Source organism: Pristiophorus japonicus, chromosome 19, assembly GCF_044704955.1.
Source record: "Pristiophorus japonicus isolate sPriJap1 chromosome 19, sPriJap1.hap1, whole genome shotgun sequence".
In the NCBI taxonomy this organism is placed as follows: domain Eukaryota; kingdom Metazoa; phylum Chordata; class Chondrichthyes; family Pristiophoridae; genus Pristiophorus; species Pristiophorus japonicus.
The window spans coordinates 12,493,738-12,565,826 of NC_091995.1; the positions used below are offsets into that span (position 1 = coordinate 12,493,738).

At 46.2% G+C, this 72,089-nt stretch overlaps 1 protein-coding gene and 1 pseudogene across 1 annotated transcript; both read right to left on the bottom strand.

Annotated features, from left to right (window-relative positions):
* Positions 1-6,318: 6,318 nt before the first annotated feature.
* LOC139230119 (zinc-binding protein A33-like) lies at positions 6,319-19,311 on the bottom strand. Its single transcript, XM_070861961.1, has 6 exons — positions 18,937-19,311; positions 15,385-15,480; positions 13,688-13,921; positions 8,599-8,621; positions 8,394-8,509; positions 6,319-6,866 (listed from the first exon to the last, which is right to left on the bottom strand). Exons 1-6 carry the CDS (start codon positions 19,309-19,311, stop codon positions 6,319-6,321), a joined length of 1,392 nt encoding a protein of 463 aa, XP_070718062.1.
* A 32,207-nt stretch (positions 19,312-51,518) lies between these two features.
* The window catches only part of LOC139230357 (zinc-binding protein A33-like), a 21,094-nt pseudogene continuing 523 nt past the window's right edge, over positions 51,519-72,089 (bottom strand).

Genomic DNA, 72,089 nt, shown 5'->3' on the forward strand with positions numbered 1-72,089 from the left:
AGCCATGTCTCCATGATGCCAATTACATCATATCCGTTAATTGCTGTCTGCGCAGTTAATTCGTTCACTTTATGCCGAACACTCCTCGCAGTGAAGCACAGAGCATTCAGGCTTGTCTTTTTAACACACTTTGTGACACCTTTCACCCCACCAGCCTCCATGTTCAATGGATCATCCTCCGCCATTTCCACGACCTCCAGCATGACCCCACCACCAATCTCATCTTCCCCTTCCCTCCCCTCTCAGCACTCCAAACTGACAGCTCCCTCCCTGACACCCTGGTCCATTCCGCAGTCACCCCTAGCACCCCTCCCATTCTCACGGCACCTTCCCATGCAAGCGCAGGAGATGCAACATCTTCCCTTTTACCTTCTCCCTTCCCACTCCTTCTAGCTGAAACAGTGATTTACTTGTACTTCTTTCAATTTAATATACTGTATTCGCTGCTCACGATGCAGTCTCCTCTACATTGGAAAGACCAAACGCAGATTGGGTGACCGCTTTGCGGAAGACCTCCATTCAGTCTGTAAGCGTGGCCCCGAGCTTCTGGTCGCCTGTCACTTTAATTCTCCGCTCCACTCCCACTCTCACCTCTCGGTCCTCGGCCTCTTACTCTGTTCCAATGAAGCTCAGTGCAAGCTCCAGTAACTGCACCTCATCTTTCGTTAAGGCACTTTACAGCCTTCTGAACTCAACATTGAGTTCAACAATTTCAGACCATAACCTCTACCCATATTTTGTTCCCTTTCCTGCCTTTTGTTTTACAAAATCCCTTCCCTCCTTTTATTTTTATTCTTTTTTCCGTTTCCCACGGCAGCTGATAATTATTCTGCCATTCACACCCATCTAGACTCATCTTTTGTTTCCTAACCTGTGCCATTACCATCTCAATTTGGCTCATCTTCACTTTTGTCTCTCAAATCTCTCCTGCCTTCCACACTAGCACAGACCTTCCCTTTTGTTCTTTCCTCCCCTCCCCGTTTCAGTGCCCCTTGCACTTCCTTAAGAATCTGTGACATTTTGGACTTTTGCCAATTCTGACGAATCAAAACGTTGACTCTGCTTCTCTCCACAGATGCTGCCTGACCCGCTGAGATTTCCAGCATTTTCAGTTTTTATTTCAGATTCCAGCATCCGCAGTGTTTTGCTTTTGTCTTACTTACCTGTGTCAGTTTGTAGTCAGCAAACAACCATTTCACTGATGAGTCAATCATATGTCATGTGAGCATACTCACAGTTGATGGCCCCTTTCATTTATTGCTTAGAGTTATAGCTCATGAAACTGTACATCCATTAGTTCCACATGTCTAACTGGACTGCTATTCATAAGAACATAAGAATATAAGAAATAGGAGCAGGAGTAGGCCATAAGGCCTCTCGAGCCTGCTCCGCCATTCAATAAGATCATGGTTGATCTGATTATGGACTCAGCTCCACTTCTCTGCCCACTCTCCATAATCCCTTATCTTTAAGAAACTGTCTGTTTCTGTCTCAAATTTATTTAATGCCCCAGCTTCCACAGCTCTCTGTGGCAGCGAATTCCAGATTCACAACCCTCTGAGAGAAGAAATTTCTCCTCATCTCAGTTCTAAATGATACCATTGGCCTTCCTGATCACTTGCCAACCTTTCTTTGTTTTGTAGGCCAAGACGGCACATAACCGTCGGGAGCAACAGAGAACGGGAGGTGGAGAGGCCCAACTGCGGCCACTCAGCGATGTGGAGAAAGGCTGTCAGCACCTTTGATCCTGCTGAGGGCAGCACTGGTAAATGAAGGTCTCACTTTGATGCCATCTGGCCGGAATTCGATAAATGCCTATCAGCAACGTTGTCAGCAATGTGTGCACCTTGGTTGCTGCACAGTGGACCCCTCTCCCTCACCTTTACGCCACTTTTGTCCCATTCATGCTTGCAGATGATGCCCCGGAAGTGAACTAGCCCGTGCCTGAGACCCCAGAGCCAAGTCAAGCAAGCAAGCAAATGTGGGAGGAGGAAGATGCCGAGGAAGAGACAGATCCAAGCACCGCTTCTCACCCCCGCACGCACCAGCTCAGATATTGGAAGTACGTATTCTTTACAGCTTAGCTTAGGAGAGGGGTCTGCACTGGGTGATGCACCAGGGCCTAGCGGGCTACAGCATGGTCAAGGACAAAGGGAACCTCAGGAGCCAGCTCCTCGGAGGGCGAGTTTGTGCACGATTTCTACTGCACAGGACTCAGATGAGCACCTCAATGTGGAGGCGTTCGAACAAAAGGTGCTGGCCATGTACTCTGCTAAGGGCAATGGCAAGGATGCCCGAGAGCCTGTCGCATGTGGTAAGGAGTCTGCCTCCTGCATTGCAGACAGCTCTGTGCATACCATGGAGCCCATCATTGCCAGTGTGCAGACAATGCTGAACGCCCAGAGACCATGTGGCCCAGACCTCATGATGCGTGTCTTGGTCAATGTGGCAGCTGCAATTGTAACACAGGCGGAAGCAATCCAACATCTTAGTGCTGTAATAGAGAGGAATGCTGGTTGCATGGAAGTTCAGACTTCTCTCACGCAACCTCAGCAAGATGCCACGCAGCATCGTGCTGCTGTCATGCAGTCTGTGACTGGTGGCATCAAGTCTGTGACTGCTCTCATGCGTGCTTTGACACTGGGTCCACCACAATCCACCGGGGATCTCACCGTGTCGCAACAGCCCAACAAATTGTGCTCCAGCAGATTGGTGGGGATACTGAGGTGCTGCCTCGGGGGAGTGGCACTGGGTTATTGGAGCAGGAATCTGCTGTGCTCTCTCAGGATGACAGCATTCCTGATCCCAGCTCTGCCACTCCGTCATTGCAACCAGCCATGGCTTGCACCCAGCCAATTCAGAGTGCTGGCGCCAAGGCTGAGGCGAGCCAGTCTGCAGTCGGCCCTTCTAGGGTCGGAGCTGGTCGAGGGTGACCTAGAAGGACATCTGTAACATTTAGAGGTGAAAGGTAAACATGCTGCAGCCACAGAGAGACACTGTGGCGTAGTTTGAGAATAGATCAACGTAAAAGGGGCTATAAGGAAATGCACCAGGGTGAATGAAAATGCTTATGTTGTTGATGCACGTTTTTGTTCTATAAATATTGATTGGTGTGTCTTATTTCAGTTTGGGGAAGGGCTCATTAGTGTGAGCATGGGGATGCACAGAGGAAGCTGGAAGTGGCGACCAACTTATTGGAAATGAGCAGCAATGAGATGGTCCCGGACATCCCTTGCAGGATCAGGATGGTGAGGCCGCCTCCTCCATGGCGCCGGAACCTCCTCCTCCTGCTCCTCCTTTTCAGGTACTATGGCTACATCATCCGCCAATGACTGTGCCTTCATGATTGCCAGGTTGTGAAGCATGCAGCACACGACCACGAATAGGGACTTTCGGTCAGGCGAGTACTGCAGCATTCCTCCTGAGTAATCAAGGCAGCGGAACCACTGTTTCATGGTTCCGATGGTCTGCTCAATGATGCTCCTGGTGGCCGAATGACATTCATTGTAAGATTGCTGCACAGGAGTGGTGGGGTTGCGAAGGGGAGTCATAGTGGGTACCCCTTGTCTCCTACGAGCCAGCCGCGACTTTAATTTGGTGGCTAAATCAGACCTAGTACACTGGTCTGCCTCAGGATGAAGGCTTTGTGACAGCTGCCAGGATAGTGGGCATCAACGGCCATAATTTAGCATTCGTGGTCAGACACTAATTGCACATTGAGTGAGTGCTATCCCTTCCGGTCTTAGAAGATCTCCGGATTGTTCAGCTGCGCTCTCATTGTGACGTAGGTGCAGTCTATGGCACCGTGAAGCCTGGGGAAGCCAGCTATCCTGAAGAGGCCAGGACTGAGGCAAGCAGTGGGTTACTCTGCTAATGCTAGCTACTGGAGCAAGGTTAGGTATTGCAAGTTGAGCAAACTGAGTCCTAGTAATCGGTGAAGGCAGAATCAGACACAAAAAGTAGAAGGCCTCAACATGGAAGCAAATTTTGGCCAACCACAATGGTGGCAGCCACAGTGCATCTTTAAATACAGCTGGCAGTTCAGATTGCCAATTTGACAGCGAAAGAAAAAGTGTTCAGTAGACGATTTCAGCGCAATATCTCTTCCGGACGGGGACCAGGCGGTGCGCATGGTGATGACATCTTTCTCGCCATATGTGGATGAGCGGGGCGGATGTCGGCCGACCGGACGGTAATCTTTTGCGTCTGTAGAAATTAGGAGGGCAATGTACCGATCGTCATTGAGGCCACCCCAACCAGGCGGCAACTCATTTTCACCCCGTTACCGCCTCAAAGAAAGGGGCAATTTCGGCCACTACTGTCTCCCTGGCATGGCCCCCAACTTCACTCCCTTAAGTCCAAGGGGTGCAAACTTGAGCATATCTGACAACACAACTGGTTTAACCATCCAATACCAGATCTGCTTGGACCACATCAAGCGCTATCAAGCCACACACTCCTCTGTCAAAACTGTACATTACTCCAGGATCATCCTAGGCAGCAAAGATAACCTCCTTAGTGCCAGATATGTTTATGTCTGCACCCCTTGGTCTTACAGGAGTGAACATATATATAGGAAATTATAATATCTCACCCTGTAAATATATTATATAAATATAACTGGCACCTGATAGATAGAAAGAAAGAACTTGCATTCATACCTACCTGTATTAGAATGTTAGTCAATCAACACTATTATTTAACAGGAGTGATTGCAAGAAAGGGGATGTGCAACGAAACCTGGGTGTCATGGTACATCAGTCATTGAAAGTTGGCATGCAGGTACAGCAGGCGGTGAAGAAGGCAAATGGCATGTTGGCCTTCATTGCAAGAGGATTTGAGTATAGGAGCAGGGAGGTCTTACTGCAGTTGTACAGGACCTTGATGAGGCCTCACCTGGAATATTGCGTACAGTTTTGGTCTCCAGATCTGAGGAAGGACATTCTTGCTATTGAGGGAGTGCAGCGAAGGTTCACCAGACTAATTCCTGGGATGGCAGGACTGGCATATGAAGAAAGACTGAATCGACTAGGCTTATATTTGCTGGAATTTAGAAGAATGAGAGGGGACCTCATAGAAACATGTAAAATTCTGACAGGATTGGACAAGTTAGATGCAGGAAGAATGTTCCTGATATTGGGGAAGTCCAGAACCAGGGGTCACAGTCTAAGGATAAGGGGTAAGCCATTTAGGACTGAGATGAGGAGAAACTTCTTCACTCAGAGAATTGCCAGTTCGTTGGATATATTCAAAAGGGAGTTAGATGTGGCCCTTGCAGCTAAAGGGATCAAGGGGTATGGAGAGAAAGCAGGAATGGGGTACTGAAGTTGCATGATTAGGCATGATCATATTGAATGATGGTGCAGGCTCGAAGGGCCAAATGGCGTGCTCCTGCACCTATTTTCTATGTTTTCTATGTTTTTATGTTATGATGTATCCCGATCTATTATACATTGAATAATAATCAATGGCAGCAAAAATGTATTGTAAATAGAGAGACTCTTTATTGATCAACAAGCAATCCTATCAGATTACAATCAAAACTATTTTCGCAAAGTATTGGATCTGTATTTCTGTGACCTTAAATCACATGTAACAACACAAGTAATTGAAGTTCGTGAGTTTACCATCTGACAATCACACTTATAAAGCAGCAATCACAGCATAGGACTAATTACATTTAGAGAAAGAACTTCAACACAAAATGGAGCAAGTAGACTGTCCTGTTAGGAACATTACATTAGTGGCTTTTAATACTATGATTAAAATAATATGTTGTCATATTAGACCCTATTGTATCATTGTGGGATAGTTCATTGTTATTGAAATACATATAATTCACTGTTAACAAACAGAAGTAGGGATCATAAAATAAACCATTTTATTCAGAGTTGCTGAGGCATTAGGCGATGGCAAATTTCAGATATGGCCTTGTGGGTTTTTATTGGTGATTATTGGTATTATTGGGGTGAGATTTTCCCAGACCCTGCGGGTATTTATTGGTGTTATCGGGTGGGATTTTCTCAGTTTATTGGTGTTATCGGGTGGGATTTTCTCAGACCCTGCAGGTATTTATCAGTAATTATTGGTGTTATCAGGTGAGATTTTCCCACACCCTGTAGGTATTTATGGGTGATTATTTGTTATATTGGGCAGGATTTTCCCAGACTCTGCAGGTATTTATCGGTGATTATCGGTGTTATCAGGGTAGGATGTTCCCAGATGCTGTGCCACCAGAGGGGAACTTTCAATGGGTGGAGTATCTGGTCTGGTGTACCCTGATTTGCCGATAAATCGACCAAGGTCTTGCCCCATAATTTACTCGTATGTTCCTCTCTGAGAACAGATTCTTAGTGAGCCTGTGTTTTTACCACCATCAATGAGAAATGGACTGAAGTAAGGATAGAGTTTCTCAGTGAATGTACCAGTGAAAGTGTAGATATGGGACATGTTACCTGAGTTATAAAAGTATACCTTCCCTCCCTCATAATCCAGGAAGATTATAATCTTTCTCGGGCTCACAGTGAGATGTAAGCGTTCCCATTGCTCAGCACAAGCCCAGTACTCATTCCCATTTCTCAGTGATAGTACCCAAAATCCATTACTTGGAGTAAGGGTGATTTGCCCCTTCCTCGTGATGGTCTCTTTCACCACGCCCACATCCCAGCCAGTTTTTTCCCCAACTTCCACCTCCCAGAGGGGTGTCCCTGATGTGAAACCCTCGGCTCCCAAGACAGAGACACAGGAATCAAACCTCTCCGGATTGTCGGGAAGCTGCTGCCATATCTCTGTGTTTTTCACTCTGTGCAGGCTGGTAGAAAGGACAAGGTAAGGCGACGCTGTGTTAGGATCCAAGGTCACCGGAGCTGGTAACAGATAGAAACCAATCACAGACAGAATATTCATCACAATTATTGTAATGCTCGCCAGCCCAATTAATGGTTGGTAAAAAGGAATGACCTTGAATTACAGCATCCGACTGGTTATGTTGCTTTATCCCAAATGAGGCAAATTCAAATCCCATCATGACAAATTATAAATTTCAATTCAATTAACCTGGTAATTAATGGCTAACACTACTAAAAATGACCAAGAAGGTTGCCAGACTGTCGCTAAAACCCAACTACACGAAAGTCCTTCAGGGGCCTACCTGGGTCCTACACTATGCGGCTGACTCTTACTGCCCTCACAATAACTAGGATTGGGCAGGAAATGCTGCCCTGAGACATATTGATGGATTATTTTTTGAAATCCAGCCTTCATTGAAAGTAACATATCCCTCATGTCTCTAGGTCAGTTTACACTGCAGAAAACAGCCCCAGTCAATTTCTTGCACTCCCCACTGAGGTGCCTACAATATGTTCAGGAAGAGAAGTAAGCCATTTAGCCCATTCAATGAGATCATGGCTGATCTGTGACCTAACTCCATATACCCGCCTGTGCCCTATATCCCTTAACAAAAATCTATCAATCTCAGATTTAAAATGAACAATTGAATCAGCATCAACTGTTGTTTGCGGAAGAGAATTCCAAACTTCTAGCACCCTTTTTGTCTGGAAGTGTTTCCTAACTTCACTCCTGAAGGCCTGGCTCTAATTTTTAAGCTATGTCCCCCTAGTCCTAGACTCTCTTACCAATGGAAATCATTTTGCTTGATCTACCCTATCTGTTCCCCTTAATATCTTGAAAACTTTGATCAAATCACTCCTTATCTTTCTGAATTCCAGGGAATACAACCCTAATTTGTGTAATCTTTCATCATAATTTAACCCTTGGAGTCCAGGTATCATTTTTGTAAACCTATGCTGCGCTCCCTCCAAGGCCAATATATCCTTCCTAAGGTGTGGTGTCCAGAACTGAACGCAGTGCTCCAGGTGTGGTCTAACTGAGGCTTTGTATAGCTGTAGCATGACTTCTAGTCCCTTGTATTCTAGTCCTCTAGATATAAAGTCCAGCATTCCATTAGCCTTTTTTAAAATTAATTTTTTGTACCTGTCCATGGCATTTTAATGATCGATGTACATGGCCCCCTAAATCTCTTTGGACCTCCACTGTTTCTTGCTTTTCACTATTTATAAAATATTCTGATCTGTCCTTCCAATCTTCCTATGCAAAGAGCCCTGACCCGATGATTTGGCATAGGGTCAGGAGCACATCCATCAAGCAGCAGCACGTTTCTCACCAATTGCCCCTCAAACACCTTGCACCATCTGAGCCAGGATACCCATTCATCAAAAATATCAAATGGAAACGAAAATTATATTTACCCTTTCTAACAGATATCGACTGAAGTCAAGTCTAGCCGCAGACCAGTGCAATTGTATTTTAGTGGACAGGTCCCGTCTACTAACAGAGAGCTGTTTAATAGCTGGTGTCAGGAAGCTCACACCCACCTGTATTAATCACTGTCAGCATCTTTCTCCACACTCTGTACTGCAGTGACCCAATGTACTTCCCCACATTGATTAAAGGGGAAACCTGCTGCGGCTCTGGGAGAGTTCGCTTCGCTCTGAAACAGGAGATAAAGGGCAGTATTGGATCATTCCAGGGTGGGCGAGAAATTAAAATATCGGCTCAAATCAAGGCTGTAAATTATACCTTTTCTCTGTTTCCGGAAATTTCTGCGGAACAAAAACAATTATTACTGTTTGTGTTTAGAGAACATTTTATCATAAAAAGGTGAATTAATACAGAAAGAATCCTACAACAAAATGCATTCAAATTGTAAGAAGATTTTAAACTCCAGGTTACTCCACAGAATTAAAAATACAACACAACTCACCCCATTGAAGAGTTTAGAAAAGAAGTTGCCTTTATATAGGATGCCTCAAGGCACTTTGAAGCCAACTAAATACTTTTGAAGTGTAGTTACTGCTATAAGGCAGGAAATGCACAGCCAATCTGCACACAAGACCCCACAATGTGACAATGATCAGATAATCTGTTTCTTGGTGATGTTGATTGAGGGTTAAATGTTGGCCAGGGCACAGGGGAGAACACCCCAGCACTTCTTGGAAAGGTTCCGTGGGATCTTTTACACCCACCTGAGAGAGCAGACGATTTAACGTCTCATCCGAAAGACAGCATCTCTGACAGTGCAGCACTCCCTCAGTACTGCACTGGAGTGTCAGCCTAGACTGTTGTGCTCAAGTCCCTGGAGTGGAAAGGAACTACATACACAACCTTCTGATTCAAAGGCGAGAGAGTGCTACCCACTGAGCCACAGTTATCACCTACTGTGTTGGGTGAAGGGATGCCATTGGGCCCCTGGCTTCCTGCACTGCTAATGTGTCAGAGGATGATGTTAATGGCCTGAGCCCTCCCACCACAATGGATCGCAGAGCAATTAAGCGCTGTAGTAAATCGGCCTATGGAAAAAGGCCGGAACTCTTTTGTGCCAGGAATTTGGAATTCACATCTCATTATAGGTCCTATGGAAATTCCAGTGGGGGTGAGGGGAGACGTGTCTCAGAGATTAATTCATAGAGTGAAGTAATGAACCAGACAAACCTGGGAAACAGGGGCAATTTTAAGCCAAAGACTTGCCTGTCGTGGAAACTCATGGGATTGGGTGCAATGCTGGTTTTAATATTGGGCAGGGTTTAAAGCTGGAGTACTACCCAATCCCGTGGGTTTCCTGCTAGTGAGGTAGGTTAAAGTTATCTCCACACTGTCAGCTATACTTGTTGTGGGCACTAGTTATCAATGGCTAATTGTTATGCTATAAGAGTGAACGGGACTGTTTATTTTCTGCTAAAATTAACAATGGAAAGAGTTGATAAAGATCCCCAATGATTTTTTTGTCAAAATAGTCATTAGAAATGTACAGGTTAGAAATTTGGCTTGGGCGTTTCCGTGAAACGGGTGTTATTGAATCGGTTGTCCGTGCTATTCAGTTCCATTGGCTAGACTTTCCACTTTGCTGGCTATGGCCCAAAAAATGGGCGATGTTCCAGCCTTGGTGATGTGTCAGCCTTAATGTTCGCTGGCACATCGCCCATCTTTTGGATCACGACTTTCGGCTCAGTGATAGTCCAGCGATGTGAAACGGGTGAAGCGATAGCCCAGCAAAGCCCAGCAATGTGGAACGGGCCCAGCGATAGCCCAGCGATGTGGAACGGGCCCAGCGATAGCCCAGCGATGGGGAACAGGCCCAGTGATGTGAAACGGGCCCAGCGATGTGGAACAGGCCCAGCGATGTGAAACGGGCCCAGCGATAGCCCAGCGATGTGAAACGGGCCCAGCAAAGCCCAGCAATGTGGAACAGGCCCAGAGATAGTCCAGCGATAGCCCAGCGATGTGGAACAGGCCCAGCGATAGCCCAGCGATAGTCCAGCGATGTGGAACAGGCCCAGCGATAGCCCAGCGATAGCCCAGCGATGTGGAACAGGCCCAGCGATAGTCCAGCGATAGCCCAGCGATGTGGAACAGGCCCAGCGATGTGAAACGGGCCCAGCGATGTGAAACGGGCCCAGCGATAGCCCAGCGATGTGGAACGGGCCCAGCGATAGCCCAGCGATGTGGAACAGGCCCAGCGATAGCCCAGCGATGCGGAACGGGCCCAGCGATAGTCCAGCAAAGCCCAGCGATGTGGAACAGGCCCAGCAATAGCCCAGTGATAGCCCAGCGATAGCCCAGCGATGTGGAACGGGCCCAGCGATAGCCCAGCGATGTGGAACGGGCCCAGCGATAGTCCAGCAAAGCCCAGCGATGTGGAACAGGCCCAGCAATAGCCCAGTGATAGCCCAGCGATAGCCCAGCGATGTGGAACGGGCCCAGCGATAGCCCAGCGATGTGGAACGGGCCCAGCGATAGTCCAGCAAAGCCCAGCGATGTGGAACAGGCCCAGCGATGTGAAACGGGCCCAGCGATAGCCCAGCAATGTGGAACGGGCCCAGCGATAGCCCAGCGATGTGGAACGGGCCCAGCAATAGCCCAGCGATGTGGAACGGGCCCAGCGATAGCCCAGCAATGTGGAACGGGCCCAGCGATAGTCCAGCAAAGCCCAGCGATGTGGAACAGGCCCAGCAATAGCCCAGCGATATCCCAGCGATGTGGAACAGGCCCAGCGATAGCCCAGCGATAGCCCAGCGATGTGGAACAGGCCCAGCGATAGCCCAGCGATGTGCAACGGGCCCAGCGATAGTCCAGCGATGTGAAACGGGCCCAGTGATAGTCCAGCGATGTGAAACGGGCCTAGCGATAGCCCAGCGATGTGGAACGGGCCCAGCAAAGCCCAGCGATGTGAAACGGGCCCAGCGATAGTCCAGCGATGTGAAACGGGCCCAGCGATAGCCCAGCGATGTGGAACAGGCCCAGCGATAGCCCAGCGATGTGGAACAGGCCCAGCGATAGCCCAGCGATGTGGAACAGGCCCAGCAAAGCCCAGCGATGTGGAACAGGCCCAGCGATAGCCCAGCGATGTGAAACGGGCCCAGCGATAGCCCAGCGATGTGGAACAGGCCCAGCGATGTGAAACGGGCCCAGCGATAGCCCAGTGATGTGAAACGGGCCCAGCGATATCCCAGCGATGTGGAACAGGCCCAGCGATAGCCCAGCGATGTGGAACAGGCCCAGCAAAGCCCAGCGATGTGAAACGGGCCCAGCGATAGCCCAGCGATGTGAAACGGGCCCAGCGATAGCTCAGCGATGTGGAACGGGCCCAGCGATAGTCCAGCGATGTGAAACGGGCCTAGCGATAGCCCAGCGATGTGAAACGGGCCCAGCGATAGCTCAGCGATGTGGAACGGGCCCAGCGATAGTCCAGCGATGTGAAACGGGCCTAGCGATAGCCCAGCGATGTGGAACAGGCCCAGCGATAGTCCAGCGATGTGAAACGGGCCTAGCGATAGCCCAGCGATGTGGAACAGGCCCAGCGATAGTCCAGCGATGTGGAACGGGCCTAGCGATAGCCCAGCGATGTGGAACAGGCCCAGCGATAGTCCAGCGATGTGAAACGGGCCTAGCGATAGCCCAGCGATGTGAAACGGGCCCAGCGATAGCTCAGCGATGTGGAACGGGCCCAGCGATAGTCCAGCGATGTGAAACGGGCCTAGCGATAGCCCAGCGATGTGGAACAGGCCCAGCGATAGTCCAGCGATGTGAAACGGGCCTAGCGATAGCCCAGCGATGTGGAACAGGCCCAGCGATAGTCCAGCGATGTGAAACGGGCCCAGCGATAGTCCAGCGATGTGAAACGGGCCCAGCGATAGTCCAGCGATGTGAAACGGGCCTAGCGATAGCCCAGCGATGTGGAACAGGCCCAGCGATAGCCCAGCGATGTGGAACAGGCCCAGCGATAGCCCAGCGATGTGGAACTGGCCCAGCGATGTGAAACGGGCCTAGCAATAGCCCAGCGATGTGGAACAGGCCCAGCGATGTGAAACGGGCCCAGCGATAGCCCAGCGATGTGAAACGGGCCTAGCGATAGCCCAGCGATGTGGAACAGGCCCAGCGATGTGAAACGGGCCCAGCGATAGCCCAGCGATGTGGAACAGGCCCAGCGATGTGAAACGGGCCCAGCGATAGCCCAGCGATGTGGAAGGCAAAGCTTCCCTAGCAACGGCCTTCTGCGCAAGCGATTTTCTTTTTGTGGTGAACAGGTTTTCCCGTGTTTTGGGGGTCAGGGGTCATCCACACATGCGCAGAAGGCAAAGAGAGGAGGAGAGAGAGAGAGAGAGAGAGACAGGAGGAAAGCAGAGCAGTAAGGAAAAGAGATATTTTGATAATTATAGATTACAGATTAGTACAAAATTACATCAAAGCTGATAGACAGACAGACAAGAGTTAAACAACTGATAAAGATATATTATAGAAAGAAAAAGAACAGAATGTCTTCATCCGGCGGCAGTGATGTGGAGGGGGTGAGACATAGGGCAAGGCCTTTTTCAGATGAGGCCAACGAGGCCCTCATCCAGGAGGTGCACTCCCGGTGGGCCCAACTAACCCAGGATGAGCGTGGGTCATCAGGTTTCCAGCGATGTTCCGACCCAACTTTCCACTTTTTACTTAAAATGGCCGATAGCCTGCCATTTTGGGCGATATGTGGGCACCAGCCCAGCGATGTGAAATGGAAAGTCGAGCTCATTATTGACTTCAGTATGTGACGAGGCTTATAACATGCGGTCAATGTCATAACGCCCACTTTGCTTTACCGCCCAAGATGAATTTCTACCGTAGTTGCGCAACGTAATAGGGACACTGGTCAAATTCAAAGCAACTCCAGTTACTCGGGTGGTCTCATGCTTTGCTTTAGTGCCCTCGTGAGTCAGATCAGGCCCCAGTTTTACTGTTACTTTTCTGTGCGGGCATCTTAACATTAGGCGAGGATGTGCAGTGCAAAGCCTCTCTCACTCTTGACCTTAAAATTGACCTCAGCAGGCTGCCTGAGATGGACAGCAAAGTTCAACCAACCTGAAGCGAGGGATGCTGCCAGACACAGCTCCAAAAGTGAGGCTGGGATGGAGGGACGAGAGCAGACAGAAGATGCGCTCAACTCCCCAACATTGGTAGTCTCCTGGTAGCGAGTGAAGGAGGAAACCGGACAGAAACACGTTCTGCCTCATTTTCCTGCCCCTCCGCTCCCAGTATGCCGGATTTCTGCCCTTTAAAAGAGTGGCATTTCTAGTGTTATATTTTGATGGCCTAAGATTTTTAAGACAGTATCAGAGAAGGAATAAACATCTACCGTTAAAAACTTGACACTGTCCTGTTCACTCAGCTCGTGTTCAATGTCCTGAACAATGACTGAAAGCGATGAGATTTCTTCCGTTATCTTCTCAATCCTCCCCTCCATCTCCCGACTGTTTTTCTCTTTCTCCAGTTTCAGATCTTCCAACACAGTCTTCTCTTCCTCACGGAGAAACTGGTGAAGTATTTCAAATTGCACTTTCATCTGTTTCTCTGTCTTTGAACTTTGGTCCTAAGGAAATAATAGTGGGAATTAAAGATTAAATGTGCATTTTAAAGAGGTTGTGCAGTTCTCTTCACATAAGAATATTTTAGAGATAAACATTCCCTGAAGCAGTGAAGTCTAGTTAATGAGGACAGATTGGATAGCCTGGATTTGTTTTCCTTCGAACAGAGGAGGCTGAGGGGAGACCTCATTGAGGTGTATAAAATTATGAGGGGCCCAGATGTAGTGGATAGAAAGGGCCGAGATCCCTTAGCAGAGGGATCAACCAGCAGGGGGCATAAATTTAAAGCAATTGGTAGGTTTAGAGGGGATTTGAGGGAAAATTTCTTCACGCAGAGGGTTGTGGGGGTCTGGAACTCACTGCCTGAAAGGGTGTTAGAGGTAGAAACCCTCACCATATTTAAAAAGTACTTGGATGTGCACTTGAAGTGCCATAACCTGCAGGGTTAGGGACCTAGAGCTGGAAAGTGGGATTAGGCTGGATAGCCTCTTGTTGGCCGGCACAGACATGATGGGCCAAAATGGCCTCCTTCCGTGGTGTAAGCTTCTATGAGACCAGATGATAACTTATTTAGAAGCGAGAGCTCTAACTGAGGATCGAACTGACGTATTTTCGTTAACTGCAGTTTCACTAGCACAAGGGAAGTGTCCGTGATAATTCAATGATTCGCTACAGTGACGAAATTGTCCAACTTTAAAGGAGGTGCAGGAACAGATAGACCTAATAGTGTGTACAGTACACAAGTCTTTGCAGCTGGCAGGACAAGTTGAGAAGACTGTCAACAAGGCATACAAGGAGGCTTGGCTTTGTAAATGGAGGCTAGCGTACGAAAGCAAATGAGTTTTGCTAAACCTTTATAAAAAACACTGGTTAGACCTCAGCTGGATTATTGTGGCCAATTATGGGCTCCACACTTTTGAAAGGATGTTAAGAAGATGCAGAAGAGATTTTACTGAAATGGTACCAGGTGAATGACTTCAGATACGTGGAGAAACTGGAGTCATTCTCCTTAGAGCAGAGAAGGTTAAGGAGAGATTTGATGGAGGTGTTCAAAAGGGTTTTGATAGAATAAATGCGGTGAAACTGTTTCTGGTGGTAGAAAGGTCAGCCACCAAAGGATACAGATTTATGGTAATTCACAAAAGAACCAGAGGCGACATGAGGAAAAAAATGTACACAATGAGTTGCTATGATCTGGAATGCACTGGTGTTGAAAGCAAATTCACTAGTAATTTTTGAAAGTAAACTGGATAAATACTTGAAGTAGAAAAAAATTACAGGCCTATGGGGAAAGAGCAAGGCAGTGGCACTAATTGGACAACCCTGTCAAAGAACTGGCACAGGCATGATGGGCCGAATGACCTCCTGTGCTGTATGATTCTATGAGATTTTACTTTATTAATGGACCTTCAATGGTTCAAAGTAAACTTGATTGGAAAATGTAGAATAAAGTTAACATCAAATGTACCTGAATATGGGCTAATGTTTTCTCATAATCACTTTTTACAACATCACGTTCCTTCTTCTTGTCCTGGATTAGCTTCAGTAAGGTTCGCAGTTCCTTCTGAACATAAATGGTCAATTAATTTGTGCCATAAACACTCCAAAATTAAATACCATTTAGATTGTGACTGCAGTATAATCATTGAGAATTATCAGAGCTTTCAGACTATTTATGGGGACTATTTTTCTTCACATTAGGACAGTTCCTATAGCTTCCAACCACATATCCATTCCATCACCAAGACCACCTACTTCCACCTCTATAACATCACTCGTCCCTGCCCCTGCCTCAGCTGATCAGCTGTTGAAACCCTCGTCCACGACTTTGTTACCTCTAGACTTGACTATTCCAATGCTCTCCTGGCCGGCCTCCCATCTTCCACCCTCCATAAACTTGAACTCATCTAAAACTCTGCGTCCCGTGTCCTAACTCACACCAAGCCCTGTTCACCCCTCACCCCCTGTGCTCGCTGACCTACATTGACTCCCGGTCCAGAAACACCTAGATTTTAAAATTCTCATCCTTGTTTTCAAATCCCTCCATGGCCTTGCCCCTTCCTATCTCTGTAACCTCCTCCTGCCCTACAACCCTCCAAGATCTCTGTGCTCCTCCAATTCTGGCCTCTTGTGCATATCCGATTTTAATCACTCCACCATTGGGGACCGTGCCTTCAGCTGCCTGGGCCCTCGACTGTGAAATTCCTTCCCTACGTCTCTCCACCGCTCTACTTCTCTCACCTCCTTTAAGATGCGTCTTATACAAATACAAGCTTTTATTGTCATTTGAAATACTCTGTTTCATCCCCAACTGCATGTACTGTATTTTTCACGCAAATATGATGATGAAATTGTCAAGATAGGTTATGTTGCATTTCCTCTTCAATTTTCTTTTGTGTGTCACTCAATAATTTATTTTTCCTAACATCCTTTCATGATCTTGTTTTGTTTTAAATTAAATGAATAAGCAGTAGGCAAGCCTGATGTTTCAGCTCTGATATTAATATTGCTGTGTGGCTCGGTTTTATTCACATCTCCTTTGTGTTATGTATGAGTAAAGAGTCTGACCAGATACTGTGGGCTCAAAGTAAAGTGTGACCATAGTCTTTTATTGCAGGTCTCCAGAGTGCCTCTCCAGCCTGTGAGGGCTCCTTAAGTACAGGTGCTCCCAAGGGATTGTGGGATCCCTTGGGACTCCAGGGAATGAGTCCTCTGGTGGTTAAACAAGGGATTTACAGGTTTACATATATAACACTTTGCACTATCAGAATTACAAGAAATAGTGAATCAATTAGCACATCATCAAATGAAAAGGTACAGAATCAGAATATACCAGTTGGATTTTCCAATCTGCCTTTGACAAAGCAGCTAGATCTGCAGATGAATGGCCATACGGTGTGTGAAATTTACATTTAGGGAGGGCAATAAATGCTGGCTTTGCCAGCGAAGCCCACATCCCAGGAAGTAATTTTTTTTAAATTCAAGTCTGTGCTCCATAGACTTGGGGAAGCAAGATTCATTGCCAGATCTGGCTGGACCACATCAAGCATTAACAGGTCATGCTGTCCACTGCCAAAATGGCTCTACTCCACAATCATCCTGGAATCCAAAAATAACCCCTGGCATCTTTCCAAAAACAAAATACTGTGGATGTTGGAATCAGAAATAAAAACAGTAAATGCTGGAAATACTCAGCAGGTCAGGCAGCATCTGTGGAGAGAGAAACAGAGTTAACGTTTCAGGTCGATGACCCTTCATCAGAACTGGAAAAAGTTAGAAGTGTAACAGGATTTTAAGCAAGTGCAGTAGCAGGGAAAATGGGAGGGGAGGAAAGAACAAAAGGGAAGGTCTGTGACAGGGTGCAGCCCATTAAAGAGATCCCCCAAAATTAGAGGGAACATTGGTTAACCCCTGCTCCCCCGTCAAAAAAACTCACTTTTGGCCCCTCGATCCTTGCAAGCTACCATCCCGTATGCAAGCGGGAAAACTGCATCCAAAGATATGATGTCAGGATCCACATGTAAACTGACAACACCCAGCTCTACCTTGCCAGTACCTCTCTCAACTTCTTCACTGCTTCCATGTTGTCACCTGCTTGTCTATCTTCCAATGCAGAATGAGCCGCGATTTAACCCAATTAAACATTGGGAAAACCAAAGCCAATGTCTCCAGCCCAAACCACAAACAACATTCCTTCGCCACCTATTCTATTCCCCTTCCTTCGACACTGACTCATGGCGTGTTTCAGTGCGTAGCATTCTTGCCTCTGAGTAAGAATGTTGTGGGTTCAAGTCCCACTCCAGAAACTTGAGGACCTGGCTGATACTCCAGTGCAGTGCTGAGGGAGTGCTGTACCATCAGAGGTGCAGTCTTTCAGATGAGACATTAAATCAAAGCCGCTCTGCCCTCTGAGGGGGATGAAAAAGATCCCGTGGCACTATTCCAATAAGAAATTCCAGTAAGAGTTCTCCCTGGTGTCCTGGCCAATATTTATCCATCAACCAACATCACTAATAAACAGATTATCTGCGTCATTATCACATTACTGTTTGTGGGACCTTGCTGTGTGCAAATTTGTTGCCGAGTTTCCCACATTACAACAGTGACTACACTTCAAAAAGTACTTCATTGGCTGTGAAGCGCTTTTGGGATGTCCTAAGGTCATGAAAAATACTGTATAAATCCAAGTCTTTCTTCCTTCCTGGTGTCTGTCTCAGGCTGACCCAGACTGTTTGCAACCTTGGCTCCTATTTAACCATGTGTTGAGCTTCAAACCCCATAGCCTTTCCATCGCAAAGACTGCCAACTTTCATCTCCATAATATTTCCCATCTCCGCCCCTGCCTCAGCTCATCTGCTTCTGAAATCATCATCCGTGCTATTTTAACTTCAGGCCTGACTAGTCCAATGCTCTCCTAATCCAGGCTGGTGTCTCACCGTGCACCCTCCATAAACTTCAGTTCATCCAAAATGCTGCCGTCCATATACGAACTCACAACAAGTCCTGTTCGTCCATCATCCCTGTGCTCACTGACCCACAATGGCTCCCGGTAGGTACCTCAATGCCTTAAATTTAAAATTCTCATCCTTGTTTTTAAATCCCACCATGGCCTCACCCCCTCCCTATCTCTCTAATCTCCTCCAGTCGTATAACCCTCTGAGATCTCTGGACTCCTCCAATGATGGCCTCATGCACATCCCTGATTATAATCACTCCACCATCAGTGGCCGTGGCTTTAGCTGCCTGGGCCTTAAATTCTGGAATTCTCTCCCAAAACCTCTCTGCCTCTTAACCCCTTTCCTCCTTTAAGAGGCACTTGAAAACCTCCAGGCTTTTAGTCAATATTAGCCTTCTTTGGCTCAGTGTCAATGTTTGTCTGATTATGCCTCAGGGCGATTTCCTATGTTAAAAAGGAGCTTAATAATTGCAAGTTGTTGATAACATAGAAATCGCTGCCAACGTACAGTTCAATACTAAATCTTTAGGGTCCCTTTATCTGTTAAAAATTTGTTTCCCTCACCTTAAACTCTTCGGTCGCTTCTTCCAGTGGCAGTACCTCGTGGTTTTGATGACTTTTTGAACTCTGACAAACGAGACAGATGGGCTGTTTGTCAGTTTTACAAAATAATTTCATCTTCTCCTTGTGACGGCTGCATTCCTGCTGATTTTGATCACTTTTACCACTTTTTACAAATGTCTCCACGATGTTGGCGAGGGTGCGGTTGGGTCTCAGGACCCTGGAGGTAGTCCCCCTTCTACAGACGGGACAGGCGGCAGGGACAGAGCTCTCCCAGTACCGGGTTATACAGGATCGGCAGAAGCTGTGATCACAGTCCAGTAAGACAGGGTCTTTATAAATTTCATAACATACAGCACAGGAAAGTTCACTCTCCATCTTGACGTGTAGATCACTTTACACTGTGACTCGGGTGAAATGGCATCGGGATAAAGTGCTCTTTCAGTTTCAGTTCCTGATTTCAGCAAGTTTAAATGACAAGGGATAGAGAAGGGCGATGTCGTGGATAAAGACAAAGGCATTATCCAATCATTGGATTACGTAAGACATTACAACATGGAAACAGGCCATTCTGCCCAACCCGTATTAATGTTTATTCTCCACACAAGGGCTAGTCAATCCCATATCCCTTTATCCCAATCTATTTTAATTACATGTTTTATCTATTCTCAAATGTTAACATGGTCTCTGCTTCAAACATCAACTCCGGCCATGCATATCACAGCCTCACCACCATCTGGGTACGGTTCCTCCTGCTCTTAAATCTCTTACATTTAATCTTATATAATAATGTCCCCTCGTCCGAGACCCCCTCACTCACTACAATCAAAGTCTGTTTTTCTGTACTCTGCCCCATCCTGCCATACTTTTAAACACCTCTATCAAATCACTCTGTAATGTCCTCTATTCCACCAAAAAGATAAAAGTGCAAAAGACAAGGCTGAAGCGTTTGCGCTCGCAAACCCGTGACCTCTACTACCTAGAAGAACAAGGGGCAGGTGCACAGGAACACCATCATCTCTAAGTTTCCCTCGCAAGTCACACACCATCCTGACTTGGAAGTATATCGCTGTTCCTTCATAGTCGCTGGGTCAAAATCCTGGAACTCCCTCCCTAACAGCACTGTGGGAGCTCCTTCACCACAAGAATGGCAGCGGTTCAAGAAGATGGCTCACCACCACCTTCTCAAGGTCAATTAGGGATGGGCAATAAATGTTGGCCTTGCCAGCGATGCTCATATCCCAGGAATGAATTTTTAAAAATAGCATCAAATTTTTCCAGATCTTTCCAATCAGGGTTGTCAAGCATCATTTTCCTTTATGAACTTTACAGCGGCTGCTTGTAATCATTTTCTCTTCATCGAAATATTTAATAATTTCATATTTAAAGATTACAATTTTTTTCCTATCACTGATGTTCAACTAATTGGCCTGTAATTACCTGAGGTTAGCTCTGTCTGCCTTTTTGACAGTGGGTATTATGTTAGTCCAGAAACTTGAGCACAAAAATCCAGGCTGACACTCCAGTGCAATACTGAGAGTGCGAGAGAGGCATTGGCCTGAATTCTTGCCACCATTCTGCGCCCTTTTTTTTGGCCTACACTTTTTTTTGGAGCAGACTAAAATATGCAAGTTTTGCCAAAGTTTCTGCGCCATTCTAAAGTAAGTTCATCTGATTATTTTTAGTTCACGATTTGTTGACGTCACCAGGGGCGGAACATGGCGGGCACGCCATTTCTGGCCATTTAAGCGAGTTTGGCCAAGTATGATTCTTTTCTAAAACGGCGCTCTGCATCATTCTGAAAAACCTTACCTATACTTAAAAAAACTGACGGCGAGAAGACGCCATTGTTTCAGCGGAGCAGAATACACGGCACTGGGGAAGGGCAGGGGGGCCTTTTGGCCTGGGATAGAACCAGGCCGGTGCAGGGGCCTTTCTCCGGGATAAAAGCGGCGGGCTTTCCCTGGGATAGGAGTGGCCTGGTGTGCGGCTTTTTGGCCCAGGATAGAAGTGGACCAGTGCGGGGTCCTTTTGACCCGGGATAGAAGTGGCCCGGTGCGGGGGGGCCCAGGATAGAAGTGGGTCGGTGCGGGGTCATTCTCCGGGATAGAAGTGGGTCGGTGTGGGATCATTCCCCGGGATAGAAGTGGGTCGGTGTGGGATCATTCCCCGGGATAGAAGTGGGTCGGTGCGGGATCATTCCCCGGGATAGAAGTGGGCCGGTGTGGGATCATTCCCCGGGATAGAAGTGGGTCTCTGCGGGATCATTCCCCGGGATAGATGTGGGTCGGTGTGGGATCATTCCCCGGGATAGAAGTGGGTCGGTGTGGGATCATTCCCCGGGATAGAAGTGGGTCTCTGCGGGATCATTCCCCGGGATAGATGTGGGTCGGTGTGGGATCATTCCCCGGGATAGAAGTGGGTCGGTGTGGGATCATTCCCCGGGATAGAAGTGGGTCTCTGCGGGATCATTCCCCGGGATAGAAGTGGGCCGGTGCGGGGTCATTCCCCGGGATAGAAGTGGGCCGGTGTGGGATCATTCTCCAGGATAGAAGTATGTCTCTGCGGGATCATTCCCCGGGATAGAAGTAGGTCGGTGTGGGATCATTCTCCGGGATAGAAGTATGTCTCTGCGGGATCATTCCCCGGGATAGATGTGGGTCGGTGTGGGATCATTCCCTGGGATAGAAGTGGGTCGGTGTGGGATCATTCCCCGGGATAGAAGTGGGTCGGTGTGGGATCATTCCCCGGGATAGAAGTGGGCCGGTGTGGGATCATTCTCCGGGATAGAAGTGGGTCGGTGCGGGATCATTCCCCGGGATAGAAGTGGGTCGGTGTGGGATCATTCCCCGGGATAGAAGTGGGTCTCTGCGGGATCATTCCCCGGGATAGAAGTGGGCCGGTGCGGGGTCATTCCCCGGGATAGAAGTGGTGCCGGTGAGGGGCCTTTCCCCGGGATAGAAGCAGGCCAGTGGGGGGGGGGGGGCCTTTCGGCCTGGGATAGAAGCGGCAGGTGCAGGGGACGGGGTAGGAGGAGTGGGCAGTCACAGGGTCGTGGTTGAGTTTACAAAGAGACAAATCAATTTTTTAAAGTTAGGCTCTTGGAATGCTTACACCTTTTGTGAAAATAGCAGTTCTTTGGAAGAGAAATATCAGCAATGACACTGCAGGATAGATTTACATCCCGCCTCACCCTGGCAACCTCAATTTTTCGGCGCAGACCTTAAGCTCCACCCACAGAGCTTACGGACCTCTGCACTGCTGCAAAATGAAAGGTTATACTGGAGAAACTTGGAACTTTTTTTTGCCGCAGTCAAGCCACTGAAAAAAAACTTATCTCTACAACTGCGCCAAGAAAAATTCACATGGAATTTTGTGCTCATAGTCAATGAAACTTTAAGATCAGAGCTGTCATGTATCTCACACTACTGTATATAACTGTATCTTACCATGCTAGATATGACTGTAACTAGATATGACCTTTAACCATAAGCATACTTTACCACCAGGGGTGCACTTGCAGGAGACACTCCATACCTGTCCCACACAGGGATATAAGGGCAGGTCTCAGGCAAGTGAGGCACTCGAGAGCTGTGAAATAAAGGTGCAGGTCCTGAGTGACCTTGACTTCAGCATGTGCCTCATGTAAGTCTGTACTGCAAGGTCAGGACTTTACAGTGGCGACGAGGATGGGATCACAGAATCCACAGAATGGCTACCAATGGCTCAGATGAGAAATACAATGCTGGAGACAATTGGGAGGACCTTATAGAAAGGCTCCAGCAAAGCTTTGTAACCAAAGACTGGTTGGGCAACAATAAGGCAGACAAGAGAAGAGCCCATCTCTTGACCAGCTGTGGCTCGAAAACATACGCCTTAATGAAGGACCTACTGGCACCCAAGAAACCAGCAAGCAAGTCGTTTGAGGAGTTGAGCACACTGGTGAGAGACCGCCTGAAGCCAGCGAGCAGCCTACACATGGCCAGACACAGGTTCTACAACTACAGACGCTGTGTGGGCCAGAGCATACCCGACTTCGTGGCGGAACTTCAGAGGCTGGCTCGTTTATGTGAGTTCTCCAATGAACTAAGGAGAAAAGTACTGAGAGACTTTTTTATTGAAGGAATAGGCCCTGCAGGCATATTCCGAAAGCTTATAGAGACCATGAACTTAACCCTAGAGGCAGCAGCACTGGTTGCACAGACATTCTTGGCAGGAGAAGAAGAAACGAGGTTGATCTATACTGCGGGTACGACAACTAACGAAACATCGGAACAAGAGGTTCACAACGTGAAACAAGCCGCTACCCCCACACACAGACAAAGGCAGAAGAGCAGGCCTTCAATAGCAGGCAGTGGCACCAGAAGCCATCAAGGGCCACAGGAACGGCCGTTCATACCTTATCAAACCACAATGCGAGCAATCAACTACAGACTGAGAAGCTCAAGAGAGATCAGCCAGACGCAGCTCATCCTTCAGAAACAATGGAAGCGGTCTGTGCTGGAGATGTGGGGGAAGGCACTCAACAAGGGGGTGTCGATTTCAGCATGCTGTTTGCAGAAACTGCAACTATACAGGGCATCTGGCTCGCATGTGCAGAAAAACAGCAGCTCGGCTGGTATACAAATCGGAAGGGTCAGAAAGCGGACCAGAAGATGGTGGGAACAGTGCCCGGGACGCCGGGGTACAGCGGGTCAACACGATCAATATCCACTGTTCTTACAACAAGATGCCTCCAATAATGATGAGGATCCTACTCAATGGGATACCCGTCAACATGGAACTGGACACGGGAGCTAGTCAATCTCTCATGAGCGTCCAACAATTTGAACAGCTGTGGCCGCACAAAAGCAACAGACCAAAACTCACAAGGATCGACACCAAACTAAGGACCTGTACCAAAGAAATCGTCCCAGTCCTTGGCATCGCCATGCTCTCGGTCACACACAAAGGGACGGTGAACCGACTTCCCCTGTGGATTGTCCCCGGAGACCCCCCAGCACTGCTGGGGAGAAGCTGACTGGCAAAACTAAATTGGAAATGCGATGATGTTCACGCCATGTCGTCAGAGGAAAGGACCTCCTGCTCAACAGTTCTAAGTCGTTTTGAACATCTCTTTCAGCCAGGTGTGGGCACCTTTAAAGGGGCTAAAGTTAAAATCTACATCACACAGGATGCCAGACTGGTCCATCACAAGGCCAGACCTGTGTCTTATGTGATGAGGGAAAAGATTGAACACGAACTGGACTGGCTTCTGCGGGAAGGCATTATCTCACCCGTGGAATTTAGCGACTGGGCAAGTCCCATCGTCCCAGTCATGAAGCCTGATGGATCCGTACGAATCTGTGGGGATTACAAGTCTACCATAAACAGAGTCTCCCTACAGGACCAATACTCGCTGCCCAGAGCGGAGGACCTATTTGCCACGTTGGCTGGAGGAAATCTTTTCTCGAAACTAGATCTCACATCTGCGTATATGACGCAAGAACTGACCGAAGAGTCTAAGCTACTCACCACCATCAACACACATCGAAACCTTTTTATGCACAATCGATGCCCATTCGGCATCAGGTCGGCAGCTGCTATATTCCAGCGCAACATGGAGAGTCTGCTCAAGTCCATCCCGGGGACGGTTGTGTTCCAAGATGAAATACTCATCACGGGCAGGGACACCGACTCCCATCTCCGCAATTTGGAGGAAGTACTAAGTCGATTGGATCGGGTAGGCCTAAGAGTTAAGAAATCCAAGTGTCTGTTTCTTGCGCCCGAGGTTGAATTTTTGGGCAGAAGGATTGCCGCTGATGGAATCCGCCCAACAGAATCCAAAACCGAAGCAATTCGTCTGGCACCCAGGCCCCGGAATGTCTCGGAACTGCGCGCCTTTCTCGGGCTACTCAATTACTTTGGGAACTTTATGCAGAACTTGAGCATGCTGCTGGAGCCTCTCCACGTGCTACTCAGAAAGGGGTGCGATTGGTTTTGGGGGGACGTCCAAGAACGCGCCTTCAATAAGGCATGCAACCTTCTATGTTCCAACAGTGTTTTAGCCTTTTTTGACCCAGGTAAAAAGTTAGTTCTTACATGTGATGCGTCAGCGTACGGGGTCGGGTGCGTTTTACAGCATGTCAATGATGCGGGTAAATTACAACCCATTGCTTATGTCTCCAGGTCACTTTCGCGGGCGGAGCGCGGGTACGGTATGGTTGAGAAGGAGGCGCTCGCGTGCGTGTACCTTTTCGGGGCCAAGTTCGCCTTAGAAACCGACCACAAACCCCTCATGTCCCTGCTATCCGAGTGCAAGGCAATAAACACCAACACCTCGGTGCACATTCAGTGGTGGGCACTCATGCTGGCGTCTTACGAATACACAATAAGGCACAGACCAGGCACAGACAACTGTGCCGACGTGCTTAGCAGGCTACCCCTGGCGACCACGGAAGGGTCCGATGAACAGGACTGTGAGATGGTCATGGAAATCAATGCCTTTGAATCCACAGGTTCGCCCATGACGGCTCGCCAAATCAGAGCCTGGACGACCAGCGACCCCACGTTATCCTTAGTCAAAAGATGTGTTTTAACTGGTGACTGGGCAGAGGCTCGCGATGCCTGCCCCGAGGAGAGCAAACCTTTCCATAGGCGCATGCATGAACTATCACTACAGGCAGACTGCCTGATGTGGGGCAGCCGAGTAGTTATGCCTCTGCGAGGCAGAGAGGCGTTTGTCCCAGAGCTCCACCGCGAGCACCCGGGGATCGTCCTTATGAAGGCCATAGCCAGATCCCACGTCTGGTGGCCTGGCATTGACGCGGACTTGGAGCTCTGCGTCTGGCGGTGCACCATTTGTGCCCAACTCAGTAATGCCCCCAGGGAGGCCCCCCCAAACTCCTGGTCCTGGCCCACCAAACCGTGGTCGCGGGTGCATGTAGACTATGCGGGCCCATTCATGGGCAAAATGTTCCTCGTAGTCATCGATGCATTTTCAAAGTGGATCGAGTGCACCATTTTAAACTTGAGCACCACCTCCACCAATGTGGAGAGCCTTAGAACCATGTTTGCAACGCACGGAATTCCTGACATATTGGTCAGTGATAATGGTCCGTGCTTCACCAGCGCAGAATTTCAAGATTTTATAGCTGACCACGGCATAAATCACGTTAAGACGGCACCGTTCAAGCCGAGCAGTGTAAATCGTTAAACAAGGCATGCTTAAAATCCAAGGTCCCACGCCGCCTGTCGTGACTGCTGCTGGCATACAGATCTCGTCTGCATTCATTGACTGGTGTTCCCCCCGCGCAACTATTGATGAAACGGACCTTAAAGATTAGGCTCTCGTTAATCCTCCCAGACGTGCATGAAATTGTTGAGGCAAAGCGTCGGAAGCTAACTGAGTACCATGACCGAAATTCGAGGGGGAGGTGGAATGAGATAGAAGACAAAGTGTTTGTGCTAAACTATGGCAGGGATCCCAAATGGCTTGCATGGACAGTAACAGGCAAGGAACGAAACAGGCTACTGGTTGTACAAATGGGCAATGGCCAAACCTGCCGGAGGCATGTAGACCAAGTAAAAAATAGATTCACCAACAACACTGCAGAACCAGAGGCAGACTACAATGTGGAACTCACACCATACCTGGTGGACAGACAGAGGGAACAACCTGAGGAAAGGGCAGTCTCAACAGACAGTCCAGGTGAGATACCAGCAATCATACCGAATGAAACAGACAGCCCAGGCGAGATACCAGCAGTCATACCGAAAGAAAAACAGGCACCAAGGCAAACAACTGAACCACAACTAAGACGCTCCACGCGAGAGCATAGACCACCTGAGAGACTGAATCTATAAAGGCCATAAGACCTTGGGGGAGGATGATGTCATGTATCTCACACTACTGTATATAACTGTATCTTACCATGCTATACATGACTGTAATTAGATATGACCTGTAACCACAAGCTTACCTTACCACCAGCAGTGTCACTTGCAGGAGACACTGCATACCTGTACCACACAGGTATATAAAGGCAGGTCTCAGGCAAGTGAGGCACTCGAGAGCTGTGAAATAAAGGTGCAGGTCCTGAGTGACCTTGACTTCAGCATGTGCCTCCTGTAAGTCTGCACTGCAGGGTCAGGACTTTACAAGAGCGAGAGCAGGAAGCAGCCCCAAGACTGTTGTCAATGTAATGGAGAGACAGATCAGGAAGTGGCTCTTGTAGTATTAGAACAAAGTGTGTTAAAAGGTTAAATACTCCTCTCAATTTTTTTTGTGTTTACTAAGGATATGATAGCAGTCAGTTTTCATTATGCATTGATCTATAACTATTTGGTATTGTCCAATGTAGTTCTATTTAGTATTTTCTTAAAATAATTGTATTAAAGATAATTATGAACTACCAGAACACGTGCTCCGGTTCTGTGTTCGGTCATTTCTAATGAGATACCTTTCTCCTATGCTGTCATGTATATGAATAGTATATTTCTGTACCTGTTGAATAAGAAGCCACTAAAACTGGTGACCCTAATGAGTTTTTGCAAGCAACCTTGGGGGGAAAATCTGTTTAACATTAACAGTTATATGTTCAGTTAAAGGAACTTTTGAGAAGGCCAATGTGGAGGAGAAATAGATTGCTCTTGGGCGTTTAAATTAAACTAAGTCCAATTGTTCGAACACTGATAATGAGATTGTAAATATCTACTCTAAAGGAAGAAAACTGGTCAGAAACAAATGGTTATAAAAGTTCAAAGCGAGGTGAAAATGCTGTCATCAGACCAGAAGCCAGCAGTATACCAGAGCCACTGAGACAGGTTAATATGAAACATGATCAAGTCAAGAGGCTAAAATGATTAAATTATGAGGTCAGGTTGCATAGACAATGCTCGTCTTCCCTTGAATATAGATGATTCAGGGGTGTTCTAATGGAGATGTTCAAGATGATTCATTGATTTGGTAACAGAAACATAGAAACATAGAAATAAGGTGCAGGAGTAGGCCATTCGGCCCTTCGAGCCTGCACCACCATTCAATAAGATCATGGCTGATCATTCAACCTCAGTACCCGTTTCCTGCTTTCTCTCCATACCCCTTGATCCCTTTAGACGTAAGGGCCATATCTAACTCCCTTTTGAATATATCTAACCAACTGGCCTCAACAACTTTCTGCCTTTTGAAAGTCCAATACACCACATCCACTGGTTCTCCCTTGTCCACTCTACGAGTTACATCCTCAAAAATTTCTAGAAGATTTGTCAAACATGATTTCCCTTTCATAAATCCATGCTGACTTGGACTGATCCTGTCACTGCTTTCCAAATGCGCTGCTATTTCATCTTTAATAATTGATTCCAACATTTTCCCCACCACCGATGTCAGGCTAACCGGTTTATAATTCCTTGTTTTCTCTCTCCCTCCTTTTTTAAAAAGTGGTGTTACATTAACTACCCTCCAGTCCATAGGAACTGATCCAGAGTCAATAGAATGTTAGAAAATGATCACCAATGCATCCACTATTTCTAGGGCCACTTCCTTAAATACTCTGGGATGCAGAGCATCAGGCCATGGGGATTTATTGGCCTTCAATCCCATCAATTTCCCTTACACAATTTCCTGACTAATAAGGATTTCCTTCAGTTCCTCCTTTTCGCTAGACCCTCGAACCCCTAGTATTTCTGGAAGGTTATTTGTGTCTTCCTTAGTGAAGACAGATCCAAAGTATTTGTTCAATTGGTCTGCCATTTCTTTGTTCCCCATTATAAATTCACCTGATTCTGACTGCAAGGGACCTACGTTGGTCTTCACTAATCTTTTTCTCTTCACATATCTATAGGTAGGTAAGGTAGACAAGAGAGACATTCCTCTGGTGGGAGAGTCCAGAATAAAGGGGCATTACCTTAAAATTAGACCATTCAGGGGTGATGTCAGGAAGCACGTCTTCACACACAGGGTAGTGGAAATCGAGCAATCTCTCCCCCCAAAAAGCTGTTGAGGTTGTGGGTCAATTGAAAGCTGAGCTTAATAGATTTTTGTTAGGTCAGGGTATAAAGGGTTACAACACCAAGGCGGGTAGATTGAGTTAAGATGCAAATCAGCCATGACCTAATTGAATGGCAGAACAGGCCATTGAAGTCAACTGAGAGTAATACCGGATGGGGTGGAAAAACTAGCATTCCACCAGATTCCGTGGGTATCCCACCTGGCAAATTATGTTGAAAATACCCCCTCTTTTTAAGTTATACAAACACTTATAAGGGAGCACTAATCGTCCAGCGGTAATAATAGAATCATAGAGCACGGGAGGAGGCCATTCGGCCCATTGTGCCTGTGCTGGCTCTTTGAAAGAGCTGTCCAATTAGTCCCACTCCCCCTGCTCTTTCCCCATAGGCCTGCAAATTTCTCCTTTTGAAGTATAAATGACTGGTTTTCCACAAATATAAAGGCACTGGGCCTGAAATTCAGTACCGCTGGAAAGCTGGTGCTCCCCACACCTTTTTGTGGCCATTAGCGCCAACATTTTTTCGTGGCTGAGCCACCCCATATTCAGCTCCAAAAGAGAACAAATGGGTTCCAGCGCTAATGAACCCTTCCAAAGTGGATTTTTCAGCGGTGTGGCTGTCTTAATTTGAGCTTTATGACTATTGAGAAATTCAGCATGCAGGTAAGGGTTTCGAATGAGCCAGCTGATCCCTGGCATTTTTAAAGTTCAAGGTTTGCAGCAAGGCCCTGAGGGGGGAAGGAGGTTGGAAGGATGGCTGGTGTAAGGAGAGCCAACAGGTTCACTGATATGGAACTGGAGACACTGATGGATGATGTGGAGGACAGAAGAAGAATGCTGTTTCCTGACATGGGGAGACCTGGCAGACCACCAGTACACAATGCATGGAGGGAGATTGCAGGGGAGATGTCAGGCACTTTCATGTATGGGAGGACGCACCCTTGCAGGAGAGTGCTGCTCAGTCTGCTCCCGGCCCAGAGGTGTTCCAGGGCATCCTAGAAGGACAGCTGTAGGTCCCAGACAACAACCACAGCAGCCTTCCCGGACCCATGATGCAGCCACAGGGATGACACTTAGGCGCAGTGTCAGGGTAGTCACGCGTAACAGGTGTTATAGTGAGATGCACAGGGGTAAAAAATGAGTAACAGTATTATTATATTGTTCTTTATGGTCTGTTTTTGCAGTGATCTTCAAACAGTGCAGAGCGCCCTCAGTACTTCTGTCCAAAATCGTAGCCTTCACAGACATTGCTCGTCAATGAGCTGGAGGAAGGAGGACTGAGGTCTGTAGATCCTTTGAGGTTATGGCCCCCTGCCCCCACGTCTGTGTTGGCCACCTCCCCTGGCAGCTGCCTGCTGACCATTTCCCTGGTCCTCCTCATTCTCGGGCTCCTCTGGAGGCTCTTGCTGGAAAGGCTCTGTCATGTATCATTGCTTGGGGTTACTAGCCACCAGGTGGCGCCACTGTCAGAGGTCATTGGGCTGTACGCACTATTGATGAAGAGAGGTCTCAAGACCAGGCTCTCTCTTGTCCACCCTGACTTGAGCGATCATGTTGAATACAGATGTCAAAGTCAGCAGTGATATCATGATCGCGCTGCTGTGTCATGTGACATTTCTGTTCACGATCCTGTGTATGTATTAAATTATGGTCAAGGTCCCAGGTGGATCGCCGGTACTGTTACGGCCAAGGAGGGTAACAGAGTGTTTATCGTCAAGTTCAAGAATGGGCAAACATGCAGGAAACATGTCGATCAGATAAAGCTGTGGCACACGGATGAAGCGGAACAGTCTGAGGAAGACACAATCAGTGACCAACCAACCTACCCTCAGTCATCAGAGGACTCCACTGTCAACAATGAATCTGGACTTTCAATCCCTGACATGGTCATTGCCACTCCCATCAGATCGGCTACCCAGCCCCCAGTCATAACAGACTCAGAACGCTCGCCCAAGGCTGGAGTTGAACTGAGACGATCAACTCGGGAGCAGAAAGCCCCGGACCGTCTCAATTTGTAAAAAGACTGTTACTAATATCTTAAAGGGGGATATTGTCGTGTATGTATGCTTGGGGTTACTAGCCACTAGGTGGCACCACTGTCGGAGGTCATTGGGCTGTACGCACATGTGTGTGGCCCAGGTATAAAAGGCGAGCCATCATGTAAGGTAATCACTTTGGGCCAGAATAAAGCAGAGCCAGGTTCGTATCTGTGTTAGTTTACAGTATTCAGTCTATCGAGTTATTACATACATAATAGGCTTCTCTCCCAGTATTTGGAGGGGGTGAGCAGTATCCATCACCCTCCTCCTGATGCTATCTCTCACCTGGCCACCCTCTCTAGCTGCAGGTCTGCGCACATTTGCACGCCCTCTTCTCAGTTTGCAGCCATGGCTTGCCCGCTGCCTCTCTGCACGGTGCTGATGGCGACGCCTTCTACTGCGTGCCACCCTGCTTCTCACCAGGTGTACCAGGAATCGCCCTCCCAACCCCTCCCATCCTCAGGGTGAACCCTGCCAAGCTGGTCTCTGCAGACCACAATGAGGCCTACAGGCCTCCAGTAAACAGTCAGAAGTGAAAGTTCTACAAAAGTCTGTCAAAACCTCTGAGCAGCACACAGCAGGTTTAATGAAGCCAAAACAATTACTACAACTTATTGTACTTTAGATTTAAATCAAAACTTAATGGAACTATTTTCTTGGCAAAGTGCCCCGATCCCGGAAACACTCCAGTGGTGTCATGTTTGAGCACCGACTGGAATACCTGGCGGGGACACTGCCTGAAGAAGTTCTACCTTTTTATAGGTGAAAATCCAGTGGTGGCCGTTTTCCAGTGGCCCGCCTGCTGCTTCCCTCATCGCACAAAAATCTTCCTTTACTCCGGCTTCACCTCGCCGTTTTCGGAGGAAGTGAACACTGCTCAAAATCTTCCCCGAGCTGAATATGGCTCGAGGAGGGAAAATTTCGCAATCGCGGCGGTCGATCGATTTTTTGGGGGACGGTGAATTTCAGACCCATTAACTGCACGGGTGTCCTGTTTTATTTGGGAAGGGAAGTAATTAGTGAGTTTGAGCCACCTCACCTCGGTGATTAACAAGTGAGTCCCAGAAACTGGGTGAGTGCACGTGTGACACTAGTAGTCTTCGCAAATCGTCACAAGGCATCCTACCCGACCAGGCAAGGATGCAAAGGCTAGACCATTGTAATCTTTTTCATTGGGGTTTCCTAATCAGGGGATCACCTCTGATGAAATCAAAACAAAAATATCCTGAGGGAATCGAAGGATATGAGAATCAAGGGTGGAAAAGTGGAGTTGAGATAGAAGATCAGCCATGATCGTATCGAATGGCGGAGCAGGCTCGAAGGGCCGTATGGCCGACTCCTGCTTCTATTTGGTACTTTTTATCAACTGGTTACTGAAGGTATGATATCCCACCCTGTTCTACAGGCAGTCTTACATGAATGAGTTGATATCTGTCGTCACTTCCACAGTTCATTATCAGTGGCAGCAATCTGTTCCACATAAATACCGCCCTTTTCATAAATAAAAGTACCTGCTGCATTTTATATTTTATTTTGTTGTCTTTAGTTTGTAAATATGAACCTTTATGCTTAAATTCTGTACCTTATATGCAAAAAAAGTTACAATTTGTGCAAATTTTTCCTAATTTTAAACACTTCTATCATATCCCCTTTCAGTCTTCTCTTTCCTAGAGTGAAAAAAACCCAGTTTAGTCTATCTTTCCTCACACATGATCCCCTTAAATTCTTCTGGACCTGTCCCTTACCATTTGTTCAGCCTTTTGTTTGCGATATCATCCGAAGCATGGAAATTTCACACCTTAAGCTAACTCACTCATATGCATTAAAATAGCAAGGGTTCAAAGATTGCCCTGCACCCACTCTCTGGATTGTCGACTTCTCTGTTAAATCTGAAGCGTTTCAATGGATTTTGGGGCTGAAATTGATGCAGTCACCGCCCACTGCCGCTGACTTTCCTCTGCTCGAACTTTCCCAGTGCCACTCTCGACATGGCCTGGAGCGGACGGGAGGGGAGAGCCACCGGGAAGCACCCGCCGACGTCAGCGGACGGCCGATGTGCGTAAGTAGACTCCCGCCCGCTGAGGTGCCATATTCATGTGGGCGGGAGTCGGCAGGACGGCGGTGAACCGCTGCGTGGAGGCTGCTCTGTCCTCAACGGTAAGTGTGAAGATGGGGGGAAACAGGTTAGTAACATTTTTTACATTTATTTCTTTACCGGGTCTTACCTGGATGGGGTCCCCTGAAGGTCATCGGATGTTTTTTTTTATGCTTTTTATTTTTAGGTGCTCGACCCTCCGTGGGCCCGACTCCATCCTCGGCGGTACTTGGGCGGCAAGCGCATTTGCCACCGAGAATGAGAGCTCCCGCTGGCTCCCACCCAGATTGGCGGCGTACATCGCTGTTTTGCTGCCCGCCGACCTTCGTGGGACCTTGCTGATGAAAACCCCGCCCAAAGAACCGTCAGGAACCTCGGCGACCATCAACGGTCCTTTGGGCGGTACTTGGGCGGGCGGGGGCCTTCATCAAATTCTGGCCCTCTTCTGTTTCCTGCTTTAAACCAATTATTTATCCAGTGCTGTACTTTAGGTGTTCTGTGATTCATTACCTTGCCCATTCATCAATGATATTCTCTGGAGTTTAGAAGAATAAAAGGTGATCTCACTGAAACATATAACATTCTCATAGGGCTTGACAGGGTAGATGCTGAGAGGTTGTTTCTCCAGTGCCATACTTTACCACATGTTCTGTGATTCATTACCTTGCCCATTAACCAGAACCAGGGGTCACTGTCTCAGGTTAAGGGTCAGCCATTTAAGATTGAGGTGAGAAATTTCTTCATTCAGAGGGTTGTGAATCTTTGGCATTCTCTACCCCAGAGGGCAGTCGATGCTCAGTCATTGAGTATATTCAAGGTTGAGATTGATAAGATTTTTGCACTCTAATGGAATCAAGGGATATGGGAATCGGGCGGGAAAGTGGAATGGAGGTAGAAGATCAGCCATGATCTTGTTGACTGGCAGAGCAGGTTTCAGGGGCCGTATGGCCTACTCCTGCTCCTATTTCTTATCTTATTAAATGGCAGAGCAAACTCGAAGGGTCATATGGCCTGCTCCTTCTTGTATTCTTATAGGTAACTTTGCCCAAAATGTTCTGAAAATCTAAATACAGACTATCCATCAACCAGTTATGCTTTTCCAGGTATATGTCCACTACATAGAAATATAGAAACATAGAAAATAGGTGCAGGAGTAGGCCATTCGGTCCTTCGAGCCTGCACCACCATTCAATGAGTTCATGGCTGAACATGCAACTTCAGTACCCCATTCCTGCTTTCTCGCCAGACCCTCTTTGATCCCCCTAGCAGTAAGGACTTCATCTAACTCCTTTTTGAATATATTTAGTGAATTGGCCTCAACAACTTTCTGTGGTAGAGAATTCCACAGGTTCACCACTCTCTGGGTGAAGAAGTTTCTCCTCATCTCGGTCCTAAATGGCTTACCCCTTATCCTTAGACTGTGACCCCTGGTTCTGGACTTCCCCAACATTGGGAACATTCTTCCTGCATCTAACCTGTCTGAACCCGTCAGAATTTTACACGTTTCTATGAGGTCCCCTCTCATTCTTCTGAACTCCAGTGAATACAAGCCCAGTTGATCCAGTCTTTCTTGATAGGTCAGTCCCGCCATCCCGGGAATCAGTCTGGTGAACCTTGGCTGCGCTCCCTCAATAGCAAGAATGTCCTTCCTCAAGTTAGGAGATCAAAACTGTACACAATACTCCAGGTGTGGCCTCACCAAGGTCCTGTATAACTGTAGCAACACCTCCCTGCCCCTGTACTCCAATCGTCTCGCTATGAAGGCCAACATGCCATTTGCTTTCTTAACCGCCTGCTGTACCTGCATGCCAACCTTCAATGAATGATGGACCATGACACACAGGTCTCGTTGCACCTCCCCTTTTCCTAATCTGTCACCATTCAGATAATAGTCTGTCTCTCTGTTTTTACCACCAAAGTGGATAACCTCACATTTATCCACATTATATTTCATCTGCCATGCATTTGCCCACTCACCTAACCTATCCAAGTCACTCTGCAGCCTCATAGCATCCTCCTCGCAGCTCACACTGCCACCCAACTTCATGTAATCCCCTCGTCTAAATCATTAATGTACAATGTAAACAGCTGGGGCCCCAGCACAGAACCTTGCGGCACCCCACTAGTCACTGCCTGCCATTCTGAAATGTACCCATTTACTCCTACTCTTTGCTTCCTGTCTGACAACCAGTTCTCAATCCACGTCAGCACACTACCCCCAATCCCATGTGCTTTAACTTTGCACATTAATCTCTTGTGTGGGACCTTGTCGAAAGCCTTCTGAAAGTCCAAATATACCACATCAACTGGTTCTCCCTTGTCCACTCTACTGGAAACATCCTCAAAAAATTCCAGAAGATTTGTCAAGCATGATTTCCCTTTCACAAATCCATGCTGACCTATCATGTCACCAATTTCCAAATGCGCTGCTATGACATCCTTAATAATTGATTCCATCATTTTACCCACTACTGAGGTTAGGCTGACCTGTCTATAATTCCCTGTTTTCTCTCTCCCTCCTTTTTTAAAAGGTGGGGTTACATTGGCTACCCTCAACTTGATAGGAACTGATCCAGAGTCAATGGAATGTTGGAAAATGACTGTCAATGCATCCGCTATTTCTAGGGCCACTTCCTTAAATACTCTGGGATGCAGAGTATCAGGCCCTGGGGATTTATTGGCCTTCAATCCCATCAATTTCCCTTACACAATTTCCTGACTAATAAGGATTTCCTTCAGTTCCTCCTTTTCGCTAGACCCTCGAACCCCTAGTATTTCTGGAAGGTTATTTGTGTCTTCCTTAGTGAAGACAGATCCAAAGTATTTGTTCAATTGGTCTGCCATTTCTTTGTTCCTCATTATAAATTCACCTGATTCTGACTGCAAAGGACCTACGTTGGTCTTCACTAATCTTTTTCTCTTCACATATCTATAGGTAGGTAAGGTAGACAAGAGAGACATTCCTCTGGTGGGAGAGTCCAGAATAAAGGAGCATTACCTTAAAATTAGACCATTCAGGGGTGATGTCAGGAAGCACGTCTTCACACACAGGGTAGTGGAAATCGAGCAATCTCTCCCCCCAAAAAGCTGTTGAGGTTGGGGGTCAATTGAAAACTGAGCTGAATAGATTTTTGTTAGGTCAGGGTATAAAGGGTTACAACACCAAGGCGGGTAGATTGAGTTAAGATGCAAATCAGCCATGACCTAATTGAATGGCAGAACAGGTCATTGAAGTCAACTGAGAGTAATACCGGATGGGGTGGAAAAACTAGCATTCCACCAGATTCCGTGGGTATCCCACCCGGCAAATTATGTTGAAAATACCCCCACTTTTTAAGTTATACAAACACTTATAAGGGAGCATTAATCGTCCAGCGGTAATAATAGAATCATAGAGCATGGAAGGAGGCCATTCGGCCCATTGTGCCTGTGCTGGCTCTTTGAAAGAGCTGTCCAATTAGTCCCACTCCCCCTGCTCTTTCCCCATAGGCCTGCAAATTTCTCCTTTTCAAGTATAAATGACTGGTTTTCCACAAATATAAAGGCACTGGTCCTGAAATTCAGTACCGCTGGAAAGCTGGTGCTCCCCACACCTTTTTGTGGCCATTAGCGCCAACATTTTTTCGTGGCTGAGCCACCCCATATTCAGCTCCAAAAGAGAACAAATGGGTTCCAGCGCTAATGAACCCTTCCAAAGTGGATTTTTCAGCGGTGTGGCTGTCTTAATTTGAGCTTTATGACTATTGAGAAATTCAGCATGCAGGTAAGGGTTTCTAATGAGCCAGTTGATCCCTGGCATTTTTAAAGTCCAGGGTTTGCAGCAAGGCCCTGAGGGGGGAAGGAGGTTGGAAGGATGGCTGGTGTAAGAGGTGCAAGGAGAGCCAACAGGTTCACTGATATGGAACTGGAGACACTGATGGATGATGTGGAGGACAGAAGAAGAATGCTGTTTCCTGACATGGGGAGACCTGGCAGACCACCAGTACACAATGCATGGAGGGAGATTGCAGGGGAGATGTCAGGCACTTCCATGTATGGGAGGACGCACCCTTGCAGGAGAGTGCTGCTCAGTCTGCTCCCGGCCCAGAAGTGTTCCAGGGCGTCCTAGAAGGACAGCTGTAGGTCCCAGACAACAACCACAGCAGCCTTTCCGGACCCATGATGCAGCCACAGGGATGACACTTAGGCGCAGTGTCAGGGTAGTCACGCGTAACAGGTGTTATAGTGAGATGCACAGGGGTAAAAAATGAGTAACAGTATTATTATATTGTTCTTTATGGTCTGTTTTTGCAGTGATCTTCAAACAGTGCAGAGCGCCCTCAGTACTTCTGTCCAAAATCGTAGCCTTCACAGACATTGCTCGTCAATGAGCTGGAGGAAGGAGGACTGAGGTCTGTAGATCCTTTGAGGTTATGGCCCCCTGCCCCCAGGTCTGTGTTGGCCACCTCCCCTGGCAGCTGCCTGCTGACCATTTCCCTGGTCCTCTTCATTCTCGGGCTCCTCTGGAGGCTCTTGCTGGAAAGGCTCTGTCATGTATCATTGCTTGGGGTTACTAGCCACCAGGTGGCACCACTGTCAGAGGTCATTGGGCTGTACGCACTATTGATGAAGAGAGGTCTCAAGACCAGGCACTCTCTTGTCCACCCTGACTTGAGCGATCATGTTGAATACAGATGTCAAAGTCAGCAGTGATATCATGATCGCGCTGCTGTGTCACGTGACATTTCTGTTCACGATCCTGTGTATGTATTAAATTATGGTCAAGGTCCCAGGTGGATCGCCGGTACTGTTACGGCCAAGGAGGGTAACAGAGTGTTTATTGTCAAGTTCAAGAATGGGCAAACATGCAGGAAACATGTTGATCAGATAAAGCTGCGGCACACGGATGAAGCGGAACAGTCTGAGGAAGACACAATCAGTGACCAACCAACCTACCCTCAGTCATCAGAGGACTCCACTGTCAACAATGAATCTGGACTTTCAATCCCTGACGTGGTCATTGCCAATCCCATTAGATCGGCTACCCAGCCCCCAGTCATAACAGACTCAGAACGCTCGCACAAGGCTGGAGTTGAACTGAGACGATCAACTCGGGAGCAGAAAGCCCCAGACCGTCTCAATTTGTAAAAAGACTGTTACTAATATCTTAAAGGGGGATATTGTCGTGTATGTATGCTTGGGGTTACTAGCCACCAGGTGGCACCACTGTCGGAGGTCATTGGGCTGTACGCACGTGTGTGTGGCCCAGGTATAAAAGGCGAGCCATCATGTAATGTAATCACTTTGGGCCCGAATAAAGCAGAGCCAGGTTCGTACCTGTGTTAGTTTACAGTATTCAGTCTATCGAGTTATTACATACATAATAGGCTTCTCTCCCAGTATTTGGAGGGGGGTGGGCAGCATCTATCACACTCCTCCTGATGCTATCTCTCACCTGGCCACCCTCTCTAGCTGCAGGTCTGCGCACATTTGCACGCCCTCTTCTCAGTTTGCAGCCATGGCTTGCCCGCTGCCTCTCTGCACGGTGCTGATGGCGACACCTTCTACTGCGTGCCACCCTGCTTCTCACCAGGTGTACCAGGAATCGCCCTCCCAACCCCTCCCATCCTCAGGGTGAACCCTGCCAAGCTGGTCTCTGCAGACCACAATGAGGCCTACAGGCCTCCAGTAAACAGTCAGAAGTGAAAGTTCTACAAAAGTCTGTCAAAACCTCTGAGCAGCACACAGCAGATTTAATGAAGCCAAAACAATTACTACAACTTATTGTACTTTAGATTTAAATCAAAACTTAATGGAACTATTTTCTTGGCAAAGTGCCCCGATCCCGGAAACACTCCAGTGGTGTCATGTTTGAGCACCGACTGGAATACCTGGCGGGGACACTGCCTGAAGAAGTTCTACCTTTTTATAGGTGAAAATCCAGTGGTGGCCGTTTTCCAGTGGCCCGCCTGCTGCTTCCCTCATCGCACAAAAATCTTCCTTTACTCCGGCTTCACCTCGCCGTTTTCGGAGGAAGTGAACACTGCTCAAAATCTTCCCCGAGCTGAATATGGCTCGAGGAGGGAAAATTTCGCAATCGCGGCGGTCGATCGATTTTTTGGGGGACGGTGAATTTCAGACCCATTAACTGCACGGGTGTCCTGTTTTATTTGGGAAGGGAAGTAATTAGTGAGTTTGAGCCACCTCACCTCGGTGATTAACAAGTGAGTCCCAGAAACTGGGTGAGTGCACGTGTGACACTAGTAGTCTTCGCAAATCGTCACAAGGCATCCTACCCGACCAGGCAAGGATGCAAAGGCTAGACCATTGTAATCTTTTTCATTGGGTTTTCCTAATCAGGGGATCACCTCTGATGAAATCAAAACAAAAATATCCTGAGGGAATCGAAGGATATGAGAATCAAGGGTGGAAAAGTGGAGTTGAGATAGAAGATCAGCCATGATCGTATCGAATGGCAGAGCAGGCTCGAAGGGCCGTATGGCCGACTCCTGCTTCTATTTGGTACTTTTTATCAACTGGTTACTGAAGGTATGATATCCCACCCTGTTCTACAGGCAGTCTTACAGGTATGAGTTGATATCTGTCGTCACTTCCACAGTTCATTATCAGTGGCAGCACATAGAAACATAGAAACATAGAAACATAGAAAATAGGTGCAGGAGCAGGCCATTCAGCCCTTCTAGCCTGCACCGCCATTCAATGAGTTTATGGCTGAACATGCAACTTCAGTACCCCCTTCCTGCTTTCACGCCATACCCCTTGATCCCCCGAGTAGTAAGGACTTCATCTAACTCCCTTTTGAATATATTTAGTGAATTGGCCTCAACTACTTTCTGTGGTAGAGAATTCCACAGGTTCACCACTCTCTGGGTGAAGAAGTTTCTCCTTATCTCGGTCCTAAATGGCTTATCCCTTATCCTTAGACTGTGACCTCTGGTTCTGGACTTCCCCAACATTGGGAACATTCTTCCTGCATCCAACCTGTCCAAACCCGTCAGAATTTTAAACGTTTCTATGAGGTCCCCTCTCACTCTTCTGAACTCCAGTGAATACAAGCCCAGTTGATCCAGTCTTTCTTGATAGGTCAGTCCCACCATCCCGGGAATCAGTCTGGTGAATCTTCGCTGCACTCCCTCAATAGCAAGAATGTCCTTCAAGTTAGGAGACCAAAACTGTACACAATACTCCAGGTGTGGCCTCACCAAGGCCCTGTACAACTGTAGCAACACCTCCCTGCCCCTGTACTCAAATCCCCTCGCTATGAAGGCCAACATGCCATTTGCTTTCTTAACCGCCTGCTGTACCTGCATGCCAACCTTCAATGACTGATGTACCATGACACCCAGGTCTCGTTGCACCTTTCCTTTTCCTAATCTGTCACCATTCAGATAATAGTCTGTCTCTCTGTTTTTACCACCAAAGTGGATAACCTCACATTTATCCACATTATACTTCATCTGCCACGCATTTGCCCACTCACCTAACCTATCCAAGTCACTCTGCAGCCTCATAGCATCCTCCTCGCAGCTCACACTGCCACCCAACTTAGTGTCATCCGCAAATTTGGAGATACTACATTTAATCCCCTCGTCTAAATCATTAATGTACAATGTAAACAACTGGGGTCCCAGCACAGAACCCTGCGGTACCCCACTAGTCACTGCCTGCCATTCCGAAAAGTACCCATTTACTCCTACTCTTTGCTTCCTGTCTGACAACCAGTTCTCAATCCACATCAGCACACTACCCCCAATCCCATGTGCTTTAACTTTGCACATTAATCTCCTGTGTGGGACCTTGTCGAAAGCCTTCTGAAAGTCCAAATATACCACATCAACTGGTACTCCTTTGTCCACGTTATTGGAAACATCCTCAAAAAATTCCAGAAGATTTGTCAAGCATGATCTCCCTTTCACAAATCCATGCTGACTTGGACCTATCATGTCACCATTTTCCAAATGCGCTGCTATGACATCCTTAATAATTTTTTTCCATCATTTTACCCACTACTGAGGTCAGGCTGACCGGTCTATAATTCCCTGTTTTCTCTCTCCCTCCTTTTTTAAAAAGTGGGGTTACATTGGCTACCCTCCACTCGATAGGAACTGATCCAGAGTCAATGGAATGTTGGAAAATGACTGTCAATGCATCCGCTATTTCCAAGGTCATCTCCTTAAGTACTCTGGGATGCAGTCCATCAGGCCCTGGGGATTTATCGGCCTTCAATCCCATCAATTTCCCCAACACAATTTCCCGACTAACAAAGATTTCCCTCAGTTCCTCCTCCTTACTAGACCCTCTGACCCCTTTTCGATCTGGAAGGTTGTTTGTGTCCTCCTTAGTGAATACTGAACCAAAGTACTTGTTCAATTGGTCTGCCAATTCTTTGTTCCCCGTTATGACTTCCCCTGATTCTGACTGCAGGGGACCTACGTTTGTCTTTACTAACCTTTTTCTCTTTACATACCTATAGAAACCTTTGCAATCCGCCTTAATGTTCCCTGCAAGCTTCTTCTCGTACTCCATTTTCCCTGCCCTAATCAAACCCTTTGTCCTCCTCTGCTGAGTTCTAAATTTCTCCCAGTCCCCAGGTTCGCTGCTATTTCTGGCCTATTCCTTGGCTTTAATACTATCCCTGATTTCCCTAGATAGTCACGGTTGAGCCACCTTCCCTTTTTTATTTTTACGCCAGACAGGAATGTACAATTGTTGTAATTCATCCATGCGGTCTCTAAATGTCTGCCATTGCCCATCCACAGTCAACCCCTTAAGTATCATTAGCCAATCTATCTTAGCCAATTCATGCCTCATACCTTCAAAGTTACCTTTCTTTAAGTTCTGGACCATGGTCTCGGAATTAACTGTTTCATTCTCCATCCTAATGCAGAATTCCACCATATTATGGTCACTCTTCCCCAAGGGGCCTCGCACAATGAGATTGCTAATTAATCCTTTCTCATTACACAACACCCAGTCTAAGATGGCCTCCCCCCTAGTTGGTTCCTCGACATATTGGTCTAGAAAACCATCCCTTATGCACTCCAGGAAATCCTCCTCCATCGTATTGCTTCCAGTTTGGCTGGCCCAATCTATTAAAGTCACCCATTATAACTGCTGCACTTTTATTGCATGCACTCCTAATTTCCTGTTTGATGCCCTCCCCAACATCACTACTACTGTTTGGAGGTCTGTACACAACACCCACTAATGATTTTTGCCCTTTAGTGTTCTGCAGCTCTACCCATATAGATTCCACATCATCCAAGCTAATGTCTTTCCTAACTATTGCATTAATCTCCTCTTTAACCAGCAATGCTACCCCACCTCCTTTTCCTTTTATTCTATCCTTCCTGAATGTTGCATACCCCTGGATGTTGAGTTCCCAGCCCTGATCATCCTGGAGCCACGTCTCCGTAATCCCAATCACATCATATTTGTTAACATCTATTTGCACAGTTAATTCATCCACCTTATTGCGGATACTCCTTGCATTAAGACACAAAGCCTTCAGGCTTGCTTTTTTAACACCCTTTGTCCTTTTAGAATTTTGCTGTACAGTGGCCCTTTTTGTTCTTTGCCTTGGGCTTCTCTGCCCTCCACTTTTCCTAATCTCCTTTCTGTCTTTTGCTTTTGCCTCATTTTTGTCTCCCTCTGTCTCCCTGCATAGGTTCCCATCCCCCTGCAATATTAGTTTAACTCCTCCCCAACAGCACTAGCAAACACTCCCCCTAGGACATTGGTTCCGGTCCTGCCAAGGTGCAGACCGTCCGGTTTGTAAATACCGCCTCTTTTCATAAATAAAAGTACCTGCTGCATTTTATATTTTATTTTGTTGTCTTTAGTTTGTAAATATGAACCTTTATGCTTAAATTCTGTACCTTATATGCAAAAAAAGTTACAATTTGTGCAAATTTTTCCTAAACACTTCTATCATATCCCCTTTCAGTCTTCTCTTTCCTAAAGTGAAAACAACCCAGTTTAGTCTATCTTTCCTCGAACATGATCCCCTTAAATTTTTCTGGACCTGTTCCTTACCATGTGTTGAGCCTTTTGTTTGCGATATCATCCGAAGCATGGAAATTTCACACCTTAAGCTAACTCACTCATATGCATTAAAATAGCAAGGGTTCAAAGATTGCCCTGCACCCACTCTCTGGATTGTCGACTTCTATGTTAAATCTGGAGCGTTTCAGTGGATTTTGGGGCTGAAATTGATGCAGTCACCGCCCACTGCCGCTGACTTTCCTCTGCTCGAACTGCCCAGTGCCACTCTCGACATGGCCTGGAGCGGGCGGGAGGGGAGAGCCGCCGGGAAGCACCCGCCGACGTCAGCGGACGGCCGATGTGCGTAAGTAGACTCCCGCCCGCTGAGGTGCCATATTCATGTGGGCGGGAGTCGGCAGGACGGCGGTGAACCGCTGCGTGGAGGCTGCTCTGTCCTCAACGGTAAGTGTGAAGATGGGGGGAAACAGGTTAGTAACATTTTTTACATTTATTTCTTTACCGGGACTTACCTGGATGGGGTCCCCTGAAGGTCATCGGATGGTTTTTTTTATGCTTTTTATTTTTAAGTGCTCGACCCTCCGTGGGCCCGACTCCATCTTCGGCGGTACTTGGGCGGCAAGCGCATTCGCCACCGAGAATGAGAGCTCCCGCTGGCTCCCACCCAGATTGGCGGCGTACATCGCTGTTTTGCTGCCCGCCGACCTTCGTGGGACCTTGCTGATGAAAACCCCGCCCAAAGAACCGTCAGGAACCTCGGCGACCATCAACGGTCCTTTGGGCGGTACTTGGGCGGGCGGGGGCCTTCCACTGCACCGTTCCTGGAAGTACTGCAATACCAGGGTCGTGCCAAGGAGGTGGATGGTTCAGGCCCCCCACACACCACTGTGGAGGTGGATGGGTCAAGCCACCCCACCCACCTCCTATTTCCAAAAAGCATAGGAGATCCAGGGAGAACCACTTTGGGGTTATGGTTACTCCCCTGTCAGGTCAGTTACTCATGATCTTAGTGTTATACTTTACCAGGTGTTCTGTGATTCACTGCCTTGCCCATTCATCAATGATACTCTCTGGAGTTTAGAAGAATAAGAGGTGATCTCACTGAAACATATAACATTCTCAAAGGGCTTGACAGGGTAGATGCTGAGAGGTTGTTTCTCCAGTGCCATACTTTACCACATGTTCTGTGATTCATTACCTTGCCCATTAACCAGAACCAGGGGTCACAATCTCAGGTTAAGGGTCAGCCATTTAAGATTGAGGTGAGAAATTTCTTCATTCAGAGGGTTGTGAATCTTTGGCATTCTCTACCCCAGAGGGCAGTCGATGCTCAGTCATTGAGTATATTCAAGGTTGAGATTGATAAGATTTTTGCACTCTAATGGAATCAAGGGATATGGGAATCGGGCAGGAAAGTGGAATGCAGGTAGAAGATCAGCCATGATCTTGTTGACTGGCAGGGCAGGCTTCAGGGGCCGTATGGCCTACTCCTGCTCCTATTTCTTATCTTAATAAATGGCGGAGCAAACTCGAAGGGTCATATGGCCTGCTCCTTCTTGTATTCTTAAAGGTAACTTTGCCCAAAATGTTCTGAAAATCTAAGTACAGACTATCCATCAACCAGTTATGCTTTTCCAGGTATATGTCCACTACTTAGAAACATAGAAACATCGAAAATAGATGCAGGAGTAGGCCATTCGGCCCTTCGAGCCTGCACCACCATTCAATGAGTTCATGGCTGAACATGCAAGTTCAGTACCCCATTCCTGCTTTCTCGCCATACCCTCTTTGATCCCCCTAGCAGTAAGGACTTCATCTAACTCCTTTTTGAATATATTTAGTGAATTGGCCTCAACAACTTTCTGTGGTAGAGAATTCCATAGGTTCACCACTCTCTGGGTGAGGAAGTTTCTCCTCATCTCGGTCCTAAATGGCTTACCCCTTATCCTTGGACTGTGACCCCTGGTTCTGGACTTCCCCAACATTGGGAACATTCTTCCTGCATCTAACTGTCTGAACCCGTCAGAATTTTACACGTTTCTATGAGGTCCCCTCTCATTCTTCTGAACTCCAGTGAATACAAGCCCAGTTGATCCAGTCTTTCTTGATAGGTCAGTCCCGCCATCCCAGGAATCAGTCTGGTGAACCTTCGCTGCGCTCCCTCAATAGCAAGAATGTCCTTCCTCAAGTTAGGAGATTAAAACTGTACACAATACTCCAGGTGTGGCCTCACCAAGGTCCTGTATAACTGTAGCAACACCTCCCTGCCCCTGTACTCCAATCGTCTCGCTATGAAGGCCAACATGCCAGTTGCTTTCTTAACCGCCTGCTGTACCTGCATGCCAACCTTCAAGGACTGATGTACCATGACACCAAGGTCTCGTTGCACCTTCCCTTTTCCTAATCTGTCACCATTCAGATAATAGTCTGTCTCTCTGTTTTTACCACCAAAGTGGATAACCTCACATTTATCCATATTATACTTCATCTGCCATGCATTTGCCCACTCACCTAACCTATCCAAGTCGCTCTGCAGCCTCATAGCATCCTCCTCGCAGCTCACACTGCCACCTAACTTAGTGTCATCCGCAAATTTAGAGATAAAACATTTAATCCCCTTGTCTAAATCATTAATGTACAGTGTAAACAGCTGGGGCCCCAGCACAGAACCTTGCGGTACCCCACTAGTCACTGCCTGCCATTCTGAAAAGTACCCATTTACTCCTACTCTTTGCTTCCTGTCTGACAACCAGTTCTCAATCCACGTCAGCACACTACCCCCAATCCCATGTGCTTTAACTTTGCACATTAATCTCTTGTGTGGGACCTTGTCGAAAACCTTCTGAAAGTCCAAATATACCACATCAACTGGTTCTCCCTTGTCCACTCTACTGGAAACATCCTCAAAAAATTCCAGAAGATTTGTCAAACATGATTTCCCTTTCACAAATCCATGCTGACTTGGACCTATCATGTCACCTCTTTCCAAATCGCTGCTGTGACATCCTTAATAATTGATTCCATCATTTTACCCACTACTGAGGTCAGGCTGACCTGTCGATAATTCCGTGTTTTCTCTCTCCCTCCTTTTTTAAAAAGTGGGGTTACATTGGCTACTCTCCACTTGATAGGAACTGATCCAGTCAATGGAATGTTGGAAAATGACTGTCAATGCATCCGCTATTTCCAAGGCCACCTCCTTAAGTACTCTGGGATGCAGTCCATCAGGCCCTGGGGATTTATCGGCCTTCAATCCCATCAATTTCCCCAACACAATTTCCCGACTAATAAGGATTTCCCTCAGTTCCTCCTCCTTACTAGACCCTCTGACCCCTTTTCGATCTGGAAGGTTGTTTGTGTCCTCCTTAGTGAATACCAAACCAAAGTACTTGTTCAATTGGTCTGCCATTTCTTTGTTCCCCATTATGACTTCCCCTGATTCTGACTGCAGGGGATCTACGTTTGTCTTTACTAACCTTTTTCTCTTTACATATCTATAGAAACTTTTGCAATCCGTCTTAATGTTCCCTGCAAGCTTCTTCTCGCACTCCATTTTCCCTGCCCTAATCAAACCCTTTGTTCTCCTCTGCTGAGTTCTAAATTTCTCCCAGTCCCTATGTTCGCTGCTATTTCTGGCCAATTTGTATGCCACTTCCTTGGCTTTAATATTATCCCTAATTTCCCTTGATAGCCACGGTTGAGCCACCTTCCCTTTTTTATTTTTACGCCAGACAGGAATGTACAATTGTTGTCGTTCATCCATGCGGTCTCTAAATGTCTGCCATTGCCCATTCACAGTCAACCCCTTAAGTATCATTCGCCAATCTATCCTAGCCAATTCACGCCTCATACCTTCAAAGTTACCCTTCTTTAAGTTCTGGACCATGGTCTCTGAATTATGTTTCATTTTCCATCCTAATGCAGAATTCCACCTTATTATGGTCACTCTTCCCCAAGAGGCCTCACACAACGAGATTGCTAATTAATCCTCTCTCATTACACAACACCCAGTCTAAGATGGCCTCCCCTCTAGTTGGTTCCTCGACATATTGGTCAAGAAAACCATCCCTTATGCACTCCAGGAAATCCTCCCCCACCGTATTGCTTCCAGTTTGGTTAGCCCAATCTATGTGCATATTAAAGTCACCCATTATAACTGCTGTACCTTTATTGCATGCCCTCCCCAACATCATTACTACTGTTTGGAGGTCTGTACACAACTCCCACTAACGTTTTTTGCCCTTTGGTGTTTTGCAGCTCCACCCATATAGATTCCACATCATCCAAGCTAATATCCTTCCTGACTATTGCATTAATCTCCTCTTTAACCAGCAATGCTACCCTACCTCCTTTTCCTTTTATTCTATCCTTCCTGAATGTTGAATACCCCTGGATGTTGAGTTCCCAGCCCTGATCATCCTGGAGGCACGACTCTGTAATCCCAATCACATCATATTTGTTAACATCTATTTGCACAGTTAATTCATCCACCTTATTACGGATACTCCTTGCATTAAGACACAAAGCCTTCAGGCTTGTTTTTTTAACACCCTTCGTCCTTTTAGAATTTTGCTGTACAGTGGCCCTTTTTGTTCTTTGCCTTGGGTTTCTCTGCCCTCCACTTTTCCTCATCTCCTTTCTGTCTTTTGCTTTTGTCTCCTTTTTGTTTCCCTCTGTCTCCCTGCATTGGTTCCCATCCCCCTACCATATTAGTTTAACTCCTCCCCAACAGCACTAGCAAACACTCCCCCTAGGACATTGGTTCCAGTCCTGCCCAGGTGCAGACCGTCCGGTTTGTACTGGTCCCACCTCCCCCAGAACCGGTTCCAATGCCCCAGGAATTTGAATCCTTCCCTGCTGCACCACTGCTCAAGCCACGTATTCATCTGCGCTATCCTGTGATTCCTACTCTGGCTAGCACATGGCACTGGTAGCAATCCCGAGATTACTACTTTTGAGGTCCTACTTTTTAATTTAGCTCCTAGCTCCTTAAATTAGTTTCGTAGGACTTCATCCCTTTTTTTATCTATGTTGTTGGTACCAATGTGCACCACGACAACTGGCTGTTCTCCCTCCCTTTTTAGAATGTCCTGCACCCGCTCCGAGACATCCTTGACCCTTGCACCAGGGAGGCAACATACCATCCTGGAGTCTCGGTTGCGACTGCAGAAATGCCTATCTATTCCCCTCACAATTGAATCCCCTATCACTATCGCTCTCCCACTCTTTTTCCTACCCTCCTGTGCAACAGAGCCAGCCACGGTGCCATGAACTTGGCTGCTGCTGCCCTCCCCTGATGAATCATCCCCCACAACAGTACTCAAAGCAGTGTATCTGTTTTGCAGGGGGATGACCACAGGGGACCCCTGCACTACCTTCCTTGCACTACTCTTCCTGCTGGTCTTCCATTCCCTAGCTGGCTGTGGACCCTTCTCCTGCAGTAAGACCAACTCGCTACACGTGCTACTCACGTCATTCTCAGCATTGTGGGTGCTCCAGAGTGAATCCACCCTCAGCTGCAATTCAGCAACGCGGTCCGTCAGGAGCTGGAGGCGGATACACTTCCCGCAGATGTAGTCGTCAGGGACATCTAAATATCTAAATATATCAACATAATTCCAAAGACTTTGGTGTTAAGTTAACTGGTCTGTAGTTTCCGAAACTGTCTCTTGGCCCTCGTTTAAACAAGAGGAATTATGTAGTACTTTCCAGTCTCCAGAAGCCCTTCAGAGTTCAGTGAGTTTACCCGTTTCTGTCACGACCAAAGTTCTTGTCATGTATGTACTTTTGCGATTACTAGCCACTAGATGGCGTCACTGTTGGAGGACATTGGGCTGCACGCACGCGTGTGCAGCCCAAGTATAAAAGGCCAGCCACTTTGTATCTGAGGCACTTTGGGCCGTAATAAAGCAGAGTCAAGGTTATACCTCTTGGAGTTAAACAGTACTCAGTCTAACAGTTATTGCATACACAACAATTCTTAAGCTCAGTTGATAACTGCCAGCGATGTTATTCAGCACAACCCAACCCACCCACTGTCAGTGAGTGTCTTGAACATTCATGAACTATCAATATCAGTTCATCTCATTGTGTCAAATTAGCCAACTATCAGCTGGGAGAGTGAAGTGTGACAATAATCGCTGCTGCCTATCCACTGCAGGGAGTGGGCGTGGGATGATGGAACAGATTATCATGGAATCTGCTCTTTCTTCCACATTGGGGGAGGGGTGGAAATAACATTTCAAAATCTGTTAACGAGATTAACATAAATCTAATAATTTCCCGTGACTGCCGTCAAGCTTTCTGAATATAAACAAGAACGTTTCACAACAAACTCTTGTTGAGGCCTGGAAAGAATGTCATGCAGCTGGGCCGTTCCACCAAACCTGGGAGAAGTTGGTAGTTGGAGACCCACCTCAGTCCTGTCAGTGGTGTTGAACAGGTACAGCCATAGAGAGTTCCACGGTGAATGCAGCCCTCCCCTAATCAGGCAGCGAGCTACAAGAAATGCTGGTGACACTCAGTTTTCAGGAATAATCCGTAAAAATGAACTTTAACAAAATATTAAAAGCTAAGTTTAATAATCAGCTAACTATGAGGATATAGAAATATCTCACTGAATTATGGCCCATGTATTACATGGAGAGGTAACTGAAGCAGACATTCCATCTTTTGGTGAGTGTTTTCCTTTATTTCATTTGGATAATAGCAAAAGACAACAGTTACTCAGCTTCCCAATGTCAGGAATACTTTCACTCATTCATTATTTGCAAACCACTTTATTTCATCCTGCTGAACTGATTGAAGGATTGTCTGGAGTTTGTGAATCAATGGGAAAACAACCTATGCCTGTACACAAGATACAAGAAAGAGCTGATAAATATGTATTTTTTCAATGTTGAAGGTATCTTTTCCTCTCACGTGCAACAGAACGTTATCAGTACTTTGCATAGACGGTATTGGGGTCAATTTTAATCTAATCTGCTTTTCGGGAAACTGACAGGATGGTGTGGAACACTCTGCCTGATTTTATTCTCCATTGAAATCAATGTAGAGGGATATTCGATAGGATTCCACCCAATCCCATGGGATTCCCACTCAGCGAATTAGATTACAAGTACACCCCTATTTCTCAATTGCTCGTGACGTTTAGTTGTTGGAATTTCTGGATTATTGGCAAGGGGGCGTTCGTGTGGAAATTCAATACCAGAGACCTGTGGGTGACTGATGGTTTCTGATCTGCTATAATCTTAATCGGGGACTCGGATTTCGCACTGTTGCAGACTGTGAGTAAATCCTCACACTTTTAGCCCTTTTCTGAATGAACTGCTAGGTTTCTGAAAATCATATTCAGGTCATTTGGAGATGTTGTAAATTATCGATATCTCACATAGGAATGGCAAACAAGGAAGAGCTCTGAAAATGTGTTGAGCATGTGATATTATTCACCTGACACAACATAGAAAACTAACACAGGCGAGAGCCACACACCACAATCATGTTATGTCAAACAATGTAAAATAAACTACCTCACCACAATGTGTGATACATAACTTTCAATCAAATAATAACTTTCAAAAGGGAATTGGGTAAATACGTGAAGGGGAAACATTTGCAGGACTGTGGGACTAATTCTATCAAAGAGCAGCCGCAGTCACAATGGGCCGAATGGCCTCCTGTGCTGTATCATTCTATGACAAACCAATAACTGTGCCAAATATTAACAGAATCCAGATAGAACTGTCTTCCACTATTTTACACGATATTCTAAAAAACATTATTTTATCACAACGATAATATTGGAAAAAATGTTGATTTTGCATTGAATTCTTTCCCCCAAATCACACGGAGGTTAAGAAGCTTTGCTCGGATATTTGTAGAAAGGCACCAAAAGTTTGCTGCAAAGTGTTAATTTAGAGGAGGTGGAATGTAATCAGTACTAAGATTTCCAAACAGTGTCCATAGCTGTCCCTTCACCCAGTTCATTTCTATTCATTGTATGAAAAGTGCACCGTGTATTTAACATAAAGATTAAAAAAAATTCCTGAAATAAAAACATCAAATTCTGGAAACACACAGCAGGTCAGACAGCATCTGTGAAGTTAACGTTTCAGATCGATGGCCTTTTATCAGAACTGGAAAAAGTTAAAGATGTGCCAGGTTTTAAACAAGTACAGAGTCAGGGAAAGGGGGGAAGGGAGGATAGAACAAAACAGAAGGTTGGTGTAGGGCAGGAGTGATTAAATGACAGCAGGGACAATAAAAGGGGGAGGCTAATGGGACAAGTAAAGGAACAAAAGATGGACCTAGAAGAGGTGTATATGGTTATAGCAGGATAGCAGAGGGGGAGGGAAGCATGGAAATTCTGGCCCAGGAATATGGCGCAGGTGGGTAGAGCTCAGATGAACAGCCCACCCCACCGGCCATGTATTGGTAGGGGATCTCTGCCCCAAGCACCAGCCTACACCTCCTCCACGCCCAGTGGCTCTGGTGCAGTCACCATCCATGACCAGCACCTGCTGTCTGAGAGAAAATGGGAGCAGTGGTTAAGATCTAAAGTTGTCAAACTCAATGTTCCTCTCACTACAGATGCTATGTGACCCGCTGAGTGTTTCAACCATGAACTGCTTTTATTTCAGATTTCCAGCATCCGCAGTTTTTTTCCTATCGATAACAAAATCCTGTTCGTCCTGAATTGTTACTTTCCTGGAACAAATTTTCAGTGGTTCAGTATTTTTACCCCCATTACTGCGACCGGGACTGAAGTAAGGGTAGAGCTTCTCATGGAATCTACCAATGAAAGTGAAAATATGGGACATGTTATCTGAGTTATAAAAGGACACCTTCCCTCCTTCATAATCCAGGCAGACTCTAATCTTTCTTGGTTTCTGCTTCAGATCTAAGTGTTTCCAAGTCTTGGTAGCAGCTCTGTACTGATTTCCATCTCTCAGTGCTATTACCCAGCATCCATTACCTGGATTAAGGTCAGTGGCCTCTTTCCTGTTGATAGATTCTCGAACCACACCCAGATCCCACTCAGACTTTTCCCCCACCATCACCTCCCAGTGGTGTTTCCCTGATGTGAATCCCTCGCACCCCAGGACACAGAGACAAGGATCGAATCTTTCCGGGCAGTCCAAGAGCGGCTGCTGCCTTTTCATGCTGTGACTCACACTGGTCAGCTCCTCAGACAGGAGTAGATAAGGGTGAGCTGTACAAGGGTCCAAGGTCACCGGAACTGGAGAAATAGATTAAAACAGAATGTATGTAAGCAAGTCGTCATCACTGTGGCGTAAGAACATAAAGACTAGGAGCAGGAGTCGGCCATTTGGCCCCTTGAGTCTTCTCTGCCATTTAATAAGATCATGGCTCATCTGATCATGGACTCAGCTCCATTTCCCTGCCTGCTCCCCATAACCCTTTATTCCCTTGTTGCTCAAAAATCTGTCTATCTCCGCCTTAAATATATTCAATGACCCAGCCTCCACAGCTCTCTGGGGCAGAGAATTCCACAGATTTACAACCCTCAGAGAGAAGAAATTCCTCCTCATCTCAATTTAAATGGGCGGCCCCTTATTCTGAGTCTATGTCTAGTTTTAGTTTCCCCTATGAGTGGAAATATCCTCTCTGAATCCACCTTGTCAAGCCCCCTCATTATCTTATATGTTTCAATAAGATCACCTCTCATTCTTCTGAACTCCAATGAGTATAGGCCCAACCTACTCAACCTATCTTCATAAGTCAACCCCCTCATCTCCAGAATCAACCTAGTGAACCTTCTCTAAACAGTCTGCAATGCAAATATATATTTCCTTAAATACAGAGACCGAAACTGTATGCAGTACTCTAGGTGTGGCCTCACCAATACCCTGTACAGTTGTAGCAGGACTTCTCTGCTTTTATATTCCATCCTCCTTGCAATAAAGGCCAAGATTCCATTGGTCTTCCTGATCACTTGCTGTACCTGCATACTTACTTTTTGTGTGGTTCATGCACATGGACCCCCAGATCTCTGTACTGCAGCACTTTGCAATTTTTCTCCATTTAAATTATAATTTGCTTTTCTATTTTTTCTGCCAAAGTGGATAACCTCACATTTTCTCACATTATACTCCATCTGACAAATTTTTGCCCACTCACTTAGCCTGTCTATATCCCTCTGCAGATTTTTTGTGTCCTCTTCACAATTTTCTTTCCCACCCATCTTTGTATCATCAGCAAACTTGGTTACATTACACTCGGTCCCTTCATCAAAGTCATTAATATAGATTGTAAATAGTTGAGGCCCCAGCACTGATCCCTGTGACACCCCACTAGTTACTGTTTACCAACTGGAAAATTACCCATTTATCCCGACACTCTGTTTTCTGTTAGTTAGCCAATCCTCTATTCATGCTAATATATTACCCCCAACCCGGTGAACTTTTATCTTGTGCAGTAACCTTTTATGTGGCACCTTATCAAATGCCTTCTGGAAATCCAAATACACCACATCCACTGGTTCCCCCTTATCCACCCTGCTCGTTACATCCTCAAAGAACTCCAGCAAATTTGTCAAACATGATTTCCCTTTCATGCTGACTCTACTTGATTGAATTATGCTTTTCCAATTGTCCTGCTACTGCTTCCTTAATAATGGACTCCAGCATTTTCTCAACGTCAGATGTTAGGCTAACTGGTTTATAGTTTCCTGTTTTTTGTCTGACTCCTTTTTTAAATAAGGGCGTTATATTTATGGTCGTACACTTGGCTAACTTATTGGTAAATTGAGTAATAACATAGAAACATAGAAAATAGGTGCAGGAGTAGGCCATTCGGCCCTTCGAGCCTGTACCACCATTCAATAAGATCATGGCTGATCATTCACCTCAGTACCCCTTTCCTGCTTTCTCTCCATACCCCTTGATCCCTTTCGCCGTAAGGGCCACATCTAACTCCCTCTTGAATATATTCAATGAATTGGCATCAACAACTCTCTGCGGTAGAGAATTCCACAGGTTAACAACTCTCTGAGTGAAGAAGTTTCTCCTCATCTCAGTCCTAAATAGCTTACCCCTTATCCTTAGACTGTGACCCCTGATTCTGGACTTCCCCAACATCGGGAACATTCTTCCTGTATCTAACCTGTCCAGTCCCGTCAGAATTTAATATGTTTCTATGAGATCCCCTCTCATCCTTCTAAACTCCAGTGAATAAAGGCCCAGTCGATCCAGTCTCTCCTCACATGAACAGTAAGGTGATGGATCATAAAGACAGAAACAAGGTAGTGTTATCATCACCTTCAGTTTCATTGGATTCATTGACCTTCTGTGATTAGCTTGCGGTTATCCAATATTATTTCAGTGTGGGCCTTATATGTTTTAAGGTTTACAAAGATGGGACTGAAAGGATTAGTGTTCAAATAATTATTGTATTTAAGGTCACTCGGTATGGTAGTGTACTGGTCATGTCACTGGACTAATGATTCAAAGGCCTAGACTAATAATCCAGAGAACGTGGGTGCAAATCCCACTGTGGGCAATTAGAGAATTTAAATTTAGTTATTAAAATCTGTTATTAGTAAAAGTGACCATGGATTGTCGTTAAAACCCAACTGATTCACTAGTGTCCTTTAGGGAAGGCAACCTGCTGTCCTCTTTAGCCAGTCTGACCTCCAGTCCCACACCAACATGGTTGACACTAAACAGTGCTTTGAAGTGGCCCAGCAAGTCACTCAGTTGTGTCAAAGTCAGGGCAGCTAGGGATGGCCAATAAATGGGGCATTGCCACCAATGTTCACATCCTGAGTGAATTTAAAAAAACATTAGGTAAAATTATTATTCATTAAAATGTTTGACATAATAAATCAAAATATTTAAACTTTTTAATGTGCTGTAACACATTTATAAGGAGTTGCGAGGGAGAGTACAAGGGCATTTCCATGTTTTGGAGGGGGCACATAATCAATGTTAAAAGATTTTGGAGGAAATATGCCCTTTCATCAACCCTTCTCTAGTGGTTTACCGTGTGATCTGATCTATGTGTGGAGTGTATGCTGGATTTCACTTAGTCGCTGAAACACAGACCAGTGAGTGGTAATAAACTCACTAAGCACTCACCCACAAACAATCAATTGTACATTGTATTCTTTTACCCATAACCCAATAAGAGGTAAGAATTTTTCTAGTCACCATATGCACAGCATCTTAAATGCAATCACAAAAATATTGTCTATTAAATATTTCTGGAATACCCAAAAGATAAATTTCAGATGAATGCATTGAATATCTTACATGCTAATTTCAGGATCACTGAAATGAAACATCTTCAGGGGAAATATAACTTGGCCACCATGTGCCTTAATGACAGAGAAAAACATAGGGGAAAGAAAAAGTATGTTTATGATTTGGCAAAAGAACCAGAGGGGAGAAATGCTTACACACCGAGTTGTTGTGATCTGGAATGCACTGCCTGAGAGGGTGGTGGAAGGAGATTTAGCAGTAACTTATAAATAGGAATTGGATAAATACACCAAAAGGAATGACTTGCAGGGTTATGGAGAAAGATCAAGGGGTGGGACTAATTGGATAGCACAATGAGCTGAATGGCCTCCTTCTGTGCTGTATCATACCCCTGCTATAATTACAATGTTGTGGGTACATAGAGATTAGAGGAAATCTCCCAAGATTTGATGAATCTGGTCCAGGGGAACATTATTTATTCATTTCCTGAAAATGAATGCTATCCGCTTCAATGGTCAACACTCATGTTCATACAACATTCCTCTGTTGTTTGGCTGTTGTTTTAATTTATGATAAAATGGTTAAAAATAAATTAATGCTATAAAAAATAATGTCATCATTTCCACAAGCGTATCCAGAAGGAGGCCATTTGGCCCATTGTGCCTGTGTTATTTCTCTGAAAGTGCTATCCAATTAATTCTAATCCCCAGCTCTTCCCATAATCCTGCAATTTTTCCTTTTTAAAGAGTGATCCAATTCCCTTTTGAAAGTTACTGTTGAATCTGTTTCCAACACCTGAAATGCATTCCAGATCATAACATATTCTAGGCTGATATATTCTTCCAGGGAACTTACTTAAAGAGACACGATCACAGTTACACTTTTGGAAGAGAATTGGTGAATTGAGCAATTGGAATATTCTCTCTTGCTCCTGGAGAGATCAGTCCAACGGCCGATGCTGGGAAGAAAACATGGCTCCCGTGTTACCCACCTGTGTTAATCACTGTCAACATCTTCTTCCAGACTCTGTACTGGAGTGATCCAGTGCACTTCCCTACATTCACCACAGGACAAGCCTTCCCCGGGGCTACCATGGTCCCTTTAGCTCTGCAATAAGAGATCAGTGGCACATTATACCAGTTTTTGTTGGAATTGTGAACAAATGAAAAAGAAAATAAATATGCAAGGTTAGAGTTTAACCTGTAGCTTTTCTCCGTTCCTGCAAATTTCTGGAAGAAAAAGGAAAACACAGTAATTACTCTCCTTGCTTTTCAGATCTTCCAGTACCAAACAAAATGAAATTGATCTTGGAGTAGATTTCAGAGAAATACCAGTATTTTCTGATTTTAGACAACAAAACCACCCCTTTATCCTGAGTGTGTGAATTTCTTGTGATTATTTTATAATGCAGCTCACAGGTTTACAATCCAGCATAAAATATCCAGATGTAAAAAATCTATGTCCTTTCAGATATTCCCTGTAAAATAACCTGTTTAAGCCGGACAGTGTGTTTCATTTTTCCATGAAAATAGCAATAGATCATTTCTTACTAATTTTCTCCCTTTCTATCCCCTCTCCTCTCCTCTCCTCTCCTCTCCTCTCCTCTACTAGCTTTGCTTCTTCGCTGGGATATAACTCCATGGGCAGCTGGAACCCCCTGGTACATCAGTCTCATGGACATTTGTCATGTGTGAGCCTAATGAGTGAACTTCATCTGGCTATTCAACTGTGAGTGTGGCACACCCATAGTGTGGCCAATCCTGGCCTCACCTGATGTGCACACATGCTATCCTTGCTAGACCTTCTTCGAATAGAGCCGGGGGATCTTTTATGTTTACACACCGAGTTGTTGTGATGTCCACGTGAGAGACCTTGGTTTAACGTCTCTCCCGAAAGACAGTACAACACTCCCTGGAGTTCAACTTGAATCCACGACCTTCTGACCCAGAGGCCCGAGCGCTACCCGCTGAGCCACGGTTGACACATGTCCGGTTCTGTTGTGTGCACTTGTTCAAGGGATTTCTGGCAAGAATTGAGAAAACGCAGGAAAGAAAAGCACTGATTGGGTAAGTACCTACTCTTAGGAATATGATATTGTCCTCTTCACTCAGCTGTTGCTGAATTTCTTGGATGGAGGCTGAAAGCGATGAGATTTCTTCAGTTATCTTCTGGATTTTCCCCTTCATTGCCTGACTTTTTTTCTTCTTTTCTTGTTTCAGTTTTTGCAAAGCACTCTTCTCTTCCTTGCGGAGAAACTGGTGAAGTTTCTCAAATTTTTCCTTAACTTGCTGCTCTGCCTTGTTAGTTCGCTCCTGTGGGAGAAAAACATTTAATCAGCAATATTAATAATATGTAAGGTTCTAAGAGAATTGCTACGTGTGTTTCGAGCCCTGATTCATGATGTATTTATATTTGAGGATAATCTTTCACTAAATGCAGAGTAAATTATGGGAATGCAATATAAGTGTGAGTTCACCTTTAGCATCACTGCCAAGCAGTTTCTGATACTGATGCTGCAGAATGATTTAGAATCAGGGCATGACTTAACTCCAGAGATGTGCAGTGAGACTCCTATAAAGTGGGTAGTCTCAAGTCATTCGGTTTGGCATTGCAAAAAGTGCAACTCCAGTGGACCCTCATACCAGGCATTACAAGTTCTCAATAAGGGAGGGGATCTCTTAGGCTTTCTGGGCACTTTTTAATCCTATCTGCAATTCATTTAAAGAAAGAACTTGCATTTCTACAGCGCCTTTCATGACCTCATGATGTCCCAAAGCGCTTTACAGCCAATGAAGTACTTTTGAAATGCAGTCACTGTTGTAATGTAGTAAACATGGCAGTCAATTTGTGCACAGCAAGCTCCCACAAACAGCAATGAAATAATAACCAGATCATCTGTTTTATTGATGTTGGTTGAGTTAAAAAATATTGGCCAGGACACCGGGGAGAACACCTCTGCTCTCCTTCGAAATGGTGCCGTGGGATCTTTTACATCCACCTGGGAGAGCCGACGGGGCCTCGGTTTAACATCTCAACTGAAAGACGGCATCTCCGTCATTGCAACACTCCCTCACTGGGAGTGTCAGCCTAGACTTTGTGTTGAAGTCTGTGGAGTTGGCCCCACAACCTTCTGACTGAGAGGTGAGAGGGCTAACATTGAGCTACAGTAAATATTTAGCGAGTGCAGACTCTGCCCTGTACTCTCTAAACATAATGGGCGTGAAATCCCAGCCATACGAATCACCGGATCCATACGGAGTGCGTACTCACCCGGCGAGGCCTCGCAAAAGCTGGTTTTCAGCACTCAATGTGCATGTGCCGAAAACCGGCTTTTCCGATTGGTCAAGTTTCGATCTTGACAGATCGAATGCATCCCCACAGCAAGGACATCTGCACGGGCGAGATCGGGCTATTTGCCAATCTCTTGCCCAGCGAATATCCTTGAAACTTTTACGCCTGGTAAAAGCAAGTGCATAGACTACTTTTACCAGCGTAAGAGTTTAAAAATACATAAAAATTAAATTTAAACACATATTTTAAGAGTAAAAACCTTGCCCATTAAAGTAAGTTTATTTTAAACCCTATTAAAACATATTTTTTTTAAATCCCCAAAATATTTTTTTTTCTAAAACATTTAATTAACTTTAATTTCAATTAATTTTAAATATGTGAGGTGTTTTTTTATTTATTATGTTGTGTTTGGGTGTTTTAGGGGTGGTTATTCTCATTGATATTAATGGGAACTCGTAAAATCGGAGTTCACATTACTATCAATGAGAATACTGTACCGTGATTGGTTGTCCAGGCCCACATGACTCCAGCTTCTCTGCCAAACCTCGAAGACGTGGGCATGCTGCGATGTGCGGGAAAAGAAGGCCTCCGACCGGAATCGAAGGCGCCTCTGGGACCGCCAGGTACTTCTTGGGGTTGGAGGCATTCGTCCAAAGGAAGCCTCCAACCGGAATTTCAGGGCCTTTAACGTTTAATTGGAGAAAAAGGAGGTACTTGAATCACACATGAACTGAGCTATCTCTGGGCGGAGTCTCCGATAATAAGCAGCTGCTTATGCATTTAAAACAAACGGAAAATGTTCTTAATGTATTTACAGCACAGAAACTGGCCATTCGGCCGAAAAGTCCCACGCCAGTGTTTCATCATTATCATAGGCAGTCCCTTAAAATCGAGGAAGACTTGCTTCCACTCGAAAAGTGAGTTCTCAGGTGACTGAATAGTTCAATGCAGGAATTACAGTCTCTGTCACAGGTGGGGCAGACAGTGGTTGAAGGAAAGGGTGGGTGGGGAGTCCGGTTTACCGCATGCTCCTTCCGCTGCCTGCGCTTGATTTCTGCATGCTCTCAGCGACGAGACTCGAGGTGCTCAATGCCTTCCTGGATGCTCTTCGGGGAGGGCATTGGGCGGTCTTGGGCCAGGGATTCACAGATGCTGGTGGGGATGTTGCACTATATCAAGGAGGCTTTGCGGGTGTCCTTGAAACATTTCCTCTTTCCACCTGGGGCTCGTTTGCTGTGCAGGAGTTCCGAGTAGAGCGCTTGCTTTGAGAGTCTCGTGTCGGGTATGCAAATGATGTGGCCCGTCCAACGGAGCTGGTCGATTGTGGTCAGTGCTTCAATGCTGGGGATGTTGGCCTGAGCAAGAACACCAATGTTGGTGCATCTGTCCTCCCAGTCGATTTGCAGGATCTTGTGGAGGCAGCGCTAGTGGTACTTCTCCAGCTCCTTGAGGTGTCTACTATATATGGTCCATGTCTGTCAGCCATACAGGAGGGCGGATATCACCACTGCCCTGTAGACCATAAGCTTGGTGCCAGATATGAGGTCCTGGTCTTCAAACACTCTCTTCCTCAGGTGACCGAAGGCTGCGCTGGCGCACCGGAGGTGGTGTTGGACCTCGTCATCAATGTTTGCCCTTGATGATAGAAGGCTCCGAGATATGGAAAATGATCCACGTTGTCCAGGGCCGCACCTTGGATTTTGATGATTGGGGGCAGTGCTGTGTGGCGGGGTCAGATTGGTGGAGGACCTTTGACTTATGGATGTTTAGTGTAAGGCCCATACTTTCGTACGCCTCAGTGAAGATGTTGACGATGACTCGGCCTCTGAATGTGCGCAGACGCAAGCGTCATCTGCGTACTGTAGTTCGATGACAGAAGATGGGACAACCTTGGATCTAACCTGGAGACGACATAGGTTGAACAGGTTCCCATTGGTTCTGTAGTTTAGATCCACTCCAGCTGGGAGCTTGCTGAGAGTGAGATGGAGCATTGCAGCAAGGAAGATCGAGAAGGGAGTTGGTGCGATGACGCAGCCCTGCTTGACCCCGGTCCGGACATGGATTGGGTCTGTGGTGTATCCGTTGGTCAGGATCACGGCCTGAATGTTGTTGTGGAGCAGGTGGAGGATGGTGACAAACTTTTGGGGCAGCCGAAACGGAGGAGCATGCTCTATAGTCTCTCGTGGTTGACAGTGTCAAAGGCCTTTGTGAGGTCAAAGAAGGCTATGTAAAAGGGTTGGTGCTGTTCCCTGCATTTCTCTTGCAGTTGTCGCGCGGTGAAGATCATGTCCGTTGTACCCCATAGTGGACGGAATCCGCACTGTGACTCTGAGAGGAGCTCCTCAGCCACAGGAAGAAGACGGTTGAGGAGGAATCTTGCGATGACTTTCCCAGTGGCCGACAGCAGGGAGATTCCTCCATAGTTGCCGCAGTCGGACTTGTCCCCTTTTTTGAAGATGGTCATGATTACGGCATCTCTGAAATCTCAAGTAATGCTCTCCTCCTTCCAGATAAGAGAGATGAGATCATGCATTCGTGTCAATAGTGCCTCACCACCATACTTTAGTGCCTCAGTGGGGATTCCATCTGCTCCTGATGCCTTGTTGTTCTTGAGCTGATGGATGGTCTTTTCTACCTCGTGCAGGGCTAGGACTTTGCTGAGGTGGTGGCGGGTAGCATGCTGCGGGATGGAGTCGAGGGCACTTGTGTCAAAGGCAGAGTCTCGGTTAAGGAGATCTTCAAAGTGTTTCTTCCAGCGGCCCTGACTGACTCGGTGTCCTTAATGAGTGCTTCCCCGTGTTTGGTCAGCAGTGGGTTGGAGCCTTGGGTGCTTGGGCCATAGGTGGCCTTGACTGCAGTGAAGAATCCTCGCACATCATGGATGTCGGCCAGCTGCTAGATCTCTGTGCTTTCTCCACCCACCATCTATTCTTTAGGTCGCGGGTTTTTTGTTGGACTTTGGCCTTCAGCCGTCTGTAGAGCTGCTTTGCTGCTCCAGAGTTGGGTTGCTTCTTTAAATTCAGAAATGCCCTGCCCTTGTGGCTTATTAGCTCCTGGATCTCCTGGTCATTCTAGTCAAACCAGTCCTGGTGTTTCCTGGTTGAGTGACCGAGCGTCTCTTCGCAGGTGCTGGTTATGGAGGCCTTGAGGGCAGACCAGGCACTGTGGGCACTGTGTCTCAAGGTCATCAAGGGTCACCAGGTTGGCAGTGAGGCGCTGACTGTATACGGCTTTCTTAACTGGGTCTTTGAGTGCCCCGGCGTTGATTTTTCTGCAGCATTGTTTCTGTTGCTGTTGCTGCTTTGGGGCTACATTGATGTTAATGATGGAGCGGATTAGACGGTGGTCCGTCCAGCAGTCATCGGCTCCTGTCATGGTGCGGGTGATGCGCATGTCCTTGCGGTCCCTCGCTCGGATGATGACATAGTCGAGCAGGTGCCAGTACTTGGAGCGAGGGTGTTGCCATGATGCCTTGTACTTGTCCCTTTGGTGGAACAAGGTATTGGCGATGACAAGGTCATGTTCTAGGCATTTTGTCAGGAGCAAGGTACTGCTGGAGTTGGTTTCTCCTACCCACTCTCTGCCGATCACGCCTTCCCAGAGGGCTGTGTCTTTACCGACTCCAGCGTTGAAGTCGCCAAGGAGGATCAGTTTGTTGTCCGTTGGGACTTGGGACAGGGATTGTGTGAGGCTGGAGTAAAATTCCTCTTTAGTCTCATCTGTTGCGTTGAGTGTTGGGGCGTACGCACTGATAACTGTGGCTCACTGGTTCCAGGTTAGGGTGTGCCGGAGAGTCATGAGGCATTCATTTATCCTGCAGGGGGAGTCTCTGAGGCGGCTGACCAGCTCATTCTTGATGGTGAAGCCAACTCCATGGAGGCAGTGTTCTTCTTCTGGTTTGCCTTTCTTGAAGAAGGTGTCACCTCCACCTTGTTCTTTGAGATGGCCTTCCCCTGCCTGCCGGGTCTCACTTAAGGCAGCGATGTTGACGTCGAAGCATCTGAGTTCCCGGGCAACGATGACGGTGCGATATTCCAGTTGTCCATGAGGGTCCTGACGTTCCAGGTCCCGAACTTCATTTTGAAGGGTGGAAGATGCCTGTATGTGAGTTCTCTTAACGTGGGATGGATATTGCACACCAGTTACCACACGGGCTTAGCAGAGCAAGGTCATGGTCCAGTGACAAGGTGGCCAAGACAACTGGAGACCAGGCCCTACTGTATGAGTTTAGTTGCCTACGGTGGGATGCGAGCCGTAAGCTCAGCGCTGAGCAGCACCCTTCGGTGAGATGGTGAGAGATCCGAGGGGTGGAGAGTGGAGATGAGAGATTTGAGGTAATGCTTTCTCTCCCACGTTTTAGCTCCTGACTGAGGCATTGGGATGGCCAGAGATCCACTTCGTGGAAGGAGGAGAGGTCAGAGTGGCCGCCGCCATTGTTAAAGGAGGTTGGATATTTTAATAAGAGCTTAAAGCATTATATTTAAAGTATATTAAATAAACAACACTAAACTTACGTGAATGTGGGCTAGTGTTCTCTCATAGTTCCTTTTTGAGGTATTGTATGTCTTCTTCTTGTTCTGGAGGGGTTTCAATAAAGTTTCCAGTAGTTCCTGAAGAGAATGTGGCATGTCCGTTAATTATTGACCATTTGTGGTGACATCATTTAGAAACTGAATGCAAGTCAGCAAATTATTGTTAGCAATACAAACACATCACCTTCGAATGACATTCATCTGTGTGCTATTGTAACAAAGGCGTTAATGTGTTTATTTTAAATAGGTTAACATGACTAGGTTTAACTAGTTTTTCAACAGGCTAATGGTGTAGGCTAACGGTGTCAGGGTAGCATTTTCACCTCTGAGTCAGAAGGTTGTGGGTTCAAGTCCCACTAGAGATTTGAGCATAAAATCGAGACGGACACTGAAGGAGTGCTGCACTATTGGAGGTGCCAGCTTTCAGATAATCAGTTAAACTGAGGCCCTGCCAACTCTCTCAGGTGAGCATTAAAGATCCCTTGGTATGATTTCAAAGAAGAGCAGGGGAGTTATCCCTGTGTCCTAGCCAATATTTATCGCTCAATCAACATAACAAAAACAGGTGACCTGGTCATTATCACATTGCTGTTTGTGGGAGCTTGCTGTGCCAATTGGCTGCATAAGAATTAGGAGCAGGACTAGGCCATTTGGATGCTCGGGCCTGCTCCGCTATTCAATAAGATCATGGCTGATCTTCTACCTCAACTCCACTTGCTTGCACTATCCCCATATTCCTTGATTCTCTTAATATCCAAAAATCTAGCGATCTCTGTCTTGAATACATTCAATGACTGTGCCTCCACAGTCCTCTGGGGTAGAGAATTCCAAAGATTCACAACCCTTCTTCTCATCTCAGTCCTAAATGGCTGAACCCTTATCCTGAGACTGTGACCTCTGGTTCTAGACTCCCCAGTCCGAGGAAACATCCTCCCTCCATCTACCCTGTCAAGCCCTGTAAGAATTTTGTATGTTTCAATGAGATGACCTCTCATTCTTCTAAACTCTAGAGAATATAGGCTTCGTCTACTTAATCTCTCCTCATAGGACAATCCCCCCATTCCAGGAATCGGTAGGGTGCCCTCCCTCCATGGCAAGTATATCTTTCCTTAGGTAAGGAGACCAAGGGGCCGCAATTTGGTACTCCCTCATGGCAAACGAGCCAAAGGTGGGCAGCGGAAATGCTACAAGGACTCAAAGCCTCCCTGATAAGGTGCGACATCCCCACTGACACCTGGGAGACCCTGGCCCAAGATCGCCCCAAGTGGAGGAAGTACATCTGAGAGGGCGCTGAGCACCTCGAGTCTCAACGTCGAGAGCATCCAGAAATCAAGCGCAGGCAGCAGAAAGAGCGTGCGGCAAACAGGTCCCACCCACCTCTTCCCTCAATGACTATCTGTCTCACCTGTGACAGAGTCTGTGGCTCTCGTATTGGACTGTTCAGCCACCAAAGAACTCACTTCAGGAGTGGAAGCAAGTCTTCCTCGATTCCGAGGGATTGCCTATGATGATGATGATGGTTTGGGGACGGTAACCAAGGCAAGGCGGGGGCTTCCTGTGCCAGCCGCGGATGTCCCGTCCTGGTAGCTAAATTGGGGTTACTGCCCCCGAGAGGAAGTGGAGCGTAATATCGCGTGCTCCACTTAGGGGCGGGATTGGGGCGCTAACCACGGGTATTTAACAGCGCTATTTGAAGCGTCATGGGGCGTTAAATAGGAGGGCACACTGCCGACTCTGCATCGGAGAGAAGGGGCCATCACTTTACCCCCGGGGAGCGGGGTGCCGGGCTGCAACATCGCAGTACAGACCCCGCAAATTGCAAGAGGCAAGGCCGCGAACGGTAAGTCGCCCACTTTAGAAAAAGGGCGTGCCGCACCTTCCCTTTAATTTCCCACCCCGCCAGCAGAGTGAGGCCCGGTTTACAACCCGTGAAGCTGGCACAGGCATCGCCTGCGGTGGCCTCACAGAGCGCGACCGAATTGACACTCTCCGACAAAAACAGGTTGCTGCGCACGGTGATGACGACGGCAGGGCGCTGTCGGATTGTGTCTCCGCCAACTCCCGCGGAATTTCACGGGAGGTGGTAGCAGCTCCATGCCCCGGGTGAGAAGTCATTTGCGCTCCGTTAGGTTCCCCTTTCTCTCCCCAAAACTGCACACAATACACCAGGGACCTATATCATTGCAGGAAGACATCCTTACTCTTATACTCAAATCCTCTTGTAATACCATTTGCTTTCTTAATTGCTTGCTGTACCTGCATGTTAACTTTCAGTGATTTGTGTACAAGGACACCCAGGTCCCTCTGAACACCAACATTTCCCAATCTCTCACCATTTAAAAATACTCTGCTTTTCTATTTTTCCTACAAAAGTGGATAACTTCACATTTCTCCATATTATATTCTATTTGCCATGTTCTTGTCCATACATTTAGCCTGTCAATATCCCCTTGAAGCCTCTTTTCATCCTCCTCACAACTTACATTCCCACCTAGCTGTGTGGCACCTTATCAAATGCCTTCTGAAAATCCAAATACACCACATCCACTGATTCCCCCTTATCTATTCTGCTAGTTATAACTCGAAAAACTCTAACAGATTTGTCAAATACGATTTCCCTTTCATAAATCTATGCTGACTCTGCCCAATTCTATTATTATTTTCTAAGTTCCCTGTTACCACGTCCTTAATAATAGATTCTAACAGTTTCTCTACTACTGATGTCAGGCTAACTGATCTGTGGGTCCCTGTTTTCTCTCTCCCTCCTTTCTTAAATTTGCTACCTTTGAATCTGTGGGAACCATTCTAGAATCTACGGAATTTTGGAAGATGATAACCAATGCAACCACTATCTCGATAGCCATCTCTTTCAAAACCCTAGGATGTAGGCCATCAGGTCCATGGGATTTATTGGCTTTCAGTCCCATTAATTTCTCTAATTCTATTTTTTTACTAATACCAATTTCTTTAAGTTCCTCATTCTCGCTAGACCCTTGGTTGTCCACTATTCCCATCACATTTTTTGCGTCTTCTTCCGTGAAGACAGGCACAAAGTATTTGTTTAATTTCTCTGCTATTTCCTGATTCCCCATTATAATTTCTCCTGTCTCAAACTGTAAGGGACCCACATTTACTTTTGCTAATCTTTTCTTTTTTACATACCTATAGAAGCTTTTACAGTCTGTTTTTATGTCTTTCGCTAGTTTACTCTTATGTTCTATTTTCCTTTTCTTTATCAATTTCTTGGTCCTCTTTTGCTGAATTCTAAAATCCTCCCAATCCTCAGGCTTACTGCTCTTTTTGGCAACATTATAAACCTCTTCCTTTGATCTAATACTATATTTAACTTCTCCTGAGCCACGGTTGTACCACTTTTCCTGTGAGGTTTTTGTGCTTTTAAGGAATGTATATTTATTGTAAATTATTATTTCTTTAAATGTTATCCATTGCTTGTCTACCATTATACCTGTTAATGTAGTTTCCCAATCTATCTTCACCAACTCGCCCCTCATACCTACGTAGTTTGCTTTGTTTAGATTTAAAACCCGAGTTTTGGATGTAAATAAATATAAAATTCTATCATATTATGGTCAGTCTTCCCTAAATGCCTTCTTTACTACAAGGTTATTAATCACCCCTTTCTCATTGCACAATACTAGATCTGAATAGCGTGTTCTCTACCCCTTCTCCTTTTCCATTTTTCCTATCTCTTTTAAAAGTTAAGTATCCTGGAGAATTTAGTTTTCAACCTTGACCACTTTGCAACCACGTCTCTGTAATGGCTATTAGATCAAACCTATTAATTTCTATCTGCGCTATTAATTGATCTATTTTTTTGCGAATGCTTCACGCATTCAGATATAGTGCCTTTAGCTTTGACTTGTTTCTATTTCTTCCTGATGTCATCTTAGTCACTGATGCATTATTACATTTGTTACTCTGTCCTTTCCTGACCCACTCTGCCTGTTTTTACCTAAAACTCTACTCTGATCGAGAGCATTTCCTACATTACAACAGCGACTACACTTCATTGGCTGTAAAGGTCATGAAAGCCGCTATAGAAATGCAAATCTTTCTTTCTTTAACTGTTAAAACAGCAGTCAAAGGAATTGTGCTGTGTGTTTGTATAAGATCACAAGCAACCATGATAACACCCATCACCACACTCTCGCGAGCAGATTTGCTGTTTGCTATGTGTTAATCACCTTGTCAGTATAATATAAAGGTAGTCTTTGGTTGTTATGTCTTTTAGAAAATGACTGCTGCTACAAATAACCCACTCAGGAAATCCAATACAAAGAGATCAGAGGAAATCTCCACAGCGATAACTGTATAATTGACTACAATGATGGAATACTGATTTAGTTTCACATTACACCTCTTTCAGTTTGATTGGACCTCGGGTTAGCTTTAGTGCTGCCACCCTAAAGGGGGAAACGTGTGAGGCCAGTGACATTGGGGTTCCCAGTGCCAACCTCTACTGGTCCCATTAAAATAGGCCCAATTGTATTCAAGGACGTCACCAATCCAGTGTGATCAGATGATGTTTTTTTCTCTACTTTTCACATTTCTTGTGCTTAGGTACATACACAAACATTTTCTCTTTTAAATGTGTGGAGGTAATTGTGAACAGTAATTTCCTGCTGAGTTTTAGTTTGCATTTCACCGAGAGACATTTTACTGTGTTAAAGAAAGACTTGCATTTATATAGCAACTTTCACGACCACCAGACGTCTCAAAGTGCTTTATAGCCAATGAAGTACATTTGAAATGTAGTCACTATTGTAATGTAGGAAACGCTGCAGCCAATTTGTGCCGACAAACAGCATTGACATAATCACCAGATCATCTGATTTAGTGGTGTTGATTGAGGGATAAATATTGACCCAGGACACTGGGGATAACTCCCCTGCTCTTCTTGGAAATAATCTCATGGGATTTTTATGTCCACATGAGAGGGCCGAAACCAGTGACCGAAGTTGAGGTAATTTTACAACCTTAACCTTTGGATGGGAAGCCTCATGGGGACTTGTTTTAATGTGGGAAATGCAGCAGCCAACCTGCGCACAGCAAACTCCCACAAACAGCAATGTGATAATGACCAGATAATCTGTTTTTGTTATGTTGATTGAGGATTAAATATTGGCCAGGATACCGGGGATAACTGATGGGATTGAAGACCGATAAGTCCCCAGGGACTGATAGTCTGCATCTCAGAGTACTTAAGGAAGTGGCCCTAGAAATAGTGGATGCATTGGTGATCATTTTCCAACAGTCTATCGACTCTAGATCAGTCCCTATGGACTGGAGGGTAGCTAATGTAACACTACTTTTTAAAAAAGGAGGGAGAGAGAAAACAAAATTATAGACTGGTCAGTCTGACATCGGTGGTGGGGAAAATGTTGGAATCAATTATTAAAGATGTAATAGCAGCGCATTTGGAAAGCAGTGACAGGATCGGTCCAAGTCAGCATGGATTTATGAAAGGGAAATCATGCTTGACAAATCTTCTAGAATTTTTTGAGGATGTAACGAGTAGAGTGGACAAGGGAGAACCAGTGGGTGTGGTGTATTTAGAGTTTCAAAAGGTTTTTGACAAGGTCCCACACAAGAGATTGGTGTGCAAAATTAAAGCACATGGTATTGGGGGTAATGTACTGACGTGGATAGAGAACTGGTTGGCAGACAGGAAGCAAAGACTAGTGGGGTACCACAAGGTTCAGTGCTGGGACCCCAGCTATTTACAATATACATTAAGGATTTAGACGAAGGAATTGAATGTACTATCTCCAAGTTTGCAGATGATACTAAGCTGGGTGGCAGTGTGAGCTGCGAGGAGGATGCTAAGAGGCTGCAGGGTGACTTGGACAGGTTAGGTGAGTGGGCAAATACATGGCAGATGTGGTATAATATAGATAAATGTAAGGTTAACCACTTTGGTGGTAAAAACAGGAGGGCAGATTATCTGAATGGTGACAGAGTATTAAAAGGGGAGGTGCAACATGACCTGGATGTCATGGTACATCAGTCATTGAACATTGGCATACAGGTACAGCAGGCGGTGAAGAAGGCAAATGGCTTGTTGGCCTTCATAGCGAGAGAATTTGAGTACAGGAGCAGGGAGGTCTTACTGCAGTTGTATAGGGCCTTGGTGAGGTCAGTTTTGGTCTCCTAATCTGAGGAAGAACATTCTTGCTATTGAGGGAGTGCAGCGAAGGTTCACCAGACTGATTCCCGGGATGACAGGACTGACACATGAAGAAAGACTGGATCGACTAGGCTTATAATCAATGGAATTTAGAAGAATGAGAAGGGATCTCATAGAAACATATAAAATTCTGACTGGATTGGACAGGTTAGATGCAGGAAGAATGTTCCCGATGTTGGGGAAGTCCAGAACCAGGGGTCACAGTCTAAGGATAAGGGGTAAGCCATTTAGGACCGAGATGAGGAGAAACTTCTTCACTCAGAGAGTTGTGAGCATGTGGAATTCTCTACCACAGAAAGTTGTTGAGGATAGTTTGTTAGATATATTCAAAATGGTGTTAGATGTGACCCTTACAGCTAAAGGGATCAAGGAGTATGGAGAGAAAGCAGGAATGGGGTACTGAAATGCATGATCAGCCATGATCATATTGAATGGTGGTGCAGGCTACAAGGACCGAATGGCCTACTCCTGCATTTATTTTCTATGTTTCTATAACTCTCCTGCACTTCTTCGAAACACTGCCATGGGATCTTTTACATCCATCTGAGAGAGCAACGGTGCTATATAAATGCAAGTTGTGTAAACCATCCAGATTTACTTTCCTGGTGCTGATCTGTGGGGGCACCTCAGTTATTTCATAGGAATAAATTAGTACCTTGAAACAGGAGCTTTTCATGCTACACAGTACAATCACAGAATGATACGGCACAGCAGGAGACCATTCTGCCCACCATGCATGTGCCGGCTCTTTGAAAGAGCTATCCAATTAATCCCATTCCATAAGAACATAAGAACATAAGAATTAGGAACAGGAGTAGGCCATCTAGCCCCTCGAGCCTGCTCCGCCACTCAACAAGATCATGGCTGATCTGGCCGTGAACTGAGCTCCACTTACCCGCCCGCTCCCCGTAACCCTTAATTCCCTTATTGGTTAAAAATGTATCTATCTGTGATTTGAATACATTCAATGAGCTAGCCTCAACTGCTTCCTTGGACAGAGAATTCCAGAGATTCACAACCCTCTGGGAAAAGAAATTCCTTCTCAACTCGGTTTTAAACTGGCTCCCCCGTATTTTGAGGCTGTGCCCCCCTAGTTCTAGTCTCCCCGACCAGTGGAAACAACCTCTCTGCCTCTATCTTGTCTATCCCTTTCATTATTTTAAATGTTTCGATAAGATTACCCCTCATCCTTCTGAACTCCAACGAGTAAAGACCCAGTCTACTCAATCTATCATCATAAGGTAACCAACCCCCTCATCTCCAGTATCAGCCTAGTGAATCGTCTCTGTACCCCCTCCAAAGCCAGTATATCCTTCTTTAAGTAAGGTGACCAAAACTGCACGCAGTATTCCAGGTGCAGCCTCACCAATACCCTGTACAGATGCAGCAGGACCTCCCTGCTTTTGTGCTCCATCCCTCTCGCAATGAAGGCCAACATTCCATTCGCCTTCCTGATTACCTGCTGCACCTGCAAACTAACTTTTTGAGTTTCATGCACAAGGACCCCCAGGTCCCTCTGCACCGCAGCATGTTGTAATTTCTCCCCATTCAAATAATATTCCCTTTTACTGTTTTTTTTTCCCAAGGTGGATGACCTCACATTTTCCGACATTGTATTCCATCTGCCAAACCTTAGCCCATTCGCTTAACCTATCTAAATCTCTTTGCAGCCTCTCTGTGTCCTCTACACAACCCGCTTTCCCACTAATCTGTGTCATCTGCAAATTTTGTGTCACTACACTCTGTCCCCTCTTCCAGGTCATCTATGTATATTGTGAACAGTTGTGGTCCCAGCACCGATCCCTGTGGCACACTACTAACCACCGATTTCCAACCCAAAAAGGACCCATTTATCCTGACTCTTTGCTTTCTGTTAGCCAGCCAATTCTCAATCCATGCTAATACATTTCCTCTGACTCCGCGTATCTTTATCTTCTGCAGTAACCTTTTGTGTGGCACCTTATCGAATGCCTTTTGAAAATCTAAATACACCACATCCATCGGTACACCTCTATCCACCATGCTCGTTATATCCTCAAAGAATTCCAGTAAATTAGTTAAACATGATTTCCCCTTCATGAATCCATGTTGCTTCTGCTTGATTGCACTATTCCTATCTAGATGTCCCGGTATTTCTTCCTTAATGATAGCTTCAAGCATTTTCCCCACTACAGATATTAAACTAACTGGCCTATAGTTACCTGCCTTTTGTCTGCCCCTTTTTTTAAACAGAGGTGTTACATTAGCTGCTTTCCAATCCGCTGGTACCTCCCCAGAGTCCAGAGAATTTTGGTAGATTATAACGAATGCATCTGCTATAACTTCCGCCATCTCTTTTAATACCCTGGGATGCATTTCATCAGGACCAGGGGACTTGTCTACTTTGAGTCCCATTAGCCTGTCCAGCACTACCCCCCTAGTGATAGTGATTATCTCAAGGTTCTCCCTTCACACATTCCCGTGACCAGCAATTTTTGGCATTAGTTTTATATTATCATGGTCTATATTCTATTAAGTACAATCACTGAGTTCACCGTAGGGGAGTTAAGAATCCGTGCCTATGCTGCAAGAGGTTTAATTGAGTATACACTGGTTTGCCAGAAATGGTTCACCTCCTCCTCAGGCTCACCAACGGGCTGCAGCGCCCTCTATCGCCAGGACACAGGACAAATGTCTCTGAATGGAAAAACTTGCATTTATCTCCAATAACAACAGGAAGTGCTGGAAAACACTCAGCAGTTTTCTCCACCCTCGGTCTTCTCGATTACCTTTGGGAATC

Bases quoted from the DNA above. Each gene is read 5' to 3' on its own strand.
- LOC139230119 (XM_070861961.1), bottom strand. From the start codon at position 19,311: ATGGAGAGTGAACTTTCCTGTGCTGTATGTTATGAAATTTATAAAGAC. The intron at 8,510-8,598 runs GTATAATTTACA...CTCCTGTTTCAG, and splicing joins TTTCCGGAAACAGAGAAAAG to AGCGAAGCGAACTCTCCCAG. The intron at 6,867-8,393 runs GTGGGTGTGAGC...ATCTGTTACCAG, and splicing joins GCTGACAGTGATTAATACAG to CTCCGGTGACCTTGGATCCT.